Here is a 58,843-nt window from a genome sequence, read left to right as displayed (position 1 = left end):
TGGACAATCTGGACAACTAACGTTGGCTGGCTAGCCGACAGTCTCTCGCTGGCCGGCTGGTACCAACGAGATAGACGACTCCCTGCTCCATGTTGTTCCTCTTAGCTTCTCAAGTTTTCTTTTTTTTTTACCTGAAATGTTCTATCTGTTTGTTTGTTTGCTCTTTGTCTTTCTAATTAGTTTAGTTATGTTACATTACATTACATGTCATTTAGCTGACGCTTTTATCCAAAGCGACTTACAATAAGTGCATAAAACCATGAGTCCAAACTCAGAACAACAAGAATCAAGCAAGTACAATTTCTTCAATAACGTTAAACTACAGAATACTATCCGTAAGTGCCATTTAAGTGCTACTAAAGTGCTAAACAACAAAGTGCTATCGGTAAGGGACATTTTAAGTGCTACTACGGCTCTACCCTCCCTATTCAAGGTATAGTCGAAAAAGATGTGTTTTTAGTTTGCGACGGAAGATGTAGAGAGTTTCTGCTGTCCTGATGTCAATGGGGAGCTTGTTCCACCAATGAGGAGCCAGCACAGCAAACAGTCGGGATTTTGTTGAGTGTTTAGCTCGAAGTGAAGGAGCTACAAGCCAATTGGCAGAAGCCGAGTGAAGTGAACGGGCTGGGGTGTACGGTTTGACCATGTCCTGGATGTAGACCGGACCCGATCTGTTCGCAGCACGGTACGCAAGTACCAATGTTTTGAAGCGGATGCGGGCGGCCACCGGTAACCAGTGAAGGTCGCGGAGGAGCGGAGTAGTGTGGGTAAATTTTGGTAGGTTGAAGACCAGTCGAGCAGCTGCATTCTGGATGAGCTGTAGAGGTCGAATGGTATTAGCAGGTAGACCTGCCAGGAGGGAGTTGCAATAGTCCAGCCGTGAGATGACCAGAGCCTGGACCAGAACCTGTGCCGCCTTCTGAGTGAGAAGGGGTCGTATTCTCCTGATGTTGTACAGCATGTACCTACAGGAGCGTGTTGTCGCTGTAATGTTGGCAGTCAGGGAGAGTTGACTGTCGAGCGTCACTCCGAGGTTCCTGGCAGTCGGAGTCGGAGCCAGCAATGAGTTGTTGAAGTTAATAGTTAGGTCGTGGGTGGGAGAGCCTTTTCTTGGAAGGAGGAGAAGTTCAGTCTTGTCCGGGTTTATTTTCAGGTGGTGAGCGGACATCCACTGAGAGATGTCGGTCAGACAGGCAGAGATTCGTGCTGCTACCTGTGTTTCGGATTGGGGAAACGAGAGGATCAGTTGGGTGTCGTCAGCATAGCTGTGGTAGGTGAAGCCATGCGAGCGAATGACAGAGCCAAGAGAGTTGGTGTACAGAGAGAAGAGAAGAGGACCAAGGACTGAACCCTGAGGGACCCCAGTAGTCAGAGGACAAGGCTCAGACACAGATCCTCTCCAGGTTACCCGGTAAGAGCGGTCGGTGAGGTAGGATGAGAAGAGTGAGAGCGCGGTGCCTGAGATACCCAGGTCCTGGAGGGAGGACATGAGGATCTGGTGGTTCACTGTGTCAAAGGCAGCGGAAAGGTCTAGAAGGATGAGGACAGAGGAGAGAGAGGCTGCTCTAGCAGTGTGAAGCTGCTCAGAGATAGTAAGGAGGGCAGTCTCTGTTGAGTGGCCTGTCTTGAATCCAGACTGGTGGGGGTCTAGAAGGTTGTTACTGTGAAGAAAGGAGGAGACTTGGTTAAAGATAGCTCACTCTAGAGTTTTGGAAAGGAAGGGGAGGAGAGAGACAGGTCTGTAGTTGTTGACTTCAGATGGGTCGAGAGTGGGTTTCTTCAGGAGAGGGTTGACTCTTGCCTCCTTCAGAGAGTTAGGGAAACAGCCGGTAGAGAGGGAGGTGTTAATAAGATGGGTGAGAAAGGGAAGAAGGTCCGGAGCAATGGACTGGAGAATGTGAGAAGGGATGGGGTCAAGGGGGCAGGTGGTTGGGCGGGCAGAGGTTACCAAGGTAAGAACTTGATTAGGAGACAGGGGGATAAAAGAGGAAAACAAGGGGGAAGAAGGTGAAGTTACTGGAGGTGTAGTTATGGAAGATGGATTAGTAAATGAAGAGCGTATGTCGTCTATCTTTTTTGTAAAGTAGTCAACAAAGTGGCTTGGTAGAAGGGTGGAGGGAGGGGGGGGACCCGGGGGGTCAAGGAGGTTTGAAAAAATTGAGAAGAGCTTTTTAGGGTTAGATAAAGAGGATTCGATTCTGGATTGGTAGAACAGACATTTGGCTGCAGAGATGGACGCAGAGAAGGAGGCGAGAAGAGATTATGTATGTCTATGCCTTATGCAAAGCGTCTGTGCGTTTTGAAAAGCGCTATATCAATTCGATGTAAATATTATTATTAGTGTCGTGATTAGTTTGGTGAGGAACAGGGCCAAAGTCTGAGTTTTAGAATTGCAGAGTCCGCATTCGCACCACGCCATTTCTCCTCCACTTACCCAGTCAAGAGCTTGTTGATGTCTGTATATTGTTTATTTGTGTTCTATGATTTATCACATTGTATGGAATTAATTCATAGATCATGTAACAAATAAGTGAAAACTAAAAATCCAAAGTAAAGATAAGTGAAGAAGTAAAGATAGAGCAACCGATTCATATACACATTCTAATAAACAATATGAACTGGGAACTAGTGTTCCCAGTTCAGTTGTGAGGTCCTGGGACATGGATGTCGTATGTGTACAGATTGTAAAGCCCTCTGAGGCAACTTTGTAATTTGTGATATTGGGCTATATAAAATAAACTGAATTGAAATTGAATAAGCACACAGTGGCCCAGAACTGTCCTACGACAAGAGAAGAACCATTTCGTAAAATGGTATCGATCTCAGTCGAGATTGAGACGCTGTTGTGCACTAAATGGAAGGTACGTGGGAAAGGATTCAGTTGATGAATGGATTCGCTTAAATTGCTCCTTTAATGTACCACAGTCAAAGAACGGTAATGCCAAGGGGCCTCCGCTCCACATCCCCTCTGCAGAAGAGGCGGAGTAAGGCATTCCTACAAGGTCAAAGTTTGAGCATCTTTCTTACTGTGTCATAACGTGTTTGAACTTACTTGTATGTTGTACGAACTTCACCTGTGATGACCAGTACTGAAAGAAAAACACATTTTGGGGCTGCAGCGCATTGTGGTTTTATTGGGGGGTAATAAAAAAATAAAAAATCCCTGTATGAATGCTGAGAACTCAAAATGACACCAAAAGCTCTCACATTTTTAGCAGATCAGTGTAAGCATTCTATCAACAAGAAACCATGAAGTGAAGGAGCCAAGCATCTAGAGCATGAACTTGTTTCTCATTTATTTCCTTTGTGCAAATAAACAACCAGATGTAAGCTCATCACAAAATGTCATCACAGATGTTGAAAATGTCACAATTAGCACGAGTTCTTGAATTATGGCCCAAAAAACCCTTTATACCACCAAATTCTAAAAACTTGACCGTTTGGCCTAGGTGGACATTTGTGTCAAATTATGTTCACAAGAAGGGGATCGACGTGAGGTCACAGTGACCTTAACCTTTGACTTAGAAGTTTTAATCAGTTAATCTTTGGAAAGAAAGTTCCCTCCATGCGTTTCTGAAATATCACGTTCACAAGAATGGAACGGACGGCCCGACATCCCAAAAACATTTTTTTTCCATGCAGGGGGCATAAAGAAAAACTGCAAGTAAATATTTGCCAGCGTTTTTTCCTGAACTAGAGGAACATTTTATCTTTTTCCACAGCAAACATTTTGTCACAACACAAAAAGCATCAGTGAAACAGTTCTTATTATTCTTATAATTTGTGTTTGACAAGTCTATAGTTGTATCCCACCCCTGGTAACTGGCATGTTAATACCGGTTTATTTCTCCTCCAAATGAGTTTGTCCAAACTGAAGGGTCGTTTTCTTCCCGTCGGATCGTTTCCACTGCTCGCGTTTCTTTGCAACCTGCTCCTCAGTGATGTCACCATGTTTCCAGATATTAACTGAAGAGAGTGCAACCGTTAATATCAATGATGGTAACGTTTGTCAAATCTGTGAGGATAGCTGGGCGTGATAATAGAAACGTGACAACATGGTCTGAACTTGAGGTGGCTATACACCGCTTATCCTCACATTATGAGACCCAAATACGGAACTGTGTTGAGTGAGTCATTATTGAATATGGGGGGAGTTTCGTCAGGGACTCCTTTTAAAGTGACATAGAATTGGACTGAAGGCAGCCAGTGCATTTTCTTTATTTCAGAACGTGGACAGTCTAACAGGAGCCTTGACAAACCTCGGTTATGTATCCGAAGTAATACTAAGCATGAACACACAACTGCAAACTGGAGGCCACCGGGACAACAAACACAGAGCCATATGAATTTCTCATATTTACACATCATTAACCGCTGTCCCCAAGCTCAACTTCCGCTTTGTGGCCTCATGTTTGGTTGGGCAGTCGAGATACCCTCTCCGAGACGCAGCTGGATTTCCCTCCGGGGTGCCTCTCGAAGACGGGCACAAAGCCTTGTTTCTTCTTTTGTCATCCGCCGAGTGAAGGCGAGTCATTTTCTAAGTCTGCGAGCAGAAAACAGCAGCTGGAGACTGAATGGCAAACAGTGAGCCAAAGAGGGGTTGGAGGGGAAAACAGAACAGGGTTTTGTGGAACACGGAGTCTGTGCAGACAGTCCTCTTATGTCCGTGTGTGTCTCCGTCTCCGATGTGCTATTTTCCCCTCGGCTTCCAGAAGTCCTGGAATGCGGTGTTATTATGAGACAAGAGCTGGTGGCAGGAAGTGAGCTGGCTGGTCTCCGAGCTTGTCCTTTGAGTCTGTTAAAAGATCCAGGAGACGGACAGAGTTGGGCACAGAGGAGCAGCGAGGGACACAGCGAATCGTGGAGGGCTCATTCACTCTCCTCTTGACTGTGTGCACTCACCAACCCTCTTTTTTGTTTGAGGAGCCTGGCACGGGTGGCGGGGGAGGGGAGGCGCATCAATGGCCCAGCCGCTGCTGACAAGAACCGAACCGCTGCAGGACGCTCAACAGGTCCTCATAGGACACGTTTCTGTGAGAGGGCAGCGAGCTGAGGACACAGAGCAGGACACACACACACACACACACACACTTTAAAACATGTCAAACTGTACAGAGGTGAACACATCCAGAGAGGACAATAACACACCCGTACCGAGAGCTAAACAGTTTCATCTACTCTTCATGTTGTTACTTTTTGTTATATTACAGTTACTATAAGGAATTTTTAACTGGTTGTGGAACTGTATCAAATGAATACTGATACTGTTTGACCTACATAAGTGAACAAGACTGTCAGTGAGAAGAATGACACACTTGCCACATATAAGAGTAGACTTAAGAATTTCCTCTTTAATAGCGCTTATAGTTAGGACTGGCTCAGGTTTGCCCTGGTCTAGCCCCTATATAATAAGCCTATACTGCTGGGGGACATCTTAGGAAACACTGAGCTCCTCTCTCCTCTTCTGGATGAATTAATGGCCCAGTAATGCACATTAATAACTCTACTTCTTCAACGGAGTCTTTGTGCTTTCTCTCCTCACAGGTGTCCATGGATCCTGGTTATATCTGGACTGTGGTCCTGCCTCACACCCATTGCTACTATCCTTATTATAATAATTAGTCGCCTTAGTATTACCGATAACATTACTTCTTTTATTATCATTGTTCTTCTATATCCACTGTTGCCGTTTTTTTTAGTAGTTGTTAATTTTGTTGTAGTGTAGTTGATTTTATTCATAATTTCTGTCATATGCATGAAATGTGCTTGTTATGTTGCACTTCTGTCCACCCTGATAGAAGGATCCTCCTTTGTTGCTCTCTAAGGTTTTTTCACTTTTCTTTTTAACGTTTTTTTGGGGGGAGTTTTTCCTGTGCCGATGTGAGGTCCCGGGACAGAGGATGTCGTATGCGTCCAGATTGGAAAGCACTCAAGTCAAATTTGTAACTTGTGATTTTTGGTCACTCCATGCTGCAGACAAATGAGAGCTTTTCTTAAAAAGGGACTCCAGTGCTCGCAAACACTACCGCTTTGGTCCACAGGGAGCGCACAAAATGGCAAAAGTTCCTTGAAGTAGCTTTATGACAAAATAGAATATTAAAACCGTAATCTTCTCCTCCGTTATGCAAAAGTCAGGTCTAATTTATAAAACCCAGTGTCTCTGTCATTGATATATATTAATTTGACACAAATCGAAAGACAGCAGCTTACATGAACTCAGTGAGTCGGATGTGCCAGGGGAGGAAGCCCAGCGTGCTGTCCACGGGACCAAACTTCACCACCAGCTCAGGGTCCGGGACGTTCTTGGATTCTGAAACAATTTTCCAATGAGATTCACACAAAAAGACCAATTTTCAAAAATAAAACGATAAATCCTATGTCGTCCAAAACCACTTTTCCTTAACCCCGATGGAAAACGTTGCGAGGTCGAGGTAAGATGAGAAGGAGAATTCATAAACGACAACTGCGTTACTCAGACATATGACTCCACTTACATGATGGCTACATAATTATGACACAACGGTGGATGTTATTGACGTGGGTTTGCCGCAAGGAATTGTGGGGCGGTCCCAGCTCCTTCCCTTCAGTAAAGCACGGTCCAGAACAAAGTCTCCCCCTGGAACTAGGAGTGGCTTTGCGTTTCCCTGTTACATATTCAATTTGGCAACATAAAAATCGAGCGTCTTTCCACATCAAGTAAACAGCTTCAATGAAAACTGTAAAGCACAGACCATGGCCGTTTATCACACACACACACACACACACACACACACACACACACACACTTAGTCGGCTGAATCTCGACAAACCGACCACAGATGCTTAAACAACTAACTTCTCGTCTGAAAACATCCTAAAATTACATTCCGTGACTATTTTCTCCTCCGCCATAGTTCCCTGTCACTGGTGCGAAATGCATTCTGGGATATTGGCTCTCCAGAGTATGCATCCTCGGTGAAATGGGCGGATCAAGTCACATCCGGGCATTTGGACGGTGCATGGCGAGAAGCGGACTTTGAATTGGAACAAGTACCGCGACTGACGACATTTCACGAGTCCACGAGAACGCATATTGATACACGGCCCATCGTCACTTTTTTCTAATCAACGCAGCTGTGTACCGGCTGTTGTTTCCCTCAGACTACGAGCGTGTGACGATCATGGAGAGTTCATTTGTTTCGTGTGTATGTTGCTGCGTAATGAGGCACTGTTTTGATGTCAAGAAAGTAATAGCAAAAAGAGAACGCTGAGACATGCCTGACCATTTGCTTCCCAAGCACGAGACGCATTAATTGCGAAAGACACTAGCCAAATGAATAGAAGAAAAAAAAAGGTGCATGTAATGTAAAAAAGGTCTGAGGATCTTTAAACACACACACCTCTTAGCAGTACGTCCAGCATGGAGACGCTGATGTCTTTGGAGCTCCTTTCTTTGTTCTCCACGGAGCGACAGAGCTGCTGCGCTGCCTGGACAATGCTCTGCTTCCCATCCTCTGGAGACAGCACCTTCACTGTGGGGCTGCAGGACACCACTGTGTGTGTGTGTGAGAGTGAGTGAGTGAGTGAGTGAGTGAGTGAGAGAGAGAGAGTGAGAGTGAGAGTGTGTGTGAGTGAGTGAGAGAGAGAGATTTTGACAATTAATTGACAATTAAAACCAATGAGAACCCTCTTGACTTCCAAATCACTTTGGAAGAATTGATGGGGGAAAATAAAATGTAGCAAAACTAAAAAAAGCTTGTGGTCCAGACAAGATCAAAAATGAAATGCTTAAAAACAGCACTCCTGCAATGCAAAGTGCCGTGCTCAAGTTGTTTAACATAGTCCTGGATTCAGGCTGCTTTCCTGACATCTGGTGTCAGCGGCTTATTTCTCCAATTTATAAATGTGGAGATAAATTAGACCCCAATAACTACTGTGGAATCTGCATTAGCAGTTGCCTGGGGAAGTTATTTTGCAGTATTATAAATAACAGAATCTTAGATTATCTGGACCAACACAACATCCTTAGTAAAACTCAAATTGGCTTTCTTCCAAAGCACCGCCGATCACATTTATACCCTTCACACGCTCATTCAGAAACACCAAACAAATGGAAAGATATGCTTGTTTTATTGATTTTAAGAAAGCATTTGATTCAATTTGGCATAAAAAAGACTATATTACAGACTTCTGCAATCTGGCATTGGAGGAAAAGTTTATGACATTATAAAATCTATGTATTTGAACAATAAGTGTGCTGTAAAAATAGGAGAAAGACACACTGATTTCTTCGCCCAGAGAAGAGGCGTTCTTCAAGGCTGCAATCTGAGTCCGACACTTTTCAACATCTGTTGCCTCCCACAGAGCAGGGACTCCAACAACAGCTAGACCTCCTGGAGGACTACTGTCAGAACTGGGCCCTAGCAGTAAATCTTAAGACAAACATCATGATCTTCCAAAAAAGGCCCAGATGACAGGAAAACAAACACTATTTTACTCTAGGAAGTACCACCATAGAACACACCATGAGTTACACCTATCTGGGTCTGACTATTACAGCCTCAGGGAGTTTCAGCCTGGCATTGAATGCACTAAAAGAAAAGCCCAGAAGAGCCCTCTATGCAATTAAAAGAAAATGTTATAATATCCAAATTCCAATCAAAATCTGGTGTAAGATTTTTGATTATGTGATCAAGCCCATTGCGCTGTATGGTAGTGAAGTTTGGTGTCCACTCAGTCACCATAGCTACACTAGATGGGACAAACACCCCACAGAAGCCCTACATGCAGAATTCTGCAGAACGATCCTAAATGTTCAAAGAAAAACACCAACAAATGCATGTAGGGCAGAATTAGGCAGATATCTCCTTATAATAAACAACAAACAAGCACTCAATTTTGGAATCACCTTCAAAATAAGTTCACAAGACACCCTCCATTTTAAAGCCCTCCAGAGCCAAAAGCTGAACCCAGAAAAGAGTCTCCTGAGTCAGTTGGTGCTGAGACTAACACAGCAAAACCCAGACCAGTCTCACACCAACACTGCTTTACAAATACCAGTAAACGCAATTATAAAGAAAAGCAAAGATACATATTTGGAACATTGGAAAAAAGAAACTTAGTCAAATTAGATTAGAATGTTATCTGGCCCTAAAAAGAGACTATGAATTGGCAGAATATCTCTTTTCTGTCAATTCAATTCAATTCAGTTTATTTTGTATAGCCCAATATCACAAATTACAAATTTGCCTCAGAGGGCTTTACAATCTGTACACATACGACATCCCTGTCCCAGGACCTCACATCGGATCAGGAAAAACTCCCCAAAAATAACCTTTGACAGGGAAAAAAGGGAAGAAACCTTCAGGAGAGCAACAGAGGAGGATCCCTCTCCCCGGATGGACAGAAGCAATAGATGTCATGTGTACAGAATGAACAGCATTACAGAGTTACATAAACACATTACATGAATATGACAATGTATGAATGGAACTCCAATCCATGAAACAGAAGGAGGTATCCTTCAGTCAGGGGTAAGAAGCAGAGACAGATCCTGACCAAGTACAGGCTCAGTGACCACCACAGACAGACAGATCCAGGTACAGGCTCAGTGACCACCAATTGGCAATCAAAAAAAGGCCGACAGAAGAAATCTTGGCAACCAAAAGAAAACCGAATATGTGGTCACTGTTCGACAGGTGAGGTTGAGACAGAGATGCACTTCCTCCTAAAATGTGATAAATATACAGAGAAAAAAAATACGGACTTTATTGGACCGGCTCAGCTCCCAGGTCTCTGGTTTCAGAGAATCTTCTCAACTAAGAATCCTCCTAGGAGAAGGAAACACAGCCCACCTTGTTGCACCATATGTCCTTTCATGCAACGCAACGCAACACACACACACTTTTTTTGTGTTGATATGTCTTGGTGCTGCCCTCGATGGACTGGCGGCCTGTCCAGGGTGTCCCCTGCCTTCGCCCTATGTCAGCTGGGATAGGCTCCAGCGCCCCCGCGACCCTAATGAGGATAAGCGGTATTGAAAATGGATGGATGGATGGATGTCTTGGTGCTTTGGCAATATTGTTGTTGCAACATCCATGCCAATAAAGCTGCATCTTTAAAAGCGAAACGGACCAACGCGGATCCTGGAGCTCCCTGGGTGCATTCCACTTTCTTGAGGGAAATAAATTGTGTTAATATTTTAAAAAACCACAGCGTGGTGTTTCTTCTCTATGAAACCATTATTTGCCGAGCCAATAGCTTTACTGGCTCCAGGTGACCAAATCGGTGAAACTATAATAACACTTTGGAATTTGATTTGTACAGAAAGAGAAGTATAATATTATACACAAGGGCAAACATATATTTAAAAATGACACACAATGCAGGTAAATTTGACTTTCTATAGCCACTTCTAAGATCATGATTCAATTCAGGGTTTTTATTTCCATTAGTAATGGCTATACTATTGTTATGTTGGTATTGTGGCCTATGGGTCACAATACCACGCTGTGGTTTTTAAAAAATATTAACACTACCTTCCTAAAGACAGACAAAAATAAATGTATGGTTCCCCGATCATTGGAAAGCTAACAAAACAAGGTTAGCCACCATTTTGTTCTTTAAACTTATTTTGCTGACAAAAAATGTGTACACATTTTTTGGTTTAGATCTCATGAAGTTCTCATGTTGAGCCCACCATCGGTTGAGCAACAGCAGGAGTAAGAACCTACAAACTGCCAGCATGGTGAGAAGAACCTGCTCCACAGCAGAGGACATCACCATTGTGGAAGCTACATTCCATTTGATGGGTTCGTGGGGAAGAGACTGTGACACCACATGACTGAGACATTCAAATATCAAAGAAAGTCAATGGGCATGGTGGCAGGTACCTTGCCTGATGGACACAAACTTTCCCCAGTTCTAGCGTGTTGCAGAATTTTTGATTTAATAACTGCATTGGTGAATTTGACCTCCACAATACAACTCTAATATTCTGTTGGAGCACTTCATTGTACTAAACTAGTGAGAGATAAAAACCTGTGGATGTGGGTTTTTAATAGGCTAGCTGACTGCGTCAGTTTCTGGCTTTTGTGTCCGAGAAGAATATCCCTAGAAAACTAGTCAAGGGCCCCTTATTCCCACACGTGAAATTTGAGGTGCCTTCCCGCAATGTTTAAGGCTGTTTTGCGGGCTCTGTTGCAGCCTTTTTTAGTTATTTATGCACACTTTCTGTGAGTCCACATTTCTGCAGACTTCGCCTGAGGGAATTACTGTTTTGACGAATAATACATGGTGTCCAGGGGTAACAAAAAAAAAAAAAATATATATATATATATATATATATATATATATATATATATATATATATATATATATATAAAAAAATGAGGTAAAGGAGGACAGCACAAAGCCTGGTGTAACAATAACATTAAGGATTTAAGAAGGTAGGTTAAAAAAAAAAAAAACATAAGTTTTAATCATATGACATCCCCCATTGCTTTGTAGACATCCACTTTATAGCCTTGAGTTTTACGTTACCATCTTCAGTATTTGCTAACAGTAACCAGAAGTGACCATATTTGGAATGTGGAAGAGTGGCGTAGTAGAGACACCATACGGCTCTGGAAGCGGCAGCAACCTGTCAATCACAGTAGCCCTGCCACATAATGTTTTGGTGTCTCCGAGGTAACAATGACGACCATCTACTAGAGATGTCAGTTAAGTCCCTGAGGGTTCAGGGCATAAGGCCTCAGGTGGGGACTTTGGGACTGGGCCAAAAAACCCTGAGCGGAATGCAATCCTGTCGTATTATTCATCCAATAGAATGACAGGGGACAGGGGAAATAAACTGAAAACTGAAACTGCTGTTCTCCGTAATCAACAGTCTTCTCCTTTACTTTCAAAACAGAGTCGTTTGTTCAAATAGAAAGATCTGAGGGGCTTTGGGGTCATTTCATCCAAAGTGTTCTGAGGAGGCGATATCAATGTAACTTCATTATGTCTGCCAGTTTATTCAAGCTTGCACTTTGCACTGTAAAGTTGTCTCAACGCTCCATCCATCTGTGTGGAATGAAAAAGACCCGGTGGCAGCCAGTGCAATGACAGGTCAACCACACGGCTGAGCAGCAGCGAATCTCTCACACGCTGAGCATGAAGCGAATATCACAGTCGCTACGGTGACACACTGTTGGAACATGTGTGAGGAAGTCCAACAGCCATTACTTCACTAGATTGATGAACCAAGCCAAAAGGGTTAATTCTTACTCTGTTGCAAAAGGGAATATAATGCAGCCACGTTAACAGATAACAAGGTTATGGCCTATTGCATTTAAAATGTATATTTATGAATATCAACTATGCCCTACTGTGAGTGATGCAATACAAGTAGTGTCACTTCTAGAGGCTACTTTGGGTTGCTTTCAGTTAGTCGGACGTTGGAGTTATTTTTAAACACAGGGCTGTATCGCTCCCCGTAGTGATCTATTCTTTCATTCCAGCCGCTCCATTGTTACTTATCATATTTGTAAAGAGCGGATTAGAAAACCCCTTACGCGTGTACATGGCAGATAAATCATCCCTTAATGCCCTACCGTGACTAGGGAGACCAGATTTCTTCTTTACGTGACATTCAAGGAATCGTGAAAAACCCAATCACACAGAAGTGCATGTAAACAGTTGACTGTGATGGCGGAGCCAGTTGTGCTAAGCATTTACCGTGGTGCTGCCGTTTGTCACTGCCATGGCTCAGGAACTCCACATTGCATTTGGATCCTTCTGCACCCAGCAAGTCCTGCTGCTGCCTGACGATCTCCTCCAGCAGGTGGGAGTTGTTCTTGCGAAAAACACCTGAGTGAAGAGACCGATGAGGATAAGGACATCAGTCTATCCAGAATGAAATGAGGGAGTCATTTTTCACATGATCGAGACAGTGCCCCTAAAAGAGAGATGCATCAGTTGAACAGAAGAGACAGAAACAGGGTAATGTTACACAGGAGTCTGACTTAATTCACAGGAGTGAGCATGCAGGAGAAGGGAATAGACATATGTAAATGTCGAAAGTAGTAAAGCAGGGCTTTACATGACCAATTTGCGTCATGTCGTCAAATTCTAAACTTCAGCTCTTTTCAAGCAGGATGACTTTGCTTTTGGGAGGAATCAGTCGGTTCCGTCCGAGCGCAGCTGATGGATCCCAGTCTGGAACACAGCTTGTGAACAGTTTGTGAGCTAAACTGGGATTGTGACCTGACAACGTGGCCTTGCATCTGTACTGTGGACCTCTACAGGAGGCTGGAATGAGTCACACTGGGTCACATGATGAACCTAAAAATGTAAAAAAAAAAGCCTCCTATGTTGTTTCAACTCAGACCACGAAATGAGCAGAGTTTCTGCAGCTCAACTATTTTTTCTTTTTAATACAACAGAGGCACATCAAGTGGAACAAACCAATATAACTTCTATGGTCACATGACTTACAGAAATAAGGGGGGGGAATCCCGGTCATGGAGTCTATTTGGTGACAGCACACCCCGTACATCAGAGCCCTCCGGGTCACATTCCAGATAAGCAAGCGTTTGCATATTTAGACAGTTTCAGAGGGTTAATTGACACGACAAAATGCCCCCCCCCCCCCCCCCCGCCAGCTTTGATAACATTTAATAACATGAATTTTAGAGAGAGCACGTCCGTTGGCAGAAGTTACGTTCAATAGATTGTTGGGGGGGAAAGAGCTGTGCCTATATTTGGTCCGTAGAATCCCAAAGAGAGACGGACGGGAAAGGTTGAGTTGTTTACCGTGATTATCATAAACGCTGACGTAAGAAATGCCGACAGCCATACACCAGACCACAAGGTTTGCGATGTCCGTATAGCTAGGTTCTTCTTCCGTCACCAACAGGCCGATGTGGACCGGCAGTTTCTCCAGAGACCTTCCGTCAGACAGCCACCGTGATCGGCGACCTGCAGTGCGGTTTCCAGTCACCGGGTTAGCGTTGGCATCGGGGTTTTGATCCAACTTTTTCTGGTGGTCCGGGAACCCGGCCAGGGCTACTGGCAGCAGCAGACCAGCCACCGCCCGCTCCCACAGCCGCCCCTTCCAGCTCCGAAGCCGGACACGGAGCCAGACTACGAGTGCTCTGTTGACGTGGACCAGAACCAGCAGTAGCCGCCATAACAAGCCGTAAAGCAGCGCCATTAGTGTCCTTGTTCCTTGTAAGAGCCTTAAAGGACAGTGGTCGGAATGTGCCGTACATGCGCTTTTCTATTTAAGTATTATCTGCCTGCTAAACCTGTTTCATCGTTGCCTGCAGCTCGGTCCGCCATCTTCCTCTTTCGTTGGCAACCCCTGACCTGTGAACCCTCAGCGTGATACACGTAGCTCGCTGATTGGATGAGATAAGAGTGACGCAGTACTCAGAGCCGCCTTAACGAGTGTCAACCAGGCCTTATTAAAGTGGGGTTTCAGATTTTTTGTGGTAAAAACAAAAACACAACAAAAATATAGAACATAAAATCATATATATATATATATATATATATATATATATATATTTATATTGTTTTCAAGAAAGACTTTTAATAGTTGTTTAAAAGTAAAATTCTATAATCAGGAATTGACGAAAACCTCTAGGTGTTGTGTCTTTCAATGAAAATAGACCGACACAAGTAAAGGAGATTTAAAAGAAATCTAGGTTAAAAGTAAAGAGGGGCCGTTTATCTTGGTTTAATTAAATCAATATTAGTTTGTAGACATGTGTGTTTTGGATTAGACAGATTGCTGCATTAATCTACATTAATACATCGGGAGGGAGCAAAGACAAGGAGTGTATTCGACATTTACATACCATAAAGACATATATACAAACTCACAAACATTTAAAAATGTCATCAGTTTGAGTTACCAGCAGTGGAATCTAACATCCATGCAATTACTTGACCAAAGTACAATTTTGAGGTACTTGAGTATTTCCATTGTGTGCTACTCTTTACTTCTACTCCACTATTTACTAAATTAAAACACACTATTATGTATTAGTGAAACTACCCTGCAGTATTCAAAGTAATTGAAAGTAGCTCCACTTTCACAAGCTGCAACCTATATACAGTCTAGGGCTGCAACATTAAAGTGATGAACACATGTATGCATCTATTCAAGAATCACTAATATATATTAATCTGAAATGATTCACCCTGTATAATGACAACTTTTACTTTTGGTACTTTAAGTATATTTTGATGCTGATCATTTTTTACTTGTTTACTTGGGAATGCAGGACTTTCACTTAAAAGTTAAGTTGTGCACTGTAGTACTGCTATAGTATTATAGTTTAAGATTAAATAACTGAAAGATTAGCAAAAAGAAGCCGAAAAAATAATCACATAACAGTAACTTTAGTAAGACAGAAATTACACCCTCGAAGAGCACGATATATAGATTTCTGAATATTACTTTAATTTTGAATTACAGACACACCTTTATTTCTGCAATATTTACACTGAAAAAGCTGAATGCTCACCACTGAAACCGCACCCAACTGTCATGTGCCAAGTCATCATCATAAAGTACCGACTAACCAATCTCGCTTTCTTACAATGTTAGGCTGACTCTTTTCCATGTTGTCATGGTTAGCTATCCAAACTCTGACTCCAGGGAGGTGAGGTCACACATTCAAGGGACCTAGATGTATGACTGAAGATTACAACCTATCCATCTTGGGAATGTCACCTACGTTCACGTGACCTTGTCAGTCCCTGAGGATTTGTAGTCCTCCACTCTGATGTTTTGTACTTACTTAAAGAAGGGTGCTTCATTCAGCTGTGACTGTGACTACAAACAAAGTTCACTCTTTCCAGATCAAAGGAGTGAAAGGACCGGATGTGAATTGAGCTTATACTGTTCGGGTAGTGTTGTCAATTACTTATTATACTTGGGTATCCCGTGGGACTTCATAGATGCCACTGACCTACATATTCTGCTACAAAAAGTGTTGAATCTTTCAGACTTTAATTGTATCCATAATAAAGGTTATTGAGGGAATTAACAGAAAAGACTAATCTTTTTAGAAATGAAGAAAGATTTTTTATTAATTTTTTTCAGACCTACAGTGGAATTTTTTTAATTGTAATTAAGTGGTGAATGAGAAAAAATCTAATCTATAACTTCAGTTTAATCTGTGATATGTCTTCATTCTGCGCTAAAGACCAGGGTTGATTCCTTGACGGGGAGTTTTCTGCTAGCCGAAAGTAGGACAAGAGTTAAAATCCCCAGTGATGTCACTACACAGCAGAATGAAATGACTGACTATTATTAGTTAATCAGCAGGGCCATTAACTGCAGGATCAGCTTGGAGATGGTCACCTGGCTGCTTCAAGTCCACCGTGCCACAGTCATCCCCTGAACTTGAAACAGCTCTGTGTCAGGATCTGCAGTTGTGTGTCTTGTTTCCTGTTTTATTTTGAAGTCCCCGTCTCTTGTGTCCTCTGTTTCCCTGCACTTCCTGTCCCTGTGATTGTCTGCCATGTCCCTGATTGTTTCCTCCTGTGTCCAATCACCTGCACCATCCCTGTGTATTTAAACCCTGTTTGTGTCATTCCCCTTTGTCAGTTCGTCCTGGTGAGATCCTGTGTGTAAGTCGTTTTGTTTTTGATTCTTCTGCTGGAATAATCCTTCAAGTAAAGAATAAAGTTGCTTTTTTGACGTTGTTGGCATTTGGGTCCTGTTCCTGCGGCTATACCCGTGACACTCTGGGGAAACGTGTGTTCCAGTGACCCACTGCGCCTGGTGGAAGTAATAACCCTCCTCCTGGAATGTGCCTCTGACAGGGATTATATTTTGGCAATACACAAACAAACTACTGTTAGTAAAGGCAGGTTCTCAAGTATCTTTACTTCACCTTCTTTTATCAGCCAAATCCAAAGAAAACAGACTGTTTCTAACATTAGTATATAAAGAATATACTTCATTCATACACATGTGTTTATGTTGGAATGGGTTAATAGTCCCTAGGAATTAACCTATGCAGGGGAAGCAACATGACACACATCAAACACATGCAATCAGGTGTTAGTAACACAGCAGTTTCACATGTATATGTTTTCATCCATATAAGAAAACAAAGACTGATACGTACCCTGATCATGACTGGAATAAATGCATAGTCACTAGGACAATAGGTATAACACCAAAAGACAAACATGACCAGAACATGGTCAACATGAGACAAGTCATCTTCATGTGGAATAAGAATTCATGGTCCCAGTTGTGTCGGTCAACAGCACTTTGGGTTAAAGACCTTTCTCTTTCCAAAGGCTGTCGTTGTCTGGCAGATGATGAGGATGATGACGATAATAATAATAATAATGCATTTAATTTATATATTTATATATTATATATTTCTACTAGCCGCTAGTGGGACAAGAGTCAAAATCCTCAGTGATGTCACTACACAGCAGAATGAAATGATTGACAATATTAATAGTCAATCATTTTCAGCACACACTGCACACACTGCACACACACGCAGTTTACTGAACATTCCACTCAGTCAAGATTTGTATGTGTAAGAAAGAACAAAGAACAGTGTTTCCACCCTAAGCGAACATGATAACCACTACACTACGGAAACTGCGGAAGATGACTTTTACGCACGTGCCTGGCTGGATGCAACATTTACACTTAACTGTGACATTTTTTATTGCCAGACTACATGATTCATTACTAGCAACATAGTATTATATGAAATTAATAATCCATTATATACGATTTTCCTAAGTGTGAAGCGGTTGGGATGAGAGTCAGCACCTACAAGTTTGAGGCCTCTGCTCTTTACTCCTTTAATCAAAGTTAATATTTTTTAAGACAGGGCCCCCCAGTAAACCACGATATTTATAGAAAAGGAACAAGGTTTGAGGTAGCAAACACCCGAAGAAAATACAAAGCTACCCAACTGTGTCAAGCTAACACTAGCAAACAACCTAACAGCTGCTCAAGGGCACGGGAGGGATGGTTGTTGAATGTCACACTATTATTGGTTGAATGGAGTGCCATTAGCCCACTGAGGCAGTGCAAGTGTCATATATATATATATATATATATATATATATATATATATATATATATATATATATTAACAATGATGATAATAATAATAATACGGTGTTATTCTAATTGATGGCCACACTGGAGTTGAACCCCTCTGGTATAATATTCTGGGAATGCTGAAAACTGACTAAAAGGCTGCATTTTTGTCAGTTCCCTATGTTGTTCACGTCCAAGTTCCATATGAGGCTTTCACTTCTTTAACGTTACTCCTGTCCTGCACGTTGTTATCGAATTGTCACGTTTGTCTTCATATTTGAAAGCAACTCGGTTTTATTTTGAAGTTCATGAGCGAAAGTGCAAATCTTTACTCCACCCCAGTTGGCTCAAGAGTTTCTTTTGTTCCGTGCGCCTTCGCTGACTTCCGTGATGTAAACTGAACTACAAACGTCTGGTCCATACCCAGTACAGTAGGTGGCGGTAATGCACATTTTGTTGGATGCCATCCGCCATAAAAGCCCAAAAAGAAGAAGAAGAAGAAGAAGTTCTCTTCGTCTACGTAAACTCCCTTTACTTGCCACTGCGAGGACTGCGTGTGTACATCTGACAAGTTGAGTATAAACCCATTACAAACCAGTTTTTGTACGATTCTTTGCTCATAACAATCAATTGTAAATACAAACTTTAGCGGTGTTCTTTTACGTTTTGTCTGAAGTGAAGGATGTTGCTCGTGACGTTAACAGATAACGTGACGCTAACTTAGCAGTTGTAGTTCAGTCACTTTGCGGTTGTTACGTGTTCCTCCGACATAAACAGAGAAGCTAATGGCCACTTATTTGAACTGCGAACATCTGGTACGTCAGACTTGTGTGTCGCGGTTATCCACACAAACAAACGGGTGTGTTTCGGTCGGGCATAACGTGAGCAGCGGATAATCCCAAGAGCAACAATTTAAACTGCGGGACAATAGCCAGGCTGAGTTTATAGTTTACTGGATGCGGTAGGAAATGTCTTCAAAGGACTAACACTGCGAGTGTTGATGCCTGTTTCCTTTGACGGGATGATCTGACGGGATGATCTGACAGCAGCACAGCTTGAAAGTTCAAATAACATTAACAAGAGGGTACTTAAAGAGTTTCGTTGTTACACATTTAGATGATACATATACTCTCTCTATCGCTATCTGATGCCTGGTGTATAGTGATGAATAAAGGCATTATTATGCATTGAGGATTCCCACGGCAGTACGAATCGAGTCAGTGGCCTGCTCTGACTCGATGAGAAACTGATCGTGGAAACACAGGGTTTTGTATTGAAAGTGATAAACACTGTTGTCTAATGTCTTATCTGCATTAGTATTCCACCAATATTGATCTTGAGACAAAATATATACTTTTTGTCTTGAACACCAAAGGTTTTGGACACCATGTGCACATTTAAAGTGTTATTGGTTACTTTTAATCATTCCTCCTGTCCATGCAGGCCTCAAAGAGATCCCTTTCTAGATTTCCGTCGTGATTGCTGGACTAAATCTCAGTCTGATCACATTCGCTCTATGTTGGCTTTATGAGACGGCACTGGTGTAGTTTGTTCATCTTGTCGGAATGTATCAACGTATAAACCCTACATTTCTGAGCCATTTGTATAACACACCCTATGCTTCCTGATGTGACCATTAAAATGTTTTTTTTTTTTTTTTTTTAAACAATCAAATGTTTGTCAAAGTAGCTACAATAACCTTAATGCATGGACTTGCTGTCTGTACTCCCGCAGCACCATGAGTATACGAGAGATCACCGAGAACGTGAAGCTGGCCCGCGAATACGCCTTGCTGGGAAACTATAGCTCGGCCAGCGTTCTTTACGACGGGTTGCTGGAACAAATCAAGAAGTACATGTACACCGTGCGGGACAGCAGTTTTCAGCAGAGATGGCAGCAGGTAAATATGGCATAACCCCCCCCAATTCCTTGTATGTGCATGCATGCTTGTCCAATCAAACAAATTCTGGCTGAACAGATAATATCCCAAAAATGTGTAATTTTTCTGATGTGCAATCTTGTGTTTGCGTCTCAGTTGTGGCAGGAAATCACCAAAGAGAATCGACAAGTTCAGGACATAATGTCGACTCTGGAGAACTTTCAACACCACACAATGCCCACTAAACCCAGTAACCATGATGATTGTGAAGCAAGGCCTGTGCACGTGGAGCAGCGGTATTCCTTTGCAGAGCACAGAGTTGTGATAAGCTATTTGTCTGTTCACAATAGCTTTCATGTAGTCATATGATTGAGATTAGTGAATGTGGGACCATGATTGTTCCTGCTCTGCCCCTAGAAAGGTGGCCTGTAAACCTCATAATGCCTCTTTGTTTGTTCTGGTTTTCTTCCCTTTTTTAAGGCTTCAAACCTTTTTTATTATTTGGATTTTAAACTGATAATGCTTTTTATTGCCTTGGACTAAGCTAATTGCATCACTTATAAGTGCAACCTAGCATGAATAAACCCGATAATATAAGTCATATAATTGTTTGGAATCAGTGGGAAATTGGTTGTTGTTGGCTTCTCTTTTCTGCAGACATTCACCGTGTCCCGTCAGACAGCCAGCTAACCCCTATAAAGACAGCAAACCTCCCAACAACAGGCTGAGCGTGGCTGTGAGGGCCCAGCAGAGGCACTCCCCCCGTGGGGCCAATGGGGACAGAGGCAAACCATCCAAAGGCAAAGAGAAGAAGGAGAAGGAGTCGAAGGAGGCCGCTGGCAAAGCAAAGGATGACAAGGTGAGCAACGTGTCGGTGGTTTCGTCACACCACCTTCGCCCTTATTATATCGCATAATATATATTTAGGAACATCTATTTGCATTGTTGTTTTAAACAGTCAGCTTCCTTAAAGCCACACCAAGCCTGTAATTGCAGTTTTTATTTTGTTTTTGTCTGAAAGAAACCAAACTCTATGGGAACAGAAGAGCAATAATGTTTTATTTGTCTGCCCTCCAGAACAAGGCAGATGTCCAGGAGAAAGAAGTGAAGAAGTTTGACGGGACAGGATATGATAAAGACCTTGTGGATGCTTTGGAGAGAGATATTATATCTCAGAATCCAAATGTGAAGTGGTACGTGTTCATAAGAGTTGTGGGTGTCATGTGCTTGTTAGCTGTCATAGCAGTTGACTCCTGCTTCCAGTCTTGGTCGCAATTGGAAGGAGTGCAATTTTCAACTTCTGAGAGCAGCAAGTTTAATTAGACTACTAAAGTCATTATTAATACCGTAGGCTAAGGCTAGAGTTGAAACCTAATATTTAGCAGCTGTTGCTTTTCTAGGTTCAAATGTGTTGTGCTATTTTCTAACTAGCAGTTTGGCAAATGTCCAATAAATGGCAGCGAAAAGACATTAAACAAATGTCAGGATTGTATAGTTAAAACAAGTATAAGCTCATTATATCATCATTTCAAACGTATCACCTTAAAAGCTCTGAATTACTACCCCAAGTTGTTGAACCATGTCAGCCTCCATTTTGTTTGCATCTGCTCCCCATGAGATCACGTCTGGTGCGTTGTGCCCTCTTGCACAATAATCCTAATAATATCCCGTAGTGTTGAGATTAGGCGTGCGTGTGTTTGTGTGTCTGTAGTGTTGAGATTAGGCGTGCGTGTGTCTGTAGTGTTGAGATTAGGTGTGTGTTCTTCAATGCTGTTTGGGATTTCACTGAAAGAAAAACACACAATTGTTTTCAACACAACCTCAACCTGAAGACTCCTAGGCCCTATTTCTCGTGCCTGGACGTTATAATAATATAATAATATAAATAATTTTCCAGATGAGATTACACAAACCAGGGTTTTCGTTTCCTCGAACCAAGTTTGGCAAAATCACCATAGCAACACATCTAAAAATGTTAACCTGCTCCAGCGTAGGCTCATTCAGTCTAGCTGGATAATCCACCTGAAGAAAGTGGCAGCTCATTCCTCATTGATGAAGGAGCGATATTAGTTAGATTAACGTTTTATAGGGAGAGAGTTCTTCAAGATTACCAAGATCCGTTATCACGTGATGATGACTTCCTATACGAGCGCTATCCATTCTTACAGACCTTCTGGAGCCATACATTCAACACGAAACGCCGCAGCCGGGCATTGACTGTCTCACAGACTGTTTGCAGAGCCTTGTGGTACATTGTTCTATAGTGTCGGCGATGCAGAACATCGGGAAAGCTGCTGTATGCCGTGGTGCTCGTAAAGTTTATTTAGCACTTAAGAATCTCATGGATGTGTTCATTATGTTCGCTGGCCATGTCCGTGTAAATGCAATAAAGGTTATATATGGTCATCTCTACATGCATGAATATACACATATATATTATCTACTTGTTCTGAAAGAGTTGAGATGGTTATTTTAGATCTCATTGGATACGCCGACTGCCAGCAGGCACATTTAAAGAATGAGGCACTTAAAAGTAGCCGATACATTTTCCCAACACTGATGCGTTGCGAGTATATTCCATGAAAGTCAATGCACAGACGAATGGATGCGAATAAAGAGGATTTTCATCCACTTATCTAGACGTAGTCGGTGAAAGTCACCGAGCTGTGTGAGCCTACGGGTGATGTTATGTATAAATATATGTGTATGTATACAGTATATGACATTAATGTTATTAACCCATACACAAGGGCATTAAATCCCCGGCCTTCCTAGTACCCACCCGTCGTAATCTCTGTCCACTCTGTTTCTTGTGGACAGATTACCCACCCGTTGTAATCTCTGTCCAATCTGTTTCTTAGGGACAACATTGCAGACCTGGAAGATGCAAAGAAACTCCTGAAGGAAGCGGTCGTGTTGCCGATGTGGATGCCAGCTTTTTTCAAAGGCATACGAAGACCATGGAAGGTGCTATTTAAAGAGATTTTAGTTGTATTTGTTTTGATGTATGTGTGTGTGTGTGTGCGTGTGTGTGTATGTATATGTGTGTGTGTATGTATATGTGTGTGTGTATATATATATGTATATATATATATATATTGATATTGATATTGATATTGATATTGTTGGGTTGTAGTGGATTTTATATGCACTTGCACATGTTAATAAGAAGTTTATGTTTTAAATTAATACATAAAGAAAGATATGATAATTAATTTGGGATATTCTGAGGAATATTCTGGAGGAATGTATTATGAAACATAAGAGAGGATCACTGTTTTATTATTCTGTTTTAATGACAAATGTAATGATTAACTGTATGATGCATGAGCATGAATGAATGTTTTATTGTTTAGACAATAGTTAAAATGGATGCCGATTGAAACCTAATGTGTTTTATTCTGAAGGCAGGATAGTGGGTTTTATTCTGAAGGGGTTTTTCCTGTCCTTGACCGGAAGTGTGAGCTTTGACCTCGCCAGTTTATCAATTGGCTTAGCGAACAGAACTGTGGCATTCCTTTGAACTGACCAATAGAACTAACCTTTAGGTGTGAATTCATTTGCATGACCATACTAACGACTGAGCATTTGTTCTGGGGAGACATGGTTCTACTGGTCTGGAGACTCGAGACAGCCCCGGTCTGGCGCTCCTTTCTGGCCCCACGATCGTGAACGCTACATGAGTATTATCTTTGCCATATTGTTAAACTTTAACTCATTGAATCCTGAATTTCCTGCGGCCACGGGAACCGAGCTGTGTATATGTATATGTGTGTGTGTGTGTGTGTGTGTGTGTGTATATGTATATGTATATATATATATATTGCCCTCGATGGACTGGCGGCCTGTCCAGGGTGTCCCCTGCCTTCGCCCTATGTCAGCTGGGATAGGCTCCAGCGCCCCCGCGACCTTAATGAGGATAAGCGGTATAGAAAATGGATATATATATATATATATATATATATATATATATATATATATATATATATATATATATATATGGCATATCTCTATCTCTATCTCACTAAACCTTTTTTTTTTTTTTTACTTTAGGGAATACTTATGGTGGGACCTCCTGGCACTGGGAAAACCCTTTTGGCCAAAGCAGTTGCCACTGAGTGCAGAACCACATTCTTCAACGTCTCCTCGTCCACTCTCACCTCCAAGTACAGAGGGGAGTCTGAGAAGCTTGTTCGTCTTCTCTTTGAAATGGTGAGTCTTTCGGTATAGGACATGTCATGTTTCTCTAGGATTCTCAAAGCAAGTTCGTAACAGGTGACTGGTGAAGAAAGCAAAGTATCTAGAAAGCATTTCTTCTGTGACTCTTTCTGCCTTTAGTGGTCAAAAGTTGACTAATGCACCTTTTTAAAATGTTGGATGGGGTTTATGATTAGGTAAAGCAAATTCTACAGACCTAATATGAATTGGGCATCTGTTCTCGCATTCAATTCTACTTTATTTGACATTTGTATATTGATAATGTGTTGTGTTCCCGGTCAGGCTCGTTTTTACGCTCCCACTACGATCTTCATCGATGAAATTGACTCCATGTGCAGCCGTAGAGGGACTTCAGAGGAACACGAGGCCAGCCGGAGAGTCAAAGCAGAGCTACTGGTGCAGATGGATGGTATGATGACTATGACATAACGCAACCACAATAGTAACACTTGCTACTCTTCTTATATTCGCTCTTAGAAAGGCTGTAAGTCTATCATGGTTCAAAGAAGCTTTTTTCCATTATTGTGACTTTTGTGTAGGTGTTGGTGGAGCGTCAGAAAACGATGATCCATCAAAGATGGTGATGGTGCTGGCTGCCACCAACTTCCCGTGGGACATCGACGAGGCTCTGAGAAGACGTCTGGAGAAAAGGATCTACATCCCTCTGCCTTCAAGTACTCTTTTCTTTTTTTACTTTTTGACAGTGCTGCCTCTATAAGCCTCACCATAAAAAATAAATGAATAAAAAGATAGTGACCCAAGTTGCTGCCGACTTATGTGACCTGACAACTTTTAATGTTCAACAACTAGCACACAGACTACACGGGTTCAAACAGAAACACTTCTCATAATGTCGTTAATTGCAGCCTTATTAACTGCATAATGTGGGCTCCTACCAGATTAACCAGTTTGAGAGGCCCTGTGGGGCCCCCCTCCCTTGCATTCCTTGTTTTCTGTACAGTACAGTGCACACAGCTTAATTATATTTAGTTTTGAGCACCAATAACCTTAGGCAGCAATAATTACTACCTGGAGTGAAGTTTGTTGTATGCCAGTTTCTGGTATTTTAAATATAAAAAAACGGAACAGTTTAGGAGTGCAACGTGTGAGTTTTTGACAAAGGGCCCCTTTAAAAAACAGGGCCTCAAGATCGATTTCTAATGCAGGACCATATGCCCTGATCATTATTGCTAATGTTGTGCTTCAGTGATGCATATTCCCAGGCTCCAACCAATGCAGAAGTGCCTTAAACGTGCATTCTTTCTAATGTCCATCAGGGGGCGACTCCTCGTTGCAAAAAGAAGTCTGATTGTATAGAAGTCTATGAGATAACTTCTCTTGATTTATTCCCTCAGTAAACATAAGTTGATGGTCTCAATCTCTTGTATCAAGTCTTCTTCAATACAGCATGATGTTCATTTAGTAAACTATTGTCCAAGTCAAATAGATTATAAAGCAGGGTATGTGATTGACAGGTTGCTACCAGAGTCGTATGCGTAATTCAAAGTTAATATTCTGACAACAAACCAAAGGCTGAAAGTATTTCCAGGGACAATTGAGCAGTTGTCTGTATTGCCCTGTCGGTAGTCTGAGTGGGCCTTTTTTATACGTTTCCTGGTTGATGTATATGTGGTAGGCTGTGAGCAGCCTGCCACATATACTATACATATACTATGCTTACTGTTGCATTATCGTTCTCAGCCGAAGGGCGAGTGGAGCTGCTCAGGATCAACCTGACGGAGCTGGAGCTGGCCAGCAATGTGAACTTGGACAGGATTGCAGAGCAGTTGGAGGGTTACTCAGGAGCCGACATTACCAACGTGTGCAGGTCAGCCACCTTAGCTGGTTCCCATCCTTCAGTTCTAATGTTGATTTTTATGGTAGTTTCTGTTTTCAAACGGAGATGAAACAACAAATGTATGCAAAGAATATGATATGTTGTGCAATGGATGAAACGCAATAAGGGTGGGGTGTCCACCAGTGACATACTGGGTCATACCATATAAACACAGTTGCATGCCATACTCCTTTCTCTTGAGATTGCATTTAAGAGCACAATAAATGCAAAGGTTGAAAGGATTATTGTAGTAACTTTAGTCATTTGTGTGATTTAAAAGAAGACGAAAAAGACTCTGCTGAAACCGTTGTTGCTTTGCTACAGGGACGCCTCTCTGATGGCCATGAGGCGGAGAATCGAGGGCCTCACGCCAGAGGAGATCCGTAATATCTCCCGGGACGAGATGCACATGCCCACCACCATGGAGGACTTTGAGTCCGCTCTGAGGAAAGTGTCCAAATCCGTATCCGCCACTGACCTGGAGAAGTATGAAAAGTGGATCGAAGAGTTTGGGTCCTGCTAAACACCAAGATCCCAAATGTGTAACTAGTGTTGAGTTGGTGTGACAGGTTGTGGCAGTGTACTTTTCCGTATCAGTCAGGCGATATTGAAAAGTAGGTTTATATTTAAGGTAAATACATGCTCTTTAAAAGTGGCACCTTACTGTACATTATAGTAATGGGTGTTTTCCTTTCTTTTAACGCACTTGATTTTACGTGTGTGGGTTCTTTCACATTTTTGGAGATGAAACTAACAAAGATATTTCTATGAATAAAGTTATGGATTATAGATATTAACATTGTCTTGCGTTATGTTTGCTGGGGGGGAGACTACACTCGGAGGACATGCTCAAATATTCACTTTCAATTCTGAGCCACTGTTGAACCGTAGATACTGAGGAGACCGATTTCTAACTTGAGAGGGAGGGAGGCTTGCATTCGCTGTTCTCATTAACAAAAGGAAGAAAAAAACATCCACGCTAAGGTCAGATTCTTAAATTTGTGATAATGTCTTTGAGGGGCCGTGTTGAGGCCAAACATTAGGTAGTGCTGACCGCCAAGGACAAAGGGGGGCTTTCAATTCAGTTAATTTTGTATAGCCCAATATCACAAATTACAAATTTGCCTCAGAGGGCTTTACAATCTGTACACATACGACATCCCTGTCCTAAGACCTCACATCGGATCAGGAAAAACTTGGAGGATCCCTCTCCCCGGTTGGACAGAAGCAATAGATGTCATGTGTACAGAATGAACAGCATTACAGAGTTACATAAATGCATTCAATGAATATGACAATGTATGAATGGACCTCCACAATCCATGAACCAGGAGGTAGAGAGGAGGGGGGTGCGGGCGGGGCGATCATTACATGTCATTTAGCTGAAGCTTTTATCCAAAGTGACTTACAATCATGTTACATTCATACACTGTAGAACAGCTACAGGGAACAATTCAGGGTTAAGTGTCTTGCTCAAGGACACATCGACTAGAATTTTAAATGTGATTCTTGATTTTACAGGGAGCCAGTGCAGAGCAGCTAATACAGGAGTAATGTGATCCCTTTTCTTAGTTTTTGTTAGTACACAAGCTGCAGCATTCTGGATTAACTGGAGGGACTTACGAGACTTATTAGAGCAGCCTGATAATAAGGAGTTGCAGTAATCCAGTCTAGAAGTAACAAACGCGTGAACCAGCTTTTCAGTCCTTGAGATTTGCTTCAAGTGGGAGTACAGCACGGTGGAGAAGGAGTGCCTGGCCATCCGATGGGTGGTCGACTCCCTGCGCTAATACCTCCTGGGGCGCTCATTCACCCTCTGTTCGGACCACGCTCCGCTCCAGTGGCTCCACCGCATGAAAGATACTAACGAGTATCGTCCCGAGACTGCTCGAGTGGAACATTTTAAGGGGGAACCCACGTTGGGCTCCAGTGTAACAAGTGGGCTTAGGAAACCCGAAGACTAGTCCAGTGGCTCCGACGTCCCACGTAATAAAAACCCTTGAGAGACTGATACTGGTCTACCACCTCAGGACCCTGCAGTTTGACTATTACAGGAAGAGGCTGGAGCGGTCGATGCTATCCGGTCTAATTGCCACCTGGACGAGGCTCAGGAGCACAGAGAGGATCCTGCTCTTTGATTTCTCCAGTCTTCTGAACACCATACAGCCTCTGTCGTTGGGAGATATAGATCAGGGCCATGCAGGTGAACTCTGTGTCCTGGATTAGGGAGCACCAGACCATCATATCTGGACAACAGGAGGAGGAATACTGAGGCCTGGTGGAGGGCTTTGTTGTGTAGTGCAGACGTGAGCCAGCTGAACATTAGCGAAACAAATAAGTCTAAGTTTGTGTTGGCTTCAGAAAGTTTGCATTGTAATGTGTTACAAGTCAAACCCTTACAATCATATGTGGGCCGTGAGTTTTAAGATGTTGCCGATGGGTAATATACAGTATCTATAAATGTTAATGATGGTGGCGATTATATTTGCAGCTATTCCTTTAAAAAAGTGATCTTTATTACATGACATCCTGTCAGATCTCCTCTGTATCCTGTCCAACAAAGGCACAAAATGGCTTTTTAAAAGCATTACCTGCATGTCAAATCTAATACATACAAGTATCTCAGTGCGTCTGTAATGTCAAATTTACCAAAACTGAGAGCGTGCAACTTTGAAGATCCAGAACCGGAAGAGGAAATTCGGCAGCTCACTCAAATCCAAAGTCCTCATCTAATATACTCCCGATCCGGGTACAGAACAATGCAGCGAGTGTTCAGTGTGCTCTCTTAGCCTGTGCAACCACAGTAATCACACAAGACGAAGGCTTGATGGTCATAAGGAAAGCATTTAATCAGCAGGATTATAGACCCAAATACACAGTCCAGCTGTAATTCATACAATGTATGCACATAAATGTCTCAATAGTAACACACTGGGGTCTACCCCATTTAAACAAGGAGCAAATCAAACTATACGTTTGTTATTTTATTCTTCAGCAACATATCTGGATTCATGCCCGACATGGTTTGCCTTGAAGGCTAACTTTGTGTCATCTTTGTAGTATTGAATTACTCAATTTGGAATTTGAGGCTGAACCCAACACAGGTTGAGCGGCTTTGAGTCGTCATGCAGCTTCTCAGTTTTGCTGTCGACCTTGCTGCTAGAACAGCAAACTGCATTCACTAGCTAGACTACACATGCACCTTTTTGCTAACGCAGTACATCATGCATTCTGCCCCTGGGAGACATGTTCACAACCTCAGTGAGCTACGGAGGAGTATTAGGGCCAGGTATGAGGAGGGAGGGAGGGAATAAAGTCAAAATGTTAAGCATGAATTCAAAATACCATTTGGAGAATTTGGTCGAAATATCAAGCATACAAATTGAAAATGTGAGAATAAATCAAAATAGTATTTATGCAAACATTTTGACTTCATTCTGAACATTTTTACTTCTTTTACGATTTATTGGCTCTAATACTATTCCGTACTAGCGGACATTTTACGGGTGTTTTTAAAGAAAAGAATAAAATTAAATAACACAAAACACTTTTTTCAACCCATAATTAGCCTTGTGCCCACCTCCATGGCCCCTCACACATGTCATGTTTTGCCCATAATCTCCAACAAAAATACAAAAATAAAAACCATACATGCAGTCAAGTCCAGTTTTCACTCTAAAAGTCAAAACTAAGTGCAGATTCTATTCCTTTAACAGTAATTTACACACTGAATTTGTGGTAATGTCTTGTGCACACGCCGTTTTACATCGGTCCAGTCAGCACTTGGAGTGCATAGACAATCTGAACAACCTCCCTTTCCCGCTCCAATGTTTAACAGGAAACCCCACATCAACACAACCTAAGAAAATCAAATTGCTAAGCCCCTCCCTCCCCACCCCCGCAACTGATAGTCACAGTGGCACTGTGAAGAAACAATCAATATATGATCCTCAATAGTGGAAAACAGGCCTTAAAGGGAGGTGTTTTTTTTCAGTATTGACATTCAGTGCTTAAAAGAGGTCTCGCTGAATGTGCAGACACATGATTTGTAATAACATTTCCAGACAGTAAGCGGCATCTTTTTAACCATTTAGGTTAAATATTACTTTACTTCATCCGGGCCATCTGCAGCAACAGATTCAAATGTAATGTCTATTCTTCAGACAGGAGGCATCGCCTGCCTCCCATTAAACAATGGATTGAGTAAACTCATCATTCAGTGCATTTTCTTAGTTTTCTTCACATTCAGCAGTGTGGTGTATTTTTTGGAGAGAAAGCATAGTGTGAGAACGTGTGACCTGTACAGAGCTGCTACATCGAGAACATCTTTTCAGTGAACACAGACTCAAACGTATTGGGTGCGGCCCCTGAAATGTCCAGTTTGTTCATATTAATTTGTTGAACCTACAGTTCTCATATCTGCTTATGTTGTCAGTCTCCTTTAAGCCTGTCAATTGTTTTTCTTTTTCCGAGCACTTTTTAAGGATGTCTCGTCTGTGCTTAAAAGGAATAGCTTGACATTTGAGGAACGTGCGCCCATTTCCCTTCTTGCTCAGTGTCTGATGCAAAGGTCAAAGCTCCTGACTTCGTCTCTGAGAGCGTCAGAAATAGTTTAGCACGTAATCCTTTTTACACTTTTGCACAAGTTACACGCACAAGATATAACACGCAAGCTAGCTGTGTGACATAACGTTGGCATCAATCAACAAGCCAATGTGGGTCCTCTCCAAATGGTTGAACTATTCCTTTAACTTCAAAGCCTTCAACGTACACATGACATTGGCTTCTTGCTTTACATATTAAAACAATAATGAAGGCAAATTTGGAAGGGTGAACCCCGTTGCTACGGCATGTTGAAAAGGTAAAGCACATAATGACTTAGGTCGTTTTTAGTAAAATACAAACATGTTATTTCAAAAGCCAAGTTACAAAGTAGTAATTTGTGACTTGATAGAAGGGGGCTTTCCATATATTCTATCTGACCAATCAGACATGCGCAGAATTTGCATCTTGTGCGACTTCGGCATCTGTGACCGGGCGATGTCGCAGCATCAACCAATAGCAAAGAAGTGCGCGTTCAGCCTGGCGGCCACCTCATCTACACATGTGCACATGCCCAACAATCCAACCTCCACGGCCAACATCACAACGTCGGTGCTGTGAATCCCTCACTTTCTCTAAATTTGAACTAAATTTGAGGCTAAATCTGTTTGGTGGCCCGCTCCCACTCCAAGGCGATTGTGCTCAAAGGGCTTAACCGAGGTGAAAACAAAACCAGCTGGTTCACAAATTTGAATACAAGCTAGCGACAAATGCTGAAAATGTAAGACAGTAACCAAGGTTAAAGAACAAATAAGAACAAACTGAAACTAAAAAGGAGCTGGCCAAGTCAATTTTCATTCAAGGCTTCTTCACTTCCTCCTCCTCTTCTTCTGCCTCTAATTCTATGCTCTCCAGCAGAGTGTGCTTCTCGTCCTCCCGCATGAGAGTGACAGGGTTGAGGTGAAAAATGTGCCTGTAAAAAAAGAAAGAAAAAAAGAAGAAGGAGACAAAAGGTTCAGCATTTTGAAGATTATTATTATTATTATTATTATTATTAAGTAAGAACGGTCAGCTTGGTCTCCGATGAAACGCTTAAGTACACCTTCCAGCAGATTATTTGCCCTCTCATAATCCCCACGACACAAACTCACTTGTGTTCACAGGTCGGGAAGAACATGTCCAAGATCTTGACAATGACCGCTGACCCGACGACGCCGATCACCACCACCCACATCACCAGGAAGAAAAGAGGCAGCGACTCGGAGCTGAAGCGCCTCAGACGCTCCCTCACTCCCTCCACCCACTGACACATAGCCTGAGGAGAGGATGCAGTCGTGAGCATTTTCCTTGCCGGCGCAAGGACTCGACCAGTACTGCATGCAAAGGCCAGAAAACAAACCAAAACAACAGAGTTTATGGGGAGGTTGTGTTGTTTAAAAAGCAGCATTCTGCCTTCTCACTGGAATTCCACGCGCTGTGTTAGCTGGCTCAAGATGAAAAACGGCTAGAAAAGTGCGGCGTGGGGTATTAAGTCTTTTTGGGAATGTGAGATCTAGTACATGTACAAATCCATGCATTTAAGGGCCACTACTGTGAGCTCTGGCAAACTTACCTTGGCTCCTACATACAATGAAGCGGGTGATCGCCGCTACAAGTCATGGCTAGAATAAATATTGGATGTTTACTTTCCCAGTTATGTTTCAAAAGACCCTGCCCCCCCCCAACGGCCTCCCACCCTCTACCTCATAACACACCTACTACCAACGTAAAACGGCTAGACCGCTCTGGGGCCGTACACACCGTACATCATCAACTAGGTCTGGCGTCAGACTTGGCTTACAGAGTAAGAGGATATGGATTCTTTGGGCGGAGTTTCCATCTGAATCTGGTCCGGCTGGCTCGGCTCCCTGACATCAAACTCATCGTCGTATCTGACATCGTACAGCAGGTCAGGGTCCATGCGAAGCGGAGTCTCTGGGAGCTTTCCCGGTGCTGCAATCTCCTCCTGCGTGGTCTCTGTGTGCTTCAGGGGGTACTGGCTGGTGGTCTGGGACATCAGCTGCTCTTCGTCTGATTTTTTTTAATTTTACAAAGCGCGGGAAAGTTTGAGAGTGCACACACTAAACTACTAGTATAGAGTATCTGCATTACAATAATAACGAGGCTCAGAAAAGGCGACGGGTTTTCATACCTTTTCTGGGATTTGGCGGATCTGTGACCACTACGTCGTTCTCCCTGGGAACCCTGAAGATCTCGCTGTGTCCAATGGGGTAGATGTTCGTAAACTGAGCCAGCTTCTGGAAATCTGGGCTCATCAGGATTTTTACCTCACACATGTCAGGCTGCTGGACCTACAGGATACAAACCCAAAGGGTGTGAAGTCATATCTGAATGCTAAAGTTACAAATTCATCAGTTCTAAAAAGATTTATATAATTTGTAAAGTTGCACGTTTCGAGGTAAAACAAAACAAACAAGGTTCAGAGTATAGTCTCTCTAATTAACATGATCAATAGATATTTACCTCTTTGCCCTCCATCTCGATCACTTCACTGAACACCTGCAGAGCCACCACCTCCTCTGAGTCGCTGTACAGCCGGTTCTGGCTCACCATCACCCGAGTGACCGTGGACACCAAGTCCCCAGACTCAAACTCACTGCTTCCATTGATGCCGTCTACTGGAAAAATAGAATTCAATGTACGCGCTTGTGCCATTCCTCCAACACTTTACATTTTTAACTTCCATCAATTCAACAGCAATAACCTTGTGTCTGTGACATTTCTGATTATGAACTAAATGTCAAGTCCTTCATCAAGTAAAACAGGTATTGTTTTTGTCAGACGGATTGCTTGTGATGGGAATATTTTCCAATATTAGTTGCCACCCTCGAAAGGACAGCAGGGGTTGTTAAAGTGCGACAGATAGAATTTAAGTATATTTTTTAATAAAGATGTGTGGGGCAACAATCTACAGTAAAAGAGGAACAAAATAGGCTTCACAATATGCTTAAAGTCCATTACTGATTCATGTATTGTACTGATTCTGCAATTTGTCTCACATTTTAAAGCAATTACAATTGAATGGCCCCACGGAATAATTCCTTCATAATAAGCGATCAACGTATATTCTGAAGGGTTAGATTCGTACTTTCTTCTGGTTTCTGTTATTATAGTTTGGTACTTGGATTGGTCACGTGTGATGCGAGGAAAACCCACAGAGAAGTGCTTGACAGTTGAACCTGGTGACCCCCGACAGCTCTACCGGGATGTCATTGACCAGCACCTGCTCTTCGCCCACCGATATGTTCAAATTGATCTGAGGAAAAAATACATACGATTGAAAAAATTACCCACCTCTGTACCTTCGTCTCCGTTACAAAAGTTGTCTTGTGACGTTACCGTATACCTGCAGGTTGTTGGAATCGTGCAGCTGCGTATCCGCGAGCGTCCCCGCCGTCACGTTGATCAGGATGTTTTCCTGGAGATCAATAATTAAAGAGAGGAGACAAGCAGACGTGAGGTTAGCGACACAATGGACGACCGGGGTGGGCGCTTAGCTAACGCGATGCTAACGTCAACATCACCGGGTTTGGCTCAGTACGCTGCTGTTGACACTTTACCGTATTCAGTTGCCTGGGCGAAGACTCCGTGCACGTCGCCGAGGCAAAAAGAAGCGAGATGACGCTCATTGCTATCGTTAACGTTAGACCTGTCGTTTCCATTTTGCGATAACAGACAGACGACAGCGTTCGTTAAAACAAAAACATTGAGCGAGACGTGTGAGCTGCGCACGCGCGAGGAGATTTCCAAAAACACTCTTCCCTCGCGAGACCGAGGACGTCAGCATGGCGGTGCTCCTTGAAACGACGTTGGGCGATATTGTCATTGATTTGTTCACAGAAGAAAGGCCCAAAAGTAAGAATATGAAGTTATACGCACGTGATGGAAGCTCGTCTCGTGAGCCGGTTGCTGATTGAGTTAACGCCCTCCGTTGACCGGGTGCTGCGTAGTATACAGTATGCTAGCTAAGGCTGTTAGCTTGCCTGCGTCTATTCATTTGCCTATTTACCATTCACATTAGCAACCAGTAAACCGGAAAGAACAACACAACCGAAATAAACCCCTCATTCCTTCATTTACGTGATTAGACGCGACGTGTGCGTAGTGATTTGCCTGTGTTTCACTGTCGTTGAAATGACTGTCGGTTTAACCTCTGTGCTCTTTTTTATTTTATTTCGCAGCTTGCCTAAACTTCCTGAAACTATGCAAGATAAAGTACTACAACTACTGCCTCATCCACAATGTCCAGGTACAACTTAACCGTTCCTTGCAGACTTGTGCAACAAAGGTTTGGATGTCGGGTGAACCGTGGCGCAAACTCGCCGTAGGAGGGCGCTATTGTGCCCTACCACGATTGAAAAAGCACAGACCTAGCGCCATAAAGTAACAGCTTCCAATGTAGATACATTTTTGCAAATCCAAACAATGCTGCAACACAACTTGCTATAATATTGTTGCCGCTCTTGTTCACTGAACTCTGATGACAAGCGAGAGAGTCTATGACTGCTGTCCTTGGCTTCTTGACTAGACACGTTCAGTGTGCAGTGAGGACACACACTGGGTCTCCAGAGCAAGTGGACGTGGGAGTGCTCAGGTTCCTTTTATCAGTAATCCAAAAATAATACCAGCCAATGTTGCAATGGCTATCTCTTATATACACCTTATTTACATTTACATAGTGCTCACCCCTTAGATTGCTGGGGGGAAATTTCGATATTGTTTAGTATATAATGCCTCTTTGTGATCATATTGTCACAACATTCTAAAATTCATCCAAGTGTGAGATCTTAACAAAGCAATGGACAGTTTTATCTCAAAAGTAACGTGTAGTGTATCTTGTGTTAATGATCAGGCTCTGGTGAAGACACCTAATTTATCGGTCCGGCTTTGAAGGTGGACGCTGTGTGAGATGCTGTAACACCGTGTTTGTCTCCTCTTCAGAGAGACTTCATTGTGCAGACCGGAGATCCCACTGGGACAGGACGTGGTGGAGAATCTATCTACAGGTCAGTCATCCTCACCGTCACGGTTTAATGTTGACATTTTTTTTAAACCGCAAGTTGAACACTGACACACTTTTTTCTCTCCTGTGTGTGATAATTAGCAAAATCTATGGGGACCAGGCCCGCTTTTTTGATGTGGAGAAAGCACCACGCATCAAACACAGGAAGAAGGGGACAGTGTCCATGGTGAACAATGGAAACAATCAGCATGGTTCCCAGGTGAATAAGATCTGCAGTCACGCAAGTTGCAAAAAGCAACATTAAATGCCTTGATCAGCTAAGTTGAAAAAATGTACTTGAATATCATTTATCGTATAAATCAGATGATTAGTTGTAGAATGCAAAAGAGTTACTGCTTTTTCAGTGGGAGTCATATTAAACTTACAGATCAAACGCTCCCTGCTGTGTATGTTGATGTATGTAATCTTTCATTCCTGTCCTCAGTTCCTTATAACCATGGGTGAGAACTTGGACTACCTGAATGGAGTCCACACTGTGTTTGGTGAAGTGACGGAAGGCATGGAAGTCTTGGACAAAATCAATGAGACCTTCGTGGACAAGGACTTTGTCCCATTTCAGGATATCAGGTGAACTAGAGTTCAAACTGGTCACAGAAGTCACTGTCTGGTTCATGTATAAAAGACACCGTTCAGTTTATTTTCATCTATTTTGAACAGACAGTAGTGCAAATTTGGTGAAAATGATCAAAATCTTTTCAAAATGAGGGTGCATTTTACCCACTGGAAACTTTAGAAATTTCTTTTCATTATAAAAATAAGAAACTCTTCTGTATAACACTGAACAAACCCTTTCCAAAAAGGTAAAAAAGGCCATGAAACTGAACAGCATCTTCAGTGCTATGAAACTGAAATTACTAAATGCAATGATTTCGCATGCAGGATGCGTTTCCATTCCCATCATGCACTGCACCGTTTGCCCCGCACCGTGACGGTATGCCACAAATACACAAACCGTTACAGATAATCCGCCTATACAGTCCATGGAGTAGCATCCCATCTGTCCAAAAATGCATGTATTATTTAGAAATAAAAACCTCAGAGCGTGCATTTTTCCAGTCATGAGATGAGAATGTCATTTTGTTACAGGGTAAACCACACGGTGATCCTGGAGGACCCTTTTGATGACCCTCCTGATTTGCCAGTGCCTGATGGATCGCCGGAGCCCACCAAAGAGCAGCTAGATGTGAGTTCAGTGATCCTGTTGATTCTTTAAGGGAAGTTCTTACTTTTCTTTTTCCCCTCAGACAAAAATATAAAGCCAACACTGTCTTGACTTAAGATAACCCGCTAACAAATTTCGAGACCTGAAACCAGAAACCTTATCTGGAGGGAGAAACATGACAAAATGGATACAGCAAATGTACAAACAGTATCTATTGCCTCAATAACGACAGCTGTTTCTGTGCAGAGCGGCCGAATCGGAGCGGACGAAGTGATCGACGATACGGATGGGAAAGCAGCGGAGGAGTTGGACGAGAGGTTGAAGGAGAAGGAAGCCAAGACTCAGGCCATCCTGCTGGAGATGGTGAGAAGAAGAGGCAACTGAAGATGTACCAACGGTGCCGTCTGAGACGTTTATACACTCTCTGTTGTCGTATATTCCTCCAGGTGGGTGACCTGCCTGATGCAGACATGAGGCCTCCAGAGAACGTGCTGTTTGTGTGCAAACTGAATCCAGTGACCACGGATGAGGACCTGGAAATCATCTTTTCTCGCTTTGGGACCATAAAAAGGTGACACTGCAAACATCCAAGTTTTATGATCAAAATGTTTATACTGGATTTGTGCATGTGGAAATTGTGCGTGTGTGTCTGAAACTTGTCTCATGTTGCTCCGTTGTGTGTAGCTGTGAGATCATCAGAGACTGGAAAAGTGGAGATTCCCTGTGTTACGCTTTCATTGAGTTTGATAAGGTGAGCATCTTGTGTTTCTACGTGATGGACGATATCAAATGACTACTGCGTATGTGCACTTTTGTGCGGTCTACATGCGTGTGTAGAAGTGTTAACAGTTTCAAGGCGAGTCCTTTTTTTATTTTTGTATCATTCTGTAGCTTCTCGGTATTCCCTATATGTATTCAAGTTTGGAGAAGCAGACAAGGAAACTATTACAGAAGCTAAACAATGTACTGCTGTGAACCCACGTTAGTTTGGATCCGAAAGTCACACTAAAACACAAACTAACTAATCGATCATTGCAGTGGCAGACCGGCAACTCAGCCAGGTAAAAACTCCTGTATGTGTCATTAAAGTCTTGTGGCTTGGACTGTAGCAAAGATAACGGCTTCAGTTCCCCATCGAAAAGAGAGAGAGAGAGAGATATATTATATTCATAGAATATTAATCTAATTTCTGGGTGTTAAGTGTAGACCTGGAGTCCGAACTTGGTTAACCTAGCTTGTCCGGAGTGAAAGAAAATGCTTGGAAACATGTGTCCTGTTTGTTTGAACAGACGGATTCATCAAAGCAGCCATTTGTGGTTTAATGTGTTGCGCGCCGCAACAATTACTTGGCGGATAACTGCAAGGCCCGGTTACCGAGTGTTGTTGTCACGGGTTGCCAGGTCTTTGCACACATTGTGACACAACAGAATCTTGTGCCTGTATTCGCCAACTGTGTGTGATGCCACTAGAGTGACACTGAATCTCCTTATTTCACTCTCTGAAAGAAAGGAAGCAAGCGTAGTTCCCAAACTGTTAAACTATGAGAGTATGTGCAATGAGGGTGACTTAACAAGACCCTCATGAACTATATTGCATAGACTTACAATATGTACTTCGTGTAGTGATGTATTGAGGTAAATATACATACATGTGATTTTCATTAATTCTTTTATTCAGGGAGCTCCCCTTTTTAAGTCACTTGTTATTGGTGTTTAAGACACAATGACGTATTTATGAGGACAGGAGTAGTATATCTCCTGGTGAAAGTGACATAAGGAGAAAACCCCTGCAGGAAGTGAATACTGGAAGTCAGTCATGAACTCCATTGTTTGTTGCTTTTATGACGTGTTGCTAATCATCACATGGGCTGCTGGAGTCATTACGATAGAGAAGCAATATTCTAGAGCTGTAGAAGCTGTACGAGAGCTTGGTACATTGTCGCCCCAGCTGTCCAGCGTGGGAGTAACAATGTGACCTTGGCTTCATTTCTCTGAACACCTTCAACCCTTTTTAAATAAGGCATGGCAACAGTATCGTGCACCATAGTGCTGGACGTGAAGTGCAGTGAACATTTAAACTACTAGAGGGCGCCGGGGAGGTTGTTGGAGATATACCGACTTCCACCAGTGACATGACATGCAGTGATATAGTGAAATAATGTTATCAAATAGTACAAATTCTTCTAAATGATAATATGATTATGAAAGATTAATAGTTTAAGTAAGTAGTCCTGAATTATCTATCAGTGTGTTTTCTGAGCGCCCTCTATAAACAGTCAATGAAGACCTTGCTTGTTCTTGGATATCTGAAGGCAGATACCAAGAGAATTCTTCAGAAATGTTTTTCCTGCCATTTTCTATCCTCCGATAAATTCATTTGCAGGAAAATGCTCCGCTTGTTTTCCTTTGGAATTGTTCATGTGTTCCTGGTTTGTAAATGTTATGTTTGGGCAGAAGAATGCGACAAGGAAGTTTGTTTGCAGCGCGACACAAGTTTAGTTTTTTATGTTGAAACGCGATTGTAACGGGTCCGTGTTACCCTCCCTCCCCCCTAGCACAGAGACACAGAAGACTCAAACTAGTTTACGGATCTTTATTCTTTGGGAGACAGTCGTGCTCTCGGCCTTGCCCCTGAGCGCCCTCCTGTGACCATCTTCCTGCTCCCGTCATGGCAACGTCCATCTCCTCTCCTTCCGTCCTACTGCCATTTTATAGAGAAAGCAAATCATTAGACCCAGCTGAGGCCAATTAGGCCTCCACCTGGTACCGTTCCCTGAGCGCACTCCCCCAATTCCCCCATGCAGCTGAGCCTAAACACGCCCCGCCACCACATACCTCCACCGCCCGACTTAGGCCAGGGTGCCATCCGGCCTAACCTCCCCCCCCCCCGTGAGAGCGGGAGAGGAAGTCGGCCACAACCATCTGCGTCCCCGGCCTATGGATCACTTTGAAATTAAAAGGCTGCAAAGCCAGATACCACAGAGTGATCCGGGCGTTAGTATCCTTCATGCGATGGAGCCACTGGAGCGGAGCGTGGTCCGAACAGAGGGTGAATGAGCGTCCCAGGAGGTAGTAGCGTAGGGAGTCGACCGCCCACCGGATGGCCAAGCACTCCTTCTCCACCGTGCTGTACCTGGCCTCCCTCTCCGACAGTTTGAGGCTGATGTACAGGACCGGGCGGTCAACCCCCTCCACCTGCTGGGACAAAACGGCCCTCTGTTCGACGCATTAGTCTGCAGAGTAAAGGGAAGAGAGAAGTTAGGGGTGTGGAGGAGCGGTTCCCCACAGAGAGCTTGCTTTACCTTCTCAAACACCAACTGGCACCGCTCCGTCCACTGGACCGGATCTGAGGCACCTTTCCGGGTCAGGTCGGTCAAGGGGCTGGTCAAATCTGCAAAATTTGGGATGAACCGCCTATAGTAACCCGCCAGCCCCAAAAACTGCCTCACCTCTTTTTTAGTCTTGGGTCGCAGGCAGGCTGCGATAAGCGGCAGTCTTGTCCACCTGTGGGCCCACCTGCCCGCCGCCCAAGTGGTACCCCAGATACCGTACCTCCCTCCGTCCAACTGCACACTTCCCTGGGTTGGCAGTGAGCCCCGCCTGCCTCAGGGACTCCAGCACCGCGCCCACCCGCTGCACATGCTCCGCCCAGGTGGTGCTGTGAATGATCACATCATCCAAGTAGGCGGCCGCATATGCAGCGTGCGGACGCAGCACCCGGTCCATGAGGCGTTGAAACGTGGCTGGGGCCCCAAACAACCCAAAGGGAAGGGTGGTGAATTGGTATAACCCATACGGAGTGGCAAAGGCCGTCTTTTCCCTGGACTCTGGCGACAGAGGAATCTGCCAGTAGCCCTTTGTTAAATCCAGTGTCGTAAAGAAAACTAAAACTGGTTTCCAAGGGTCCTTGAGCGGGTTCCAGTGGCTCCCCAGCAAAAGGGGAATTGTTTATTTTTGACTATTTCCATCCATAAGTAACACAATGACAACATGTATGACTGCATATTGGTCATGGGTTTCACACAAGTTGTATAACTTAGCATGTAACAGCAAATAATCTGTTAGATAGGGCACCCTGGGTCAAAATCATATTAAATGGGGGTCAGTGTTCTAATTTGTCTCAGTTTAGGAAAGTTTCTAAAACATTGTTTTAAACAGTTATCAAGACAATAATCAGCAGATAAATTGATAATGGAAATAGTTATTAGTTTGAGCTCTCATAAAGATGTCTATTAGTCGGAACATTGTATATTTGGTTTTATTACTCTTACTACCCATTTATAGTATGCCATTTGTTGATAACATTAATACATCATCTGTTTCTCCAGAACGTGACATTTAAATTCATTACACTTCCTCTATTACTGCTTCTTTTTTTTTTTAAATTATGCTTTCTGTCTCCAAAGCAAGAAAATTGTGAAAAGGCCTATTTCAAAATGGACAACGTGCTCATCGACGATCGCCGCATTCACGTAGACTTCAGCCAGTCGGTCTCAAAGATCAAATGGAAGGGCAAAGGTACTGAAGCCTGTTATGAATGTTTCTCTTTTTGTTCTGAAGGGTGAACATGTTAACTCTAATCCACATATCCTCCATATGCAGCTTTGAGTCAAATCTGACACTGTGATTTATAGCCTTCTCTGTTTCCTAGGTGGGAAGTATACTAAAGATGACTTCAATGCCTACGAGAAGGACGTGGAGAACCGAACCAAACTTGCCCTCAAGGATCAAGTGAAGCCAAAACAAGAGTATCCTTGTGTGTTAATAGGCAGGGATTTAGTTTTCCACTTCCTGTCATAACGGAGCAGTGTGCGCTATTCGAACTGGTGTGTTGGACATTTGATTTCTCAACCTCCGGGAGATTTCCATAACTTTCCCGATAGTTCCAAGTACGACCTGATAATTGAGGAGGAAGAGGAAGCGGCGAGCCACCGGCCCTCTGAGAAGAAGCACAAGGAGAAGAGGCATCATCATCATTCAGATGATGAGGACAGCAGGAAGTCCAGAAAGCACAAGGTATCCATCCTCAAGCCAACGCAACAATATTGCAGTATTGTGTTAACTCTTTCTTTGGTTATATTGGTAGGGTGTAGCACACAAGTCCAGATACCTGCCTGGGACGGGCGTTTTGATTGTGTTCATTACATATATGCATTATTAAAGGGGCTGATTTCAAAATTCAGAGCACATCTATAGCCTGCCCATAACTGAGCCGACAGCTAGAAGCTAACGGTGCTAACTAATGGTGTAAACAACAGCAACGCAGCAGAGGTCCAATGAGAAAACAAAACTATTTAGCCAAATGTTTCTCCTTCACAAAGGTCAACGGTGTCTTTACTCTTACTAACTGACCAAAGCCCCTTTCCCACTGGACAAAAAAAACCACCCACTAACATCTGGCTTTTGTCTTCAGTGGGAAAGGATCAAATCTGACTCATTCGTTCCTGGGAGAAATAATTCTGCAGTAGTTTGGGGTATTTTTTGGCTCAAGCTCCGATCGGCAGTGGCACAAATTCCGTCCATTGAAGAGAGGCTGAATAAGAAACATAGAAAAGAACGAGTAACCACGGTGACATTTCAATGCATTCCCCCGTGCAGCTTTCTACATTAACTCTGTTTTCCCGTGTGTTCGTGATGTCGAACATGTCAAACCAGGAAAAACTCAACTAAAAGGCAGGCCAGTCAAGTGTTGGCAATAGGAGGAGGCTAGTGACTGTATCAATTTTTTTCATTTTTAATTTCTGATTCAAATGCTCAGTGGTTTTGTAAAGACAACAAGGAAGCTGCAAGGAAAATCCTTTTTACATCTGTTAAGTCACAAATGAATCAACATTTTCTCTAGTTAAAAATGAGCCTACCATCAATCATTTCCACCATTTGAGCAAAGAGTTAGTTAATTGTAAGCGTGCAGTAACCAGGTTGTTGACCGATGGACCACAGCCTCTTTCCAAAGAGCAGGTTTACTTATTCTGATCATTGTTGAGTAAACGCCACACACTTGGAACAGCAGCCGATGTAAATGGAGCTCGGTAAACCGAATCCTTCGAGCACGCACAGTGAGATCCTATACTACCATACTCTGCAGTATGAATGTGTGTGTATATATATATATATATATATATATACATACATACATACATACATACATACATACATACATACATACATACACACATGTGTATATATACATGCTTTGTTTCCAGGAAGTACAGATCCCCTTTCAACTGGTCCCTTAGTGGTTTGAAACTGCATAGAAAGAGCTTAACTAATAGGTTGCCGATGCTCATTCCCCTCATATTATCTGTACATTAAGATTTAGTATCACATCAAATCCTTTCTAAAGTTAATCACCTGCCACAAAAACTTGGTTGGGTTCAGTCAGGTGATATAAACAGGTTGTAGATTGTCTTCTTTACAAACTGATTGTGTGGTCTGTTGTATACAAGGAGAACACAACTGTGCAATAAGAACAGAGTAACATCCCCAGCATTGGTAACAAGAAACTGGAAGCTTTGCATGGAAATGTGTGACTCGAAAGAGGGACAGGTTTCCGGTGTTAATAATGCAGCCAACAAGCTGGCAACGCGTTGCCGTTACAAAGCACTTCTTCAAATGTTACATTGGAAATAGAAGGTTAAAACTTCATCCTTCAGTTTGTCGCAGACAATCACCGTCAGCACATCTGGAGCGTGCTGAAAACGTGGTTTTCCCAGGAATGGGATGGAAAGAAGTATAGAGTAGAATAAATGGTAAATACTCGAGTACAAGCCTTGAACTTGTACTCCGTTACATTCCACCACTGACGGTGTCACTGTGACATTTCCAGGACGACAGGGACAACCGGCGAGACCGAAAGACGGGACGCCAGCGCTCTCAATCCCGCTCACGCTCACGTTCCCGCTCCAGAGACCGGGACCACAAACACAGCAAATCCCAGCACCCACATGGGAAGGAGGGCCGCGATAGGGGCCACGGCCACAAGGACCGGAGCCGCAGCAGCTCCTCCAAGAGGTCCAATGAGAAAGAGAGGAGTAGGTACAGGTGAGGGAGCCACAGAGAGGTCACCCACATTCAGCATGAATTATATGGTATCTAAATATTCACTACTGGCTTTCTTTGACATCATTTTGAGTTATTGTCACATTGTCTTGAAGAACAAAAACAAGTGTTTGCAAACTTCTTTTTTAAATCTATATTAAAAAGAATCCCCCAAAATGTGACTTTTCTTTTTTCTTTTCATTAATAATTTACACAGCAGTAGAGCACCTTTTATTGGACGCAGGGCGGCGGTGGGGAGTTGCCCGGGGGACGACACTGCAACCCGTTTAGCGAGTGCCGTCTGCAGTGTTCTTGGAGAATAGAGTCCTTTAAGTAAAGTGTTGAGTCCAGGACGTGTGACAGTATTCCTGCACTGCGGTTATATAACCTTTTACTTTTAGTTAATCTGTTAATGTCATTTATATTCCCCCTCTTGGTATTTACGGTACTTCCACTTTCCACACTGATCAGTTTAGAACTAAAGTAGGAGGTGATTAATATCACACCCTTTGACTTTAGTTTCTAATAAATGTGGGCATGGAAAATGTCTGTCTCCAAAACATTGAGGGGATTCACCTCGTAGATCTGGGTGCTGCAACATCCCAACCTCTCATTCCACAAACTCAAAAGCCAACGTGGTTCGAGGAATGTTAAGGTGTAAGACAAGTTAAAAAATACAACAAAAGTCATCTTATAAACTAGATTTGTATTTATTTTAACTGATCTCACATTCAAAACGCTTTCTGATGGAATGCCCTGTTTTAGTTCAACCCTTGCGTTCTGTCAACTGGCAACGCATTCACTTGCAGTCCAGTTCTAAAGAAGTCCACTGACAAACATGTCGGCTCGGTTCCCAGAAAACATGTGTGACATGATGCTTAAAGCATTCCAAGAACTGATCCATGATGAGTCAGCTTCAATTGGGCAATATCGGACTGTGGATGCAAGCATGAACTTGAATTATGTCTGTGCTCCCCAGTACACCTCACCATGAGCACAGTCACCGTTGAGTGTGTGTGTGTGTGTGTGAGAATGGAAATAAGTATTGTGGAGGTAAACTGCTTCTGAAAGGTGGCCGCCTTTGAGCACCGTGCAAAAAAGCAAAGGGGTTGCACAGCGTCACTCCCCCGGGTGGAACCGCTGTCAGACTTCCCCGGGCCACTTCCTACGCTACAAAGTCCCAGAGCCCATGCTGCGGAGCTCTTCCTTTTGACAGGTTTCTCCTGCAGCTTCAGACCTGTGAAGTCAATGCTGAGCACAAAGGATCAAAGTTATATTTAGAATCGCTCCATTGTGTTAACAGCTGAGGGGGGGTCTGCTTACAGAGCAAAGAGTCGTTCCATCAACGTGTGATTTCTCTGCTGCCGCGCTCACTTAGTCACGCCATCTGTACATTAGCGTGAAGAATACAAGAAGCTAAACTGTTGTTGTAGCTGAGTGGAAGAGTTTTACAGCACGCTGTCACTTCAAATTCCTATCAAAGACAAAGTGTTCATGCACACACACTTTGTTAGTGTTAGTGTGTGTGTATGTGTGTACAGTATAGGAGGCATGGATCAGTTGGAAGGGACTCGCATTGATCTTGTCTGATTTGATTCTGAGCTCTTCAGAGAGAAGGACAAGAGCATCAATTGTGTTTTTCACTACGAGCTATAGTAAAAGCCTCCGAAGGGTCTCCGTTGGAATAAAAAGGAACACAATCAGTGGAAGCATGATTGGAGAAAGCTTTTAAAAATAGTTTTCAGGTATGGGGTTCAAGTGCGCCGCAGACGGCGAGGTGTCCGTGAAGACCTGAATACGGTTCAACTGAGAGCACTAAAAGCATTCAAGTATAATTGATCATTTATGTTTATTGCACACAGAATATCATATATGGTCTTTCCATAACAGTCATATTTACGTCACATATTTGATATGTGTATATGTTATAGATGATGCAGTCATACACTGCTGTTTTTTTTCTCCCTTTCTAGTGAATAGGTTTGACCACAGCCTTAATAGCGTATAACAAAAGCAACTACAGAAATTCCTCTGTTTAGTGAAACATAAAATGTTTTTTTTACTTAAGTATAATTGTGAACACGCTCATTCGACAAAAGGATTATTGGGACTGGAATGTAACCTCAAAATTGCACAAACATAATTTTAGTAGCTTTGTTACTTTCCCAGTATGATGTGTAAGAGAGCGTATCGGTGGCTGTGCGGGTTGTTCTGGTCTCTGTTAAATGCCTCAGATTCTCCTCATGGAATGTGTGTGATGAGGCCGTGCAGCACGTAGAAGGCACTCCCGATTTGAAACGGCGATAACCAACTCTTTATGAAAACACTCAGCTGAGTGGAGAGAAAAGTGTTGCAATGTCTCTTTAAAATGATTCACTGTAGGAGCCGCCCACCCCGACAGGCTGATATCGGGCAAACTGGTGCTGGCAGAGGCAGCTGGTTTCCACGGCAACACTCCGGCTGTGATCAAATACTGCTGACTATACTGCAAGTATTTCTCGGGAAGTATCTATAAGTTTAAGAGCTGGTTTAGCAGGTTCACCGTGTCCGCACAGCCTGATGGCATACGTTTCTCTCTTTCTTTGCACCATTTGTTAATTTAGCACTGAACACAAAGTCTAGCTGAGGCTGAAGGGAAATGTCACCAAATCTATTCGGACCGTGAATGTTTGTCTACGATGTCCCGCTCAACAAGTTGAAATATTCAATGACCAGCTGGTGGTGCTGAAGGAAAAGGTCAGAAGATCACCAAGATGTATGACAAGTCATCCTACCAGGACCATGAACGTGGGACACACTTCACTTGGCTCAAAGAAATACTCTCACAGTTCAATCAAGATATTTCCATGTTAAATGGAACAGTCATCGTTTCTAAAGGATTCAGGCAGCAGTGTCTTGTTTGCCTGGATTCTTTCCTCGCTCCAATGGAGGAGCTTTGATGCTATAAAATAAAAATATGACAACTTATGTCACAACAAGAAAAGTTTCTTGTAATGTGCCAATTTAGTTTAGCAACATAAAAATGACTTTTTATTTTTACGAGGTATGTCAGTAGTGTTTGACAAGAGAATGGTATCTTTGATTCAACAAGATAAAGTGATTTGTTGTTCAACCTTTTTTTGTATTTAGTTTGCCATGGCAGCGATATGTTGCTGCAGCCTGCCACTGTCGTCATGCTCAGCACATTATTTCCTTGTTCTTACTGAAACACCTTTTGTACCGTCTCTAATTGCCAACTCATGCTGTACCGTACGTATTAATTCCAATCAGCAATTTCATCAACCATTCTTTTCCTACCCCTCCCATGTGCCTTCACATACACACACAGGTTATTATTGTGCATCGGCAACATCCAGATTGGGCAAACATCGGTAATAGAGGCAGCATCAAAATGCTGTTTCATTGTGAGTAATTACTTTCCTGTGTGTGTGTGTACTTTGCCAGGTATGGCTCTCAGTGGACAAATTAGTTCAACGTGATCTTGTCATGATAAGGTCTGAGCAAGGGGCCCAGTTTGGCCCCCGACTAGTGTGATCAGATGGTCTCTAGTCCTCTTCATATTTCCCTCTCCTTTCCTCCCCATGATGTCCCCGCTTGTGTCGGTCTTTGTGGGCATATTGTAGGTTATCTGGGATCTCGTACATGTGCGTGAGCACCGTCTCTGCTTGGATTCCAGCAGCTCTCCCAACCAGGAGGCAGTTCTGATGTACTCTGACCCAGTTCGGGGTTTTGAGATTAGCCAAAATAACAGCAGCAACATAAAAAGATTGTCACGAAAAACAATCACAGACGTTGTGAATATTATCAAAGGGTGCCCCCATCCAGACGTCCTGGTGACCTTTGACGAGATGGGACGTCTTTGACCTCTTGTCCGGTTGCTGCGACTTCCTGTGGTTTTTGTGAGCGTCACTGCTGATCTCTTGTGTTATGTTTTGTACAGGAGGTTCCCTCTTGATCAAATATTATTTCTAATAGCACAAGTATGAGAGTGGTATCCCCCTCCTCTAAAGGCCACTAGTCAACACGTCCTTTCTGTCAAATCTGCACAAAAACTAAAGTGTACAAACGATTTCTTGCTGTCAGGTTCTATACTGCTTTGTCACAGTCAGCATTTATTTTTCACCGCAACACACACGCACGCACACGCACACACAAAGAGCTCCAAAAAAGCAGGTTAAAATAAAGCTCTCGGGCTCCCAGATCAGCCCTGATGAGGAAGTAGTCACTAATTCACAGTGTTCTCTTCCTTGCTGTTTTTTTTTTTCTCAGCAGCGAGTAGTCACTTCCTCGGTGAAGAGCAGCTTCACACACACAGCTCTGCTCCTCAGAGAGCCGCGAGGGACTGAGTGCGCTTTCTCAATCACACACACACACACACACACACACACACACACAGAAAGAGGGGCTCCGATCCACCACCTGCTGAATGTGTAAGTACAGAACCAGCCCGTTTGAGCCGTGAAGCTAATGCAGCTCCGGTGTTCGTGATGTTGGAACTGTCGGCGGTCTGGTCGCGACTTGTTGTGTTATAGATTGTGAGGGGGGCTGCAAAGAGCAAAGGTTGCTGGAGTTTGCGAGGCAATGAATCCTTTTCGTGAGCTTGTTGATTAGACTGAACTGTCACTTAGCAGCAGGAGAATGTGGGTTCACATCGGAGAAGAGAGGAGAGGGGTTCGGTTTCAAAACCAAAACATATTTAGTTTCATACTTCGAGTGTCAGGACTCGCAAAGAAGAAACGCCTCGGAGGGAGATGTCTTTGGTTTGTTCCACTCGTAAAGAGGGAGAAGCGGGTTGAGTCACCACCGGTCTCTTTGGCCCTCAAGATGCACTCTTTGCCTGGGGGGGTCCAGAACGAGCAATAAAAAGCAAGAGTGTGTGGAATGAGGTGAGGCTCGTGCCATTAATAGTTCTCGGGCCCGCATCATCGTGACGTCAGCCGTCGTTTGCGCTTGTGTTGGAAGTCATGACGTTGTGATAACCAGACCCCCCCCCCCACCCCCCATTTCCTGTGATTGCAGTGACAGAGAATTTGACTCTGCCTCCATCCTCTTTTTTTGTGACACCTGCTCTAAAAAAAACAGACACACATACACACATGCCACGGAGACGCTGACAAGTGAGGAGGCAAGATAGAGTCCCCCAGCCGGACCAGCCTCATAGGACCAATAAGGGAGAGGAAGAGTCTCCCAGCCAGACCAGGGCAGAGGAGAGGAAGCACGTGTTCTGGATCAGCGTCCGCTATGGACCACCAGATGCAGCAGCACGCCAAGGTGGAGCGGTTTCTCAAGTTGGGGTACTCGCACAGTGACATCCTGCGGGTGCTGGAGAACCTGCACCACGACGCCCAGACCAACGACATTCTGGAAGAGCTCATCAAGACCTGCCACACTCGCAGCGGCAAAGAAAGTGTCCCCAACAGCCCCAAGCTGGTGTCGAGGGGCTGCAGCCCTGGTCCCAGTCTACCCAGACCCGGATCGGACAGAGAGCCCGTCGCTGGCTTCAGACCAGTGGTTATCGATGGAAGCAACGTGGCCATGAGGTGAGTCCACTTAGAACCTGTCTTTAACTATATATCTTCATTGAAAGTGTTTAAAACAAAATACCACTTTGTAAAATCTGATGTAATTTTACTAGTAGCCTACAGTACTTTTAGTAAAACTACAGAAGAAAAATGTACTTAAAGTAGCAAAGGTATTGGTAAGGCTTTTCTAAGAGCGTTGTATTTTTTATCATTATCAGAATAGTATTAAATAAGCGATGCCTTATTATATTTGAAAGATATTACTTTACATGTAATGGAATCTATATTGATACATTGTACATAGTTTAGAGGTTTATCGAGATTTGCGAAATCTGAATCTTCAACTGTAGTTGTAAAACAAATGTGCCCGAGTACAAGTATAAAGTAAGATGAAGTAGTAGTATCTCAGAAGTGTGCTTGAGTACGGTATTTAAGTGAAATTAGTTTCTTTTAGCCGCTGTCTCGCTGACAAAGAGAGAAAACATTCTTTCCTTTTTTCTTTACTTCCTGGAGAAAAAAAGAAAAACTTTCCTCAAGTGTGACACTTTAAAATAGCCCAGATGATCATTAATTTGCGTAATTGAATACAACAAAAATACAACTGCACTATTTTAGTGTTGAAAACGAGTTTCACATGACGGCGTCCCTATTTGTGTCAATTCGTGTTTCACGTCACAGACTTGATCGCAGCACATCCGCTTCTTCTTTCTTCTTCTCCTCCCTCTGTGTACTCGCTTCGACACCACGTCACACCGAGCGGCCCAGTTAAAGGTGACGCAATCTGTCACAATCCGAGCCGTTTAGACGACACTCTCTCAATCTCGCCCTTTCCAACTTCTACCTGACCCACATGGGGGACGAGGAAGTCCTGAGTCCACATTTGCTCAAACAAACAACGAGTCAAGTAGGCCAAGGGCACGCTGTAAATTCAAAAGGGGAAACAGAAGAGCAATGTTTCCACCACTCATATTCCTGTAAGGACACGAGGTGAGATTAAAGAGGAAGAAGAGGGAGAGGGTGTTTACTGTAACACCTCTGTTCCCAGGCAAGGCGTGTGTGTGTGTGTGTGTGTGTGTGTGTGTGTGTGTGTGTGTGTGTGTGTGTGTGTGTGTGTGTGTGTGTGTGTGTGTGTGTGTGTTGTGTGTGTGTGTGTGTGTGTGTGTGTGTGTGTGTGTGTGTGTGTGTGTGTGTGTGTGTGTGTGTGTGTGTGTGTGTGTGTGTGTGTGTGTGTGTGTGTGTGTGTGTGTGTGTGTGTGTGTGTGTGTGTGTGTGTGTGTGTGTGTCATCGGGCTCCACTTCCCTGTCCGAGCCTCTTCAAAGTGAGCCAGTCCTGGTCTGCTGAGAAACATTCACTGTCTCCTACCTGTTTTTTGTTTTGTTTTTTTAAAGGTTGAGATGGAACCGACTTTAAGCCCCTCTTGTGGCTTCTACATTTCCCATGACTCAACAAACCAGCGTTTGCAACCTGTTGCCCACAACTGGCAACAAAACAATTACATATTCAGGAACCTTATGAATGTCGGACAGTTGGTACCAAGCCTGCTCCCGACACGCGTCTCCACTGGTTTTATTGTCTCAACCCGTCCGAGCAACGACACGTACAACGAGTCTGCCAAACCCGTGACTCTCTGACAGGCACGAGGTTTGAGGAAGAGCCTCGGGCTGCACGGAGAAACGACAGAGGAAACGTCATTCAAAGTCGGTTTTACCACACGCCAATACAGTTATGCAAGATAGACCTGTATTCAGATTCCCAAAAAATTAACTCACGCCGAGCCTCGCCTTTGGTGCCTGTTGTACTCAAAAGGGCCTCACCACCACTTCCTGCTGACGGAGAGAAGGGGAACCCCAGTCGCTCAAACGCACACACGCAGCTTTTTGCTTTCTCTGGCAGGCAAAACAGCCCCGTTGACTTCAGCAGTAGTTTTTCAGCACGTTACAGTCAGGTCGCACTTTGGTTTTTTTTGGGTGGGGGGACTTTCAAGTTAAATTCCATTGAATACACACTTGTGGCATGTTTCAGGATAAAAATAAACACTAGTCTTGTTTTTCCACTCATAATCTCTCATCTGTACCTCTCGCTTATTGTTTCTAAAATGTGTCAGGGTTTAGATTTGATGACACCAAGTTATGCTGCCAAATATAATGTTTTTCTTTTTTTGTCTGAAGAACCGTGCTTTGTAAGGCACTATAATTCACAATAAGACTTTATTTTCTAATAAGAGAGCCTATTGGGTTAGGGTTTTAGAGAACTGTGCCTTGCGACACATCTACTTCCTGAAAAAGGAAGAAGAGGGGTGTGCGTGAACACAAAAAGAAGAAGTTGTTTTATTGTTGACTCTGGATTCTGTGTCTTTGTAGCCATGGCGACAAGAAGGTGTTTTCGTGCCAGGGCCTCCAGCTGGCGGTGAGCTGGTTCTGGGACAAAGGGCTGCGAGACATCACCGTGTTCGTTCCCCTGTGGAGGAAAGAGCAGCCGCGGCCCGAGGCGCCCATCACAGGTGAGGTCACCTGACTGGGCCGAGGCGGCGCCGCCCGGTCCCTCTGATTCAGTGGTGAGGTCCGTCAGAAAGGGAAATGCCATTCGCCTGTGAGAACTCCCATGTTGCTGTTGTTCGCTTTTTGCCCCGTTTGGTCCGGGTTGTGTGCACATTCTTTGCCTTCAGGCTGACCTCACCCGATCGGGATGCCCATATTGTATTGAAACAGCTGCAGGTGGTCTATAGACAATAGGCTGAATGTGGTTGTGTTATGTGGTGGCACGAGAACCTGGTTGAGGAAGTTGTGTCGAAAACAAACAAACACAATAACCGTCGTATTCAAGCACTGGCAATCAGGACGGACTGAGCCTCGTTTATGGTGGCACCAACTGACACTAGAATCTTATGCCACTTATGAAAGTTTACTGTCTCTGTAGTAGCGTCAGATTTGATTATCAAGCCTTTTCATGCAGATCTTAGCTTTGTTACAGAGTGTCACAGACTCAGTTCATCTGCGCCAGCAACATATTCATAGTGTGGGAGTCATTACCCAGAATCCATCAGGCGCCATCAGGGAACTTCGAACTTCGAAGGTGCCCTGAGAGCACAAACCTTCTCCAACAGCAAGCAGCTCTCCATCTGGCTTCTTCAAGTAATACATAATTGATTTCACTTCCATTTTAAAGATGCAATAATTGGATTTTGGGACATTTGGGGGGCAGAGAAACAAACATATAAAGAGTCCTTTTGGCAAACATGTTGGCATAAAAAAAATCTATTTACACATCCAGTACACAAAGCAACACTACCATTCATTTGACCCGTGTTTCAGTCCAGTAATAACTCAAATATTGGCTCTCCTTTTTTAGCTCTGGTTTTGGTCTCCAACAACTCTTGGATTTGTCTCTTTTAGCTGCTAAACGTCATCGTGTTCAGAGACTTGGGCATGAAAGTGACGGCGGTCAGGTTTCAGCAACAAAACTAGTTGGTTCGGGTTAGAAAAAAAAACATTGGCCTTTAAAATAAACCCGCTTTTCATGTTACTTAAGCTATGGGCATAATGTTAGTGACATGGTGTCATCAGCTCTTGGTTTCACGTAGGACAGGAACATCCTGAGTGAACGTCAGTGTTTTGACTGAAAACAGCTGTAAACAAGGTTGATGGAAGCAGAGGTCGCCGGCCCGGTAAAAAAAAATTGAAAACATGAAGCTGAAATCCAAATCGCTCGGGTGATATTCCTCTTTCGCAGCACACACACAGTGATTACAATAAATATTTATTAGCTTCCACTTGAGTTCACCTGCTCCCACGGTTCAGTAATTGCAATGGTGACCCAGCTGTAATCTCACCATCAGAGGTTATGACATACAGTGTGTTACTACATTAAACTTATATGAAGGGTGTTTTGAAGAAAACCAGTCTGACTCAAAGACTTATGAAGGACAAATTCACTGTTATGCGGATCATGACTACTGTCGGCCCACGATATCACCAGTTCGCTGCAGCCAAGTGATCCAATTCATTTGAATAATCGGAAGTAAACGTAGACAGCACAACGACACAAGACTGAGTATCTTTCACAATATTGAGACAGTGTTGACATGAGCGGGAGATATGAGCTCGGATTACTTATCGACGAAATCAAGGAAATAAGAAGAACTCTCATATTCCTAACTGTTCTGGCATGTCTTGTGCCCCTCTGGCATGTTATCTTCGCTCTGTTTGGCAGCCCGATCGTTCGCAGGTGAAAAACAAGTTGTGAACTTATCACGGTTGACTTATCAAACAATAAGGAAGTGGAACTACCAAAACAGAAATCCAGTATTGTGTTCATGTCTGAGCAAGTTGGCTACAAACGTCTTCTCTTCTGAAAGCGAGCCACATCGTCAGACTACAAGGAAGCGTCCTCGGTGCCAAGTGCAGTTTCAACCCTTTTATGGTCGCAGTGTAAAGCTCACTATCACGAGGATACTGAGATAAAGATAAAAGCTCATTCGGCCCGCCACGTGCAGCTCACCTCAACAGCGAGCACGTTGGCTGCTCATTTGAAATGCAGCGCCACCCCGACTGTGGGTCAGTGGTTAGCAGGTCTGTCTTTCAATCAGGGGGTTGGCGGTTCAATCCCCGCCCTAGTCGATGTGTCCTTGAGCAAGACACTTAACCCTGAATTGTTCCCTGTAGTTGTGTCTACAGTGTATGAATGTAACATGATTGTAAGTCGCTTTGGATAAAAGCGTCAGCTAAATGACATGTAATGTAATGTAATGTAATGTAATGATAGGTACAGGTGCACCTTCATCCATTATCCATGGGAGCCGTTCGCCCAGCACCAGAGCAGTTAGAGTTCCCCGCCTAAAGGGATGCATGCGGGGACTCCTTCATACATGAAGCATTTCAGACTTTTTAAACATTTATTTGATTCATTTTTCCCAGATCAACATGTCCTCCATGAGCTGGAGAGGAGGAAGATACTGGTGTACACGCCGTCGCGCTGCGTGAACGGTAAGAGGGTGGTGTGCTACGACGACCGCTACATCATCAAGCTGGCCGTCGACTCGGACGGCATCATCGTGTCCAACGACAACTACCGCGACCTGCAGACGGAGAATCCCCAGTGGAAGAAGTTCATCGAGGAGCGGCTGCTGATGTACACCTTCGCTAATGACAAGTAAGCCTGATGGCGACTCTAAGACCGCTGTGCATACGTCTCCCCTTCCTGCACCAAACTTACACCACACGTGACTGACGCCGGCTGACCCTGACTGTGTGTCCCGTGCTGGTGCAGGTTTATGCCTCCCGACGATCCTCTGGGGAGAAATGGTCCCACCATTGATGATTTTCTGCGAAAGAAGTCGTGGACCCCGGAGAACAAGCTGCAGCACTGTCCCTACGGTTGGTCTTACTCTTCTGCTTCACCCAACACAAGAACTCTAGCTCAGGGTAGACTTCCTTGTACTCTCCTGGGTGTGGGGGGTGGGGGGGATTAAAACCGATGACAATGACAGCCAGCAATGCATTTTACATTCCATTGCATGTGAAGCCGTGGTTTCAGCTGCTAGCCACGCTAGCAGCTCCGCCTTAAGCTAAATGCAAATGTTGCAATGAGTTCATCCGAGGCTGATGGGAAGGTGATTCTATCTGAAGTTGGTCATAAAAACTGAGCCAAACATATAAGACGTATTGAGCAGACATCGCCTGGGAACAAACAAATGTAGAAAAATGGTGTGCCACTCCAGGATATTATTCATTGGACAGTGACCCTTTTGGTGACGTTAGAGTGAAAGTCAGGGATTAAAGCCATCGGGAGTCAACCTTTAGGCAACATGGATATCTGAAGCAAACTGCATGCTAATCAGAGCTATTCACTGTTCATGGGAGCATTATCAAGTGTGGATTTCTTTTTGTTTTTTTTCGGGGGTTTAGAAAAGATTTCACAAGACGGAAATGTTTTTTCGTCCCATAGAGGAAGTATTAAAGTCCCGACAGATCGGAGATTTAGAGAAATAGCAGCTGTGCTCCAACTGATTTCAACGTAAACATTATTTTAGGTTAGAGGTTGTAACATTCTTTGGGAATAAGCATTCAGGCAAATAACAAAACCAATGGTGCCGTGTGTGGAGCCCGTAAATAACCTCTTGTTTCTTTCTATCAGGAAAGAAGTGTACTTACGGAGTCAAGTGCAAGTTCTACCACCCGGAGCGGGCCAACCAATCGCAGCTGTCAGTGGCCGATGAGCTGAGGGCGCTGAGAGACAAAGCCAAGAACTTCTCTTCCAAACCGAGCTTGCCGGACACGCACTGCCGCCCTGCTGCGTATCAGCCGGAGCTCAGGTACACTTCGTCCACCCCTCCGCCCCTGATCTTAGAGGATCAGTCCCACAGGGCTTCGCCCAGCGAGCAGTTCATCTATCACAGGGACGCCGGCAGCCCGAGAAGCCAACCCAACACGAGCCTCCGCCTCTGCCCAAGCCCGGAAGAGGACGAGGCCTTCGGCTCCATGGAGAGCTCCATGTCCAGGCTCTACATCCAGGATGTTTCCTACAGCTTGGAGCGTCCTCCACACAGCTTCAGCAGCGGCGTGGCCAGCTACGGCCTGAGCCACGACGACTACTCCCTCTCAGGGTCCTTCGGCGGGAACACCCAGAGGCCCTGCCTGGGTGGGGGGGGTTACTACCCTCATCAAAACGGCTCGTTGCCATGCGAACGCCTCGCCTGCAGCCAGTGCAGGTGTGGCCACCAGGAGACGAGGATGGGCCACCAGCATCAGTCGACATGGGCCTCCTGCCCTGCTCTGCCTCCACATAACGGGGCACATCCTGGCCGCTTCTCAGAGAAGGAGTGCTGGAGGCAGCCCTATCACAGACAAAGCCACAGCTTGCCAAGGGACCCGTGGGTGCAGGGCCGAGCCAAGAACCCGTCGGGGGAGCAAAGGAAGGGCCTGAGGAGCCAGCTGAGCACCCTCTTCCCTCAGAGCACAGTGGAGCAGGTCATGAATGCTTACCCACACACCTCAGACATGACCGAACTGATTTCTCTTATCCAGAGCGACAGGACCAGTCACATCTCCTTCTAGATTAGAAAGGCGCTTTTTTATTATTAGTTCTGACTCAAACTGAGTCCACACCGGAGTTCTCATCCCAGAAGCAAAGTGAAAACTGAAAAAAAAAGAAAAGAGAATGTTTTTTCGTTCTCTTGATTATCACTGGAGCTTGGACGCATTCCAAACTCTCCCTGTATTTTCAGCATTAAAAGTGACTCAATTTGTAGCAGGCCAAATGCTATTTCTTTAATATAAAAGTGCAATGCACTACGCTTCATACATGCTACCTATTGTAGCAGCGAAAATGGTTTATTAAAGCAGCATGTGTTGTTTTCTCAAGTAGCCTCAAAGTGAGGAACTCTATTGTCGTGTTCTGCACTTGTGTAAATAAATAAGCCTTTGACTTGTTTTTATATGAATTCTATCGTTTTGCTGTCCCTGTGAAATAAAAGCACTCAAATCGCTCTCCTCGTGTCTTCGTCAATCTTCAAATCCAAAGACGGTTTAACTGATCTAAACCGGCTCTCTGCTGGGTAGAACTCTGCAGTCCAATCCTTTGTGCTGATGCAGCAGCGGTTAGGGCCGAATGCCTGCAAATGTGTTGGACTGGCATGAGATGAAATGAAAACAGATATGTTAATAAACCCGGACTTTTCGTTAAGTATTGGATGGTTCTTGAGGTTGTTGGGACCGACAGACCAATGGACATTCAAAACACATACTTTGACTTTTTAAAACACACATACTTTGACTTTTTAAAACATACTATACTTGTCTCAATATACTATGACTTTTTCTCCCCCCCCGACATATATATACTACTATTACTTTTTTCCGACAGCAAAACATTTTTTATTGTCATGCCATAGAATGCAATTTGTTTACTTACTATACTATGGCCTTTTTTAAACAAAATATGATTTATTTTTACGTACTATAGTATGACTTTTAATCATTTCTTTTTTAAATACGATACTATGACCTTTAAAAAAATCTATTTCTACTAGGAAATGTTCATGCCACACAATGCCATTACTGGCATTTTGTTTGACTTTCATGACATACTATGTTAGATGTATACTAGTAAGTGTATGTGTCAATGCATGTCAAGTTTAATATCATGTAAATACAGTATATCATGCTTCAAAACTACTACTTCTGCTGTAATGTAAATATTCAAACTGCAGTATGCATTTAACTAGTCCTGATCTGATGTGGACATGACAGATCTGTGGCTGTCTGGGATGAGAACTGGGTCTGAGCCCTGTAACATGTTGACACTTTATATTCAGTTTCACATGACACACACTCCATTATGCACACGATGAGAAAACAAGCGAAGAAACCTTTGTTTAAAAGTCTCCACATATTAATGGAGCATTTTGTGATAATACTTGACTGGGAAAGGTGAATATAGAAACTCCAAACACATGACGTCAGTTTATGTCTGCCCACAAAAGTCATCTTGAATTCACCGCTATCAGCTGTTGATCGGCCGGCTATCTGCCAACTGTCATGACTATGCCAGCCTCTAAAAATCCTCTATTGGTCGACCTCTAGTTAAAAGAAATTTGTTTTTGTTGCTGCAGACTACTATGAGTAGCAGAGCTCCACGGTTCTCTGGTCCGCGCTAGAAGCCACACTGCTGGATGTCCAGGCCGTATGGCGGGCCCCTCTAGAGGGGAGGGAGGCCCGGGAGAACCAGAACCAGGACTAAGCCAGACAGACCGTCAGACCCGGCTGCAGGAAAAATACGTTTTCTAAAGGGGGATGCTAGTTCTAGGAAACACTACCACTGTTGTCCACAGGGGCCGCCAAATTTAACACAAAATGAAAGTTCCTTGTAGTAGCTTTAACATTAATTGAAGGTCAAACGTTGATTCAACAGACATTTCTGTGACAGCACGATGGGGCCGGGGAGGATTCTGGGAGCTTGAACCTGCGCTGTTTCCACGTGGTACGAGTGCCAGTTTTTTTATTTGGCAAAACAGTAGCAAAACTAAACAAATACTGTTAATAAAAATTAACAATTGTACAATTCTATGAAGAATCCCAATAAGACGCAATACTAGAGCCCTGCAATTTAATAAAACCTAAATGCCATTGTTAATAATTAGTTCCAGCTGCAGGTTTTCTGCTACGATGTTGCAAAATGTTTGCTCAATTACTACGAGGCCCTTTAAAACACACTATGCTACTGTAAGAATTTGGGAACATTAAGATGGTGGTATGTATATCTAGATAGATATATAGATTGAGACGAGCTGGCTCTACTCAAACCTAGGTGGGTCTCTTCTGCCATCTAGTGGATAAAATCAACAGCATCACAAAGACAAACCAAAAAACTCAGAATAGATTTTTTTAATTATTTTTACAAATAACTTATCTGTTACAAAGACAGTTTTCCCAGCTAAAATCAAAGAAACACTTTAGATATCCAAATTATTTTTTTCGACTTAATAAAACATGAATAAACTGCCTCTTCACA

At 43.5% G+C, this 58,843-nt stretch overlaps 6 protein-coding genes across 14 annotated transcripts in view; 3 read left to right on the top strand and 3 right to left on the bottom strand.

Moving 5' to 3' along the window:
* Positions 1 to 3,270: 3,270 nt before the first annotated feature.
* nus1 (NUS1 dehydrodolichyl diphosphate synthase subunit) lies at positions 3,271 to 14,340 on the bottom strand. Of its 2 annotated transcripts, XR_004609012.1 has the most exons (6): positions 13,774 to 14,332; positions 12,697 to 12,828; positions 7,380 to 7,532; positions 6,211 to 6,310; positions 4,903 to 5,049; positions 4,195 to 4,795 (listed from the first exon to the last, which is right to left on the bottom strand). XR_004609012.1 is itself a non-coding variant. In XM_034527054.1 (5 exons), exons 1-5 carry the CDS (start codon positions 14,171 to 14,173, stop codon positions 4,959 to 4,961), a joined length of 876 nt encoding a protein of 291 aa, XP_034382945.1. In that variant the 5' UTR covers positions 14,174 to 14,340; the 3' UTR covers positions 3,271 to 4,958. The 2 variants fall into 2 exon arrangements, 1 of the variants encoding a protein (XP_034382945.1); XM_034527054.1 differs by having other exon boundaries at positions 3,271 to 5,049; positions 13,774 to 14,340.
* A 4,095-nt stretch (positions 14,341 to 18,435) lies between these two features.
* katna1 (katanin p60 (ATPase containing) subunit A 1) lies at positions 18,436 to 26,778 on the top strand. The gene is made up of 11 exons (XM_034527053.1): positions 18,436 to 18,626; positions 19,790 to 19,955; positions 20,091 to 20,230; positions 20,592 to 20,793; positions 21,012 to 21,127; positions 22,796 to 22,901; positions 23,988 to 24,146; positions 24,435 to 24,561; positions 24,692 to 24,826; positions 25,854 to 25,980; positions 26,314 to 26,778. The coding sequence occupies exons 2-11, from the start codon at positions 19,794 to 19,796 to the stop codon at positions 26,510 to 26,512; spliced, it is 1,473 nt and encodes a 490-aa protein (XP_034382944.1). The 5' UTR covers positions 18,436 to 18,626; positions 19,790 to 19,793; the 3' UTR covers positions 26,513 to 26,778.
* Positions 26,779 to 28,813: 2,035 nt separating this feature from the next.
* On the bottom strand, positions 28,814 to 34,335 carry ginm1 (glycoprotein integral membrane 1). Of its 2 annotated transcripts, none has more exons than XM_034527321.1 (8): positions 34,152 to 34,335; positions 33,938 to 34,009; positions 33,748 to 33,847; positions 33,055 to 33,209; positions 32,723 to 32,882; positions 32,372 to 32,601; positions 31,683 to 31,846; positions 28,814 to 31,504 (listed from the first exon to the last, which is right to left on the bottom strand). In XM_034527321.1, the coding sequence occupies exons 1-8, from the start codon at positions 34,251 to 34,253 to the stop codon at positions 31,390 to 31,392; spliced, it is 1,098 nt and encodes a 365-aa protein (XP_034383212.1). In that variant the 5' UTR covers positions 34,254 to 34,335; the 3' UTR covers positions 28,814 to 31,389. The 2 variants fall into 2 exon arrangements, with proteins under 2 accessions (XP_034383212.1, XP_034383213.1); XM_034527322.1 differs by having other exon boundaries at positions 33,055 to 33,206; positions 34,152 to 34,334.
* On the top strand, positions 34,336 to 43,994 carry ppil4 (peptidylprolyl isomerase (cyclophilin)-like 4). Its single transcript, XM_034527320.1, has 13 exons — positions 34,336 to 34,446; positions 34,773 to 34,840; positions 35,533 to 35,597; positions 35,696 to 35,813; positions 36,039 to 36,181; positions 36,701 to 36,797; positions 37,023 to 37,139; positions 37,223 to 37,347; positions 37,461 to 37,527; positions 41,182 to 41,293; positions 41,427 to 41,523; positions 41,659 to 41,791; positions 43,602 to 43,994. The coding sequence occupies exons 1-13, from the start codon at positions 34,377 to 34,379 to the stop codon at positions 43,818 to 43,820; spliced, it is 1,431 nt and encodes a 476-aa protein (XP_034383211.1). The 5' UTR covers positions 34,336 to 34,376; the 3' UTR covers positions 43,821 to 43,994.
* Positions 43,995 to 48,073: 4,079 nt separating this feature from the next.
* Positions 48,074 to 56,819, top strand: LOC117727089 (probable ribonuclease ZC3H12D). Of its 3 annotated transcripts, none has more exons than XM_034527122.1 (6): positions 48,074 to 48,243; positions 48,896 to 49,353; positions 51,697 to 51,836; positions 54,250 to 54,484; positions 54,602 to 54,708; positions 55,469 to 56,819. In XM_034527122.1, the coding sequence occupies exons 2-6, from the start codon at positions 49,055 to 49,057 to the stop codon at positions 56,386 to 56,388; spliced, it is 1,701 nt and encodes a 566-aa protein (XP_034383013.1). In that variant the 5' UTR covers positions 48,074 to 48,243; positions 48,896 to 49,054; the 3' UTR covers positions 56,389 to 56,819. The 3 variants fall into 3 exon arrangements, with proteins under 3 accessions (XP_034383013.1, XP_034383014.1, XP_034383015.1); XM_034527123.1 differs by having other exon boundaries at positions 48,833 to 49,353; XM_034527124.1 differs by lacking the exons at positions 48,074 to 48,243; positions 48,896 to 49,353 and adding an exon at positions 49,360 to 50,322.
* A 1,882-nt stretch (positions 56,820 to 58,701) lies between these two features.
* Positions 58,702 to 58,843, bottom strand: part of tab2 (TGF-beta activated kinase 1 (MAP3K7) binding protein 2) — a 34,447-nt gene continuing 34,305 nt past the window's right edge. For all 5 annotated transcript variants that reach the window (XM_034527117.1, XM_034527118.1, XM_034527120.1 and 2 more), the window contains one exon: positions 58,702 to 58,843. This exon is cut by the window's right edge and continues 2,052 nt beyond it. The gene's annotated coding sequence lies outside the window, so the exon portion shown is untranslated.

The sequence above is a fragment of the Cyclopterus lumpus genome, chromosome 24 (assembly GCF_009769545.1).
Source record: "Cyclopterus lumpus isolate fCycLum1 chromosome 24, fCycLum1.pri, whole genome shotgun sequence".
NCBI classification, from domain to species: domain Eukaryota; kingdom Metazoa; phylum Chordata; class Actinopteri; order Perciformes; family Cyclopteridae; genus Cyclopterus; species Cyclopterus lumpus.
The sequence above is the reverse complement of the archived record's forward strand: the minus strand, read 5'-3'. Positions and strand labels throughout refer to the sequence as shown.

Coding starts and splice junctions, on each gene's coding strand:
- nus1 (XM_034527054.1), bottom strand. CDS start 14,173: ATGGCGCTGCTTTACGGCTTGTTATGGCGGCTACTGCTGGTTCTGGTC. Junction 12,829..13,773: donor CAGCGTTTATGATAATCACG/GTAAACAACTCA, acceptor CTCTTCACTCAG/GTGTTTTTCGCAAGAACAAC. Junction 5,050..6,210: donor ATCCGACTCACTGAGTTCAT/GTAAGCTGCTGT, acceptor CTGTGTCCTCAG/CTCGCTGCCCTCTCACAGAA.
- katna1 (XM_034527053.1), top strand. CDS start 19,794: ATGAGTATACGAGAGATCACCGAGAACGTGAAGCTGGCCCGCGAATAC. Junction 20,231..20,591: donor CCTGTGCACGTGGAGCAGCG/GTATTCCTTTGC, acceptor TCTTTTCTGCAG/ACATTCACCGTGTCCCGTCA. Junction 25,981..26,313: donor GACATTACCAACGTGTGCAG/GTCAGCCACCTT, acceptor GCTTTGCTACAG/GGACGCCTCTCTGATGGCCA.
- ginm1 (XM_034527321.1), bottom strand. CDS start 34,253: ATGGAAACGACAGGTCTAACGTTAACGATAGCAATGAGCGTCATCTCG. Junction 32,602..32,722: donor TCCGCCAAATCCCAGAAAAG/GTATGAAAACCC, acceptor AAAAAAAATCAG/ACGAAGAGCAGCTGATGTCC. Junction 31,505..31,682: donor TTCCCGACCTGTGAACACAA/GTGAGTTTGTGT, acceptor CTTTTTTTACAG/GCACATTTTTCACCTCAACC.
- ppil4 (XM_034527320.1), top strand. CDS start 34,377: ATGGCGGTGCTCCTTGAAACGACGTTGGGCGATATTGTCATTGATTTG. Junction 35,598..35,695: donor GGTGGAGAATCTATCTACAG/GTCAGTCATCCT, acceptor TGTGATAATTAG/CAAAATCTATGGGGACCAGG. Junction 41,792..43,601: donor GGAAGTCCAGAAAGCACAAG/GTATCCATCCTC, acceptor TGACATTTCCAG/GACGACAGGGACAACCGGCG.
- LOC117727089 (XM_034527122.1), top strand. CDS start 49,055: ATGGACCACCAGATGCAGCAGCACGCCAAGGTGGAGCGGTTTCTCAAG. Junction 49,354..51,696: donor GGAAGCAACGTGGCCATGAG/GTGAGTCCACTT, acceptor GTGTCTTTGTAG/CCATGGCGACAAGAAGGTGT. Junction 54,709..55,468: donor GCTGCAGCACTGTCCCTACG/GTTGGTCTTACT, acceptor TCTTTCTATCAG/GAAAGAAGTGTACTTACGGA.